This window comes from Rosa chinensis, chromosome 4 (genome assembly GCF_002994745.2).
Source record: "Rosa chinensis cultivar Old Blush chromosome 4, RchiOBHm-V2, whole genome shotgun sequence".
In the NCBI taxonomy this organism is placed as follows: Eukaryota; Viridiplantae; Streptophyta; class Magnoliopsida; order Rosales; family Rosaceae; genus Rosa; species Rosa chinensis.
Window position 1 is genome coordinate 53447369 of NC_037091.1, and position 69224 is coordinate 53516592.

Here is a 69224-nt window from a genome sequence, read left to right on the forward strand (position 1 = left end):
CCTCCTCCTGATCCAAGATATATAAGGAGAGAGGAGGTAGAAGCAATGATCAGGGCCGCGAACCAGAGGCCTAACCTGGAGGAGGCATACCAAGGTCCCTTCCCACCGCATATTACACAGACACCTTATCCTAGGGGATATAAGAACATTACGTTCTCTACTTTCTCGGGAGAGGAAGTCGAAAATGCCGCGGCCCATTTGGTTAGGTTTGGAGTACAGTGTGGCCAGTACCAGAACGACGACAATCTGAAGTGTAACATCTTCGCTACTTCTTTATCGGGGTCTGCCTTCACCTGGTTCACTAAGCTGCAACCGGGATCAGTTGCGAGTTGGCCCGCGATGGAGAAGCTGTTCAAGGAAACCTTCAGGACTATCGAGCCGGAAGTAGATCTGGCTTCACTCACTCAGATGGCTCAGCTGCCAACTGAATCCGCTGTCATGTACCTTCAGCGCTTTCATATCCAGAAAGGAAAGTTAAACGTGATTCTGCCGGAGAAAGAACTGGTAAAAATGGCAATCAAAGGCTTAGAGCCACGCCAACGCAAAAAACAGCATGGAAGCATGTTCAATTCCATGGGGGAACTGATCACAGAAGTAGGAAGTTTTGAGCACTTGCTCAGGGAGATGGACGCTATGAAAAACGCCTCGAAGGGGACATACATCCCAGGGAAAGGCCGAATAGTGGCTGCACTCAGCCATCAATCCAGTTCCTTTGATCCTTATTACAAGAGTGAGGAATCTAGTACAGCAGAGGCTGATGAGTTTGAAGAAGATGAGATAGCTGCCCTGGAGCTCACCGGGAAAAAGGCTTCAACGTTAAAGCAACTGAAGCTGTGAAAAGAGCCGGTGAAGCTCAAGTCGGTGGTTTTCACCAAACCAGAGTTCGCAAGTTATACTTACGACGCGAACAAAGCGCATGAAATCTTGGATGAAATGATCGCCGCGAAGATGGTGAAAACCGACTTCGGCCCATTTCCCAAACCAGAGCAGCTAAAGGGGAAGAAATATTGCAAACTCCATAATATGTGGAATCATAATACAGCCGATTGTGTTAAGCTGAAGGATCATATCCAAATCTGGTTAAATAACGGTAGTTTGCAAGTAGAGGCACCGACAACAGCAGCAGCGTTGGTGGACCTAGATCCCTTCCCAGATACCGGCATCAACATGGTGGACGTGGCATGGGGTGAAAAAGATCAACAGAATCAAAGTCCAGACTATGCGGCTAAGGATTTGAAAAGGGTTGGAGACAAAGTCATGAAGCGGGAATCCAAGACTCGTTTACCCATTGTCCTATGCTCGCGGTGCAAGGAAGAATGTGACACTCAAGCCCTAGATGAGGAAACATCCCAGACTGTCCGCTTTGGATCTCTGCCGCCAATACGGTTAGCATCATCCTCTAGAAACTTCCAACCATACAGCCCAAGAGTATACAGTGGTTCAGAAACTCTTTCTCCAAGGGACTCAAACTTATTCAAAAAGTTGAAGACCGCGAGGGAAGAAGAGCAAGTAGATAAGCAGCAAGGGGTTTTAACCAGACCTTACATTCCTCCAGTGTCGACGTCCTCCATCAAAGAAGGGAGATGGTATACACAGAAGAAGGGCAAGGCGGTGGAGATGAGCTCTTCAAGGAAGAGAAAACTCCAGCGGAGGTTTGGAGAAGCAAAGCGAACCTTGGAAGCACTAGATCAAGGACTGATCAAACCATGGCAATTACTGAAACCTCCAGAAGAGTATCAGAGACAATTGGAGGCACTGGCCTCCAAGAGATTCGTTTCCCGGCAAGTTCAGAAATAGCAGCCCAAGGTAGCACACAAAGAGCAAAAGCCACGTGCCTCCAAAAGCAGCGCTCAGGAGAAGTCCCTAGTTCCCGCAAGGCAAGAACCGCCGCCAGCTCGTAAAGTCAATGTTTGGCGGAGAGTATCTCGCGAAGAAAGAAATAGCGAGCCTTCCATCTTTGACAGGCTGGGGGGCAAAGACAATCGGTCCGCAATTGTGAAGAAAGTTCAAAGCTTGGTGGTCGCTCTCCCAAAGGAAGTGCCAGCGGCAAAACAAATTTTTGAATCACTGAACCAGGTTTCCATGGTACAGGAGCACGAACAAGCCAAGGTGGCGATCCCTGCAGAGGAATCATTGGTTGCTTTCATGGTTAAACGGTTCAACGCCGATATCCCAGCAGATGAACCCAAGCTCAATCTTGATGATGACATGGACGAAACAGAAATGGTGGATACCTCTTGCAATATGGTTTATGTGCTCCCTGCTAAGTATGCCTTACCAGTCGCTGCGCAGGAATGTGTAGAAGCTGACGCGATTGGAGAACAGCAGTTGCAGATCACTTCAGCCGCAACAACGCAGGTGAAAGAAGCAATGTTCCTTGAGACTGAAGATGCTAACAACAAGGGTTTCTTCATGAGCTTCACAAGACCCACACCCGCCATGGTGCAACACATGCGACCTTTGTGTATCACAGCAGAAATTAATGGGACTAAGGTCAGCAAGATAATGGTTGATACCGGCGCGGCTGTGAATGTCATTACTACCAGAACCATGCATCTACTAGGGATCAAGAAAGAGAAGATCCAATCCACTTCCCTTACGCTAAAGAACTTCGCGGGGACTGTGACCAAAACATTGGGTTTGATTTTCTTACGAGTCAAGGTGGGTCCAGCAGAAGGGGTTTACACTTTCTTTGTTACAGATTGCTATGCGGCATATAGCGCAATTATGGGCCGCGACTGGATCCACAGGAGTTATTGTGTCCCATCCACCCTTCATCAGGAGCTGATCATATGGGACAAAGTCGCGGACAAGGCAGAAATTATTAAAGCAGACCCCCGACCTTTTTCGGTGTCTGCCAAGTACTTGGACGCAAGGTATTACCTAGAACCAATCTCTCCTTTACAAGTCATTGGTATTGATGATAAGGGCCGCCCCACAGGGGTGACGACATCTGAATTGGCACAATGGGGGCTCGCGGTCGCAAAAAACGACCTCGAAAGGCCTGGATATGTGGTGCCATCTCCAAGTGCTAATTAATGGATCACGAACTCATGGAGGAAGAGGTAGAGGTCGTCCATTCCTTGTACGAGAGGCTATCCTCATACTTGGTGGAAAAAGAGGCCTATGATCGAGTCGCGACCTTAGAAATTATTAATGAAGAGTTCACGGACCAAGAAGAGGAGGAAGAAGAGATTCAGCTTGCTCCAGCAGCATTGGATGACACACCTCCGAAGGTTAGGGACCCTACTGAAAAGGTCAATCTGGGAACAACTGATGAACCTATAGAAGTGGCTATCAGCACTTACTTAGAGCCTAGCGAGAAACAGAGGCTCGTCGAATTATTGTTGGAATTCAAGGACTGCTTTGCGGAAAAATATGAGGACATGCCAGGCCTATCATCAGACTTGGTATGCCACCAACTACCAACGTTTCCTGATAAGAGGCCTGTGAAGCAAGAACCGCGAAGAATGAACTCGGAAACCCAAGTTCTGGTCAAAGAGGAAGTTGAAAAGATGCACAAGTCAGGCATTATCAAAGTAGCCAAGTACAATCAGTGGCTATCCAATATAGTGCCTGTTCGCAAGAAGAATGGCAAGATGAGGGTTGTGTAGATTACAGAGACCTTAATTTGGCTACACCTAAAGACGTCTACCCCATGCCGGTTGCGGATATGTTGGTAGACGCAGTTGCAGGGCACGAATTGTTGTCTTTCATGGATGGCACAGCGGGATATCACCAGATTCCGGTCGCGGAGGAAGATAGACACAAGACCGCATTCCGCTGCCCTGGGTTTGCAGGAGTTTTCGAATATGTGGTCATGCCTTTTGGACTGAAGAATGCCGGAGCAACATATCAGAGAGCCATGAACCTGATCTTCCACGACATACTTGGGAAGATCTTAGAGGTTCACATTGATGACGTCGTCGTGAAGTCTAAGAAGAGTGGAGATCACTTCACCGATCTCAGAAAAGTTTTCGAGCGCATGCAGCTACACAAGCTTAAGATGAATCCCGCCAAGTGTGTTTTTGGAGTTCAGGCAGGAGATTTCCTGGGATTCATTGTCCATCAAAGAGGCATTGAGGTCCCTGAGGATAAAGCAAACGCGGTCATCAATACATCTCCCCCGCGAACGAAGAAAGAATTACAACGACTATTGGGTAGGATCAACTTTTTGCGACGATTCATTTCTAATTCTTCAGGCAAAATCCATCCGTTTTCCCCACTGTTGAAGTTGCAAGGACAGAACGAGTTTGTGTGGGAACCTAAACACCAAGAGGCTTTCGACAAAATCAAGGCCTATCTGGCAAGCCCGCCAGTGCTTGTTCCTCCTAGAGCGGGATTTCCATTAAAGTTGTATGTTTCAGCAGCTGAGGCTTCCATTGGCAGCCTCCTCGCTCAGGATGATGAAAATGGTGTTGAACATGCCATCTTTTACCTCAGTAGGACACTCATAGATTGCGAAACAAGGTACACTCCAATGGAAAAGCTGTGTCTTACATTATACTTCTCAGCATGCAAGTTGCGGCATTACATGTTGTCCTTTACTACTTGCATCATTGCTCAAACCGATCTAGTCAAATATATGCTATCACGACCTATCTTGAGAGGCCGTATTGGCAAGTGGGTGCTCGCCCTATCAGAATTCTCACTACAGTATGTGCCACAGAAAGCAGTAAAGGGGCAAGCCATCGCAGACTTTCTGGCACATCACCCTATGCTGGATGTCCCCGCGGTTAGAGATTTAGAGGTCGCTGCCACAACTTTAGATCGCCCAAATTTAGCGTGCTTACCAGAGTACGCCACGCTTTATCAAGCCATAGTCTCACTCCAGCCTTGGGTGTTATATTTTGACGGGTCAAGAACAGATACGCTAGCAGGAGCAGGGGTTGTCTTGGAAAACCCGGCCGGCGATCAATTTTCCTACTCTTTCCAGTTGGAGTTCCGGTGTACCAATAACCAAGCAGAGTATGAGGCCCTCATTATAGGCCTAGAGGTACTACTGGAAATGGGAATCAGAGATGTACAAATACTTGGCGATTCTCTCTTGGTTATCAATCAGTTGTGCAACGAGTTTAGATGCAATAGCTTCACGTTGGTTCCTTATTGGAACAGGGCATTAGACTTGTTGGACCAGTTTGATAACATGCATCTTGAGCACATTCCTCGTGAGTGAAATTTTGCAGCTAACGAGTTGGCCCAGCTGGCAACAGGGGTAACATTGAGATATGGCGTGCGGGAGAGAATCCTTAAAGTCGAGCGTCGCACGCTTCCTTCATGGATGGCGAGAAGAGATCCTCCAGATGATACCTCAGTCGCGACCCTGGAACCCATTGACGTAGATTGGTGCATCCCTTTGATCGCTTATCTCAAGCAGCCAGATCCCACTGCTGACAGGAAGATTCGTTTTCTTGCACTAAATTACTTTCTTAGAGGTGACGAGCTGCGACGACGCGGCGAAGATGGCATAGACTTCAGATGTGTTTATGGCTGCGAAGCGAAACAACTCATGCGCGAAGTTCATTCCGGCATTTGCGGTGCTCACCATGCAGGTCCAAAGATGCGATGGTTGCTCAGACGACATGGATATTTTTGGCCCAGTATCTTGAAGGATTGCATCGCATTCGCTAAAGGTTGTTTGGACTGCCAAGCTCATGGGCCGGTCCAGCATGTCCCTAATGTTCCAATGCAACCCATTATTAAGCCTTGGCCCTAAGAGGATGGGCGTTAGATTTAATTGGGATGATTCACCCACATTCATCACTTCAGCACAAGTTCATTATCGTCGCGACCGATTTCTTTACAAAATGAGTCGAAGCAGAACCTTTGAAAGAAGCATCTGGTGGTACGTTGCTACAATTCCTATTTAGGAACATCATATGCAGATTTGGTATCCCAGAAGTTTTTGTTTCGGACCGGGGGGGGCTTTCATGGGTGGTGAAGTTGATAAACTGGCAAAGGAATGGGGAATACAGTTCGTCCATTCCAGTCCTTATTATGCTCAGTCTAACGGTCAAGCGGAGGCCAGCAACAAAATCATCATCACTTTGCTGAAGAAAATGTTGGAAGCTAATCCGCGACAATGGCATGAGACCCTTTATGAGACTCTTTGGGCCTACCGCACATCGAAGCGAAATCCCACCGCAACTACACCTTATGCTTTGATGTTTGGCCATGACGCAGTCCTGCCTTTGGAAGTCAACGTCCAATCATTACGAGTCCAAGAGCAACATCATCTCATTGGAGAAGACTACATTCAGGCTATGTGGCAGGAACATGAAGACCTTAGCGAAAAGCGCTTGGAGGCTTTAGATAGTTTGGTCATGGAAAAGCAACGAGTCTCTCGAGCCTATGACAAGCGAACAAGGGGAAGGAATTACAGCGAAGGAGAGTTGGTTTGGAAAGCAGTTCTCCCGCTTGGCGAAAAATTAGATGGTCGCGGCAAATGGACTCCAAGATGGGAAGGCCCATACATCATTTATAAAATCTTAGGGAAAGGAGCTTTTCATCTCAAGGACCTGGATGGAGATGTCCATCATAACCTTATCAATGGGAGATACTTGAAGAAATACTTTCTCAATGTCTGGGACTAGGAGGAGTCGTAGACAGTTTATTCGCATAAAACATGGGAGACAATTCTAGTGTTCCTACACTTGCAAAACCCATTCATGAAGGCCTGTTTTTGAGGCCCATAATCATTTCTTTGCTATGCCTAGCAACACTAGGGGGGCAACACTATACAATACTAAGCCCATTTAGCCTAACCACGAAAAAAAAAAAAAAAAAAAAATACAACTCTTAAGGGGCAATTCTAAGTGTCCCTACACTCGCAAAGCTACTAAGCCAAATTAGCGGCTCCGGAAACTTTTTCCAGCTTTGCCCTCGCAGGAAAGGCTGAGCTCAAGAGACTGTTGACCAGCTGCAACAAAATTGGAGCCAAACACAAGGAAATATAATCGTACAATTAATCGGATACCTACGAATATCTCCGAGGATATCTCTAATTCAAAACCCTATTACAACTAGGTCAAGTAACCTAGAGTTTGGGCCAGACACATATTCTGAATTTACTTAAACACTATTAACATTAACTTATTGTTTATAGCATGCATGTCCACAGGTGGACAATTAGCCCGATTACTGCCTAAGTTTAGCCTTAAAGATTGAAAAAAGTTGAAGAATCCAAATCTCCCCTTGTGGGAAGCATGGTCTCTATCCAAATTGGGGCATGGGCTGAGACGCTTATGACTATTGAGCGTGACCCAATTGCCACGCTGGCCTAACATATAACATGACTAACATCATTTGAGTCTCACACTTTTGTGCAAGAGAAGCCACTTCTTAAAATTCTTAAATGTGGGGAGACTCGAATCTTTATTGTGTAGGTTTACCGAAATCTTCATCATCACTATTTATTTACATTATATATTTCATATTAAATAAAAATAAATTTTATTTACGCAAGCCTATTTACACCACACTCTCTCAAGTCAGCTTAATCACTGAATGACTCCAAATCGTTGACCAACTTTTCGTATATTAGTGTCTACTCTAGTGCCTCAAAGACCTTTAATCAGATATAATCCCTTTAATCATTCACAAAAATCAAATGTTCATGCAATACCATACTCTTACTGTGTTACTTTTCCATAGTGACACAAATCATTGTAATCAAGTCGCATTGCCGCTGATACTCATATTACTCTCAAGTTAATTTATACAATTTGTTTGGCTCCAAAATCAGTCTGGCTAGCAAACAGTCTCTTTTGAATAAGCGAGCGTGCCAACACCATGCAGTGTAGTCGTCGGGGCGTCCCTAGACCTAACTTTTTCTCAAGTGCTGTGAATGAGGAGAGCACAAACCTCGTCACAAGGTTCTTTTCTCTGCCTTACGGATAAGGACTTGTGGTGTGATATCTTGCGTCACCGAGTCGATACTTAGTTTTGTAGACTAAGCAGAGCAATCATTGGGAAGTAGGAGAAAGCATGGGTTTTGCTAAAGTCACACTTTAGCTTCGCTGGGTTGTGAAGGCGTTACCCTTACTTCGCTGGTTTCAACTAGGTTGAAGGTAGGTTGCTCCGGAGAGACTTTGGATAATCTGTGCGATTAGTTTATTAAAGAGTTATTTTTATATTTCATTTTTAGCCTCCATATATAGGATACTTATTTTCAAGCATCTTCAATATGTGGATTCACTTTCCTAATAGGAGTGAAATACTATATTTTAGGCCACATTTATTGGTCTTGAATCAAATCAAAACACTTATTAGTCTTGATAACTATCGTAGGCAATAATTGTCACGCCCCTGATTTTTAACACAAATAAAAATCGATATACAATCCCATAATTATACATGCGTGATCGTTCAGTCATCAATACAAAATACTTGGAACATTTTCCCTTTAAATCAAGTACATATTGATGTCCTGAACCCACAATTCCAATATCTACTCACTCCACAGAGTCATATATTACATAAGCTTACGAATAAAATTGTCATCACAAAATAAAACGTAAGTGCTCCTCAGAGATTACTACATAGCGGAAGTCATACAATGGCAAAGCCAACAAAATTTGCATCCTAACCGTTCTGCTGCCAACAAGCTACCTCAGCTTTAGCCATGATTACCCTGACCTGCAGGATTAACCCCTACACCGTTTGAATGGTGCACCAGGTTGCCACACAACAAACCTGGTAAGCTTATGAAAGCCCGTATGAGTAACTCATGAACATCAATCATCAACTCACACAAATCAGCTTAAGGAAACGATACAACTATGATTCCCTCTAACATTCTATACCCTTTCCACCGAATGGACAACATAAGTCACCGCTGTGACAATGTTCTAATTGCTAACTTAACCATCAAGAAGCAATTCAAATCTCATCTAGACAATAAAAGAAGAAAACTCTCGGAACTCTCCTTTAAAACTACATACTTATGAGTCTCCAGCAACCTCGACCGTTACCCCCATAAGCTATAATGGCAGACAGACTAGTGCTCTAACTGATATCGTAACCACTCGTCCGGGCAAGGACGTGATTTCCGATTTCCTGTCTCGGTCACCATCTGTGCCATATGATTTCAGACCCCGTCTGGTCTTAACATCAAATCTCAAGGTCACCATCTGCAACATGTCACCATCTGTGACATAGAATCTTCATACCCCGTCTAGTCTTAAAATCAAACGTTAAGTAAGTCGCACCAGACCTAAAAATGTTACAAACACCTAGTTTCGGCTTTCCCCATCCCTGCTCACCATCTGTGACTCTTGGTACAAGGACCAATATACTTACAATAAGTCACACTTGACTCGAAATTGTAACGTCAAACTCAATACTTTTCAAACAATAGAAAACATCTTTTTCCACAATATTGTTTCCCGAAAAGTTGCCTTTAGCAATAACATGAACACAATCATGCATAATATTCCTTCGCACATCACTCACAAGAATATACATATATATATATATATATATATATTTCACGTAAATATATATATATACGTAGTCATTCGCTCAGGAATGTCTACTAATACAGTAATACCAACTATAGTTTGCAGTTAAATAAATAACACCAAAACAATAATGGTAACTCCGTTCATAATGAACGTTGTGAGATTACTCACCTTGAAACTCCCGCTGCGTCTTCAATATAGAACAAAGCAGCCAATCCACAAAGTAACCGTCCAAAAATACTTCGTCAAGTACCTAATCACATATGGTTTCAACTTAGTAACAATTCACAAACAATTTAAGTCCGAAACCCCTGTTTTGAACTAAAATCCCCAAAGTGGCGCCAATCGAGGCGAAACCACATCCGAGACCTCCCAAAGTCTCCGGAATACTTCCACGATCTATATGTCCAAACCACAAGTCGGTCGGAAGCTCGGATCCTCACGGATCGAATAAATCAACTAGTATGAAACAATAAAAATCATAACAATTTCATACGAACTCCAAAATTTGCGTATTATATATCGAAACGCTCATATCAACGAGTAGAAGATATATAATACCAGAAACAGTCCCTTACATGGCCGAAACGTCGCCAGAACTCTGCCACAGGCAGTGGCGCACCGTCGCCGGCCAAAATTCAATATTTCACAAAACTTCCGACATCAAAGATGTTCATCTCAGCATGCTTAACCATTTTCATAACTAGCATGAAGTCAAAATCGAAGCATAAACTGTCGAAAACTACCTCGCAAGTCGTGGATTACTTTCAATCCCAATTGAACCAAGTTCCACGTGAATCGATCCAAACAACCACCATAGATCGATCCAGGAGGCTGCTACGAGCTCTCCAAGCTTGATTTGAAGCCTCGCTGACGTCGGAGATCTGAGAACTGATCGGGTCCTAATACACGAAACTTCACCGCCTTCTGGCGCCGTCGTGGGTGAGAATCGCCGCTAGAGGATGCCAGAGGGACGACCAGAGCAATGAGGTGATCTGATCTGGAGAGATTCACAGCCGAAGTTCGCTGGAAAAGCCGGGTCCCGATCGGGTCAGTCGAAAAACTTTGATACCGAAGGTATCAGTCGAGAGAGAGGAGAGGACTTCTGGAAATGGAAAATGGAATATATGAAAATAATTTCGGAAATTCCCTATTTATACCAAAATGGAAACTTATTCCAATGACCATAACTTCTTCATATGAACTCTGATTGACGCGTTCCGCATGTCCACTAACTCGTATCGATGCGCTCTACAACTTTTGTGAAGGAAGTTTCCCGAGAATCCCAACATATAAAAAGTCAAACTTCACACGACTCCCTAAACTGTGAAATTCGCATAATTATACGTACGAAAACCATTCCACTTCACCTACAACTTACGAATAAAGCACAATAATAATTATTCGTACAACTGGTCCATTATTAATTACCAAAATTAAATAACGAAAATACAGGTCATCACAATAATAGATTGCCTCTTGGATGCGACACTAAGGGAAAGTGACACAGTAAGAGTATGGTATTGACCTTCACGTCTCGCGTGTATACACACACACACACATATGGCCCTTCCACAGTTTTTGATCTTTTCTAGGGATAAGGGATTAGACAAACTTTTCGATTACATTTTGCAACCTCAATCGTTCTGTTTTTAGGTCCTAATTTGTAGATCACCTCTGCAAATTTTTAGTCAAATCGGTGATTGTTAAGGTATCGAACTAGATTAAATCAATGGACGAATTGAATCTGTCTAACCTGAACCATTCCTACATATAATTGTACATCGTAGTTTTGAATGCTTTAACGATAATCAATTTAGCTGAAAATTTACAGAGGTGATCTACACATTAGGATCTAAAAACTGAATGGTTGAGATGAAGAAATATGATCGAAAAGTTAGTCTAATGCCCTATCCCTAAAAAAGACAAAAAAAGGGGATCCCTCACTAGAACGGCCATATATATATATATATATATATATATATATATATATATATATATATATATATATATATATTATCCATAGTGGAGCTCCGCTTTGAATTTAACGTGTGAAGTTCGAGTTTTGGGTCACTTTTCGGTCGCATATCCACATCTCGATCTTTCAGATTTTAGGTACTAGTGTATAGATCATCTCTGCAAATTTTCAGCCAAATTGATGATCATTAAGGTATCTAACTCGCTTAAACTAATGGACGGACTGAATCTGTCAACCTGAACTGTACTAGCTTTAAGGTAGCTATCAATGCCTTAACGATCATCATTTTTGCTGAAAATTTATAGAGATGATCTATACACTAGTACCTAAAAGCTGAACGGTCAAGATGTGGATATGCGACCGAAAAGTGACCCAAAACTCGAACTTCACAAGTTAATTTCAAAGCGAGCTCTAGATGGGATCTTCACATATATATATATATATATATATATATATATATATATATACACACATATATCTTATCCAGAGAGCGACATTGCTCTGAAATTAAAGTGCGAGGTTGGACTTTAGGGTCACTTTTCGGTCTCATATCCACAGCTCGACCGTTCAGTTTTTAGGTACTAATGTATAGATCATCTCTGCAAAATTTAAGCTAAATTGATGGTCGTTAAGGCATTGATAACTGTCTTAAAGCTAGTACGGTTTAGGTTTGACATATTCAGTTCGTCAATTGGTTTAAGCGAGTTAGATACCTTAAAGATCATCAATTTGGTTGAAATTTTTCAGAGATGATCTATACATTAGGCTTCGTCTTCGTAGTCAAGTAAACCACCATTAATTATTAAATATTTTGATTATTAATAATAATCTGATAATACCGAGATTTGCCTATAGATTGCTTGGTCTCAAATTAGGCTTCATTTGGCCTTTAAACAATACATTTCGAACTTGTCGAAAATGTAGAACTTAGGCCACGGATATTGGCCCGATTTTCTTCCAGACACTCCTTATCAAGAAAAATGTCAATTTTGAGTTCAAACACAATTGTCCGTCAATTCTCATTTTAAGTTGCTTATATTAATTGGAGTAACACACATTTTAACACAAACGTACATGTTATCATTTATAAAAATAATATATTTGAACCATTAAATTATTATCTTCAAAATATAAACTTGATTTATTAGGTACGTACAGTAAACACTTGTGAGCGCGTAAACGGCATGCCGTTTGTACACTAATTAGCTCACCTGCTCACAAGCCCTATCTCCGAAGTCCGAAAATAGAAACCTGTCCTCGATAATAACATAGCAAATCATTTGTCTTCTTCCCCCAACACCAGCCCTCCTCCTCCAATACACACAATGCAGACCTGGGTTTGATCCATTTACCAATGGAAGCCCTCCCATCAATACAAACCCAGCGCCTTCTCATCAAGGACAACCCACTCAACCCTTCCCAGCAGAGACATGCCCGCAATGTTCAGACCCCATCGAAGGTCGCTGTGGCACACCAAGCGTTCGACGGAATGCCCCAGTCAGACACCTACGCTTGGAATAAGCTTATCCAAACCCATATCGCCAGCAATGACTTCCACCACGCCGTCTCTACTTACCGCCAAATGCTCCACCGCGGTGTTCGCCCAGATAGGCACACTCTGCCTCGAGCATTATCCGCTTCTCGCCTCTCGGCTGATCTATCTCTCGGCAAACAACTCCACGGCCATGCTCTGAAGTTCAGTTGCACGAATGACCGGTTTGTTATTGCTGCTCTTATTGAGCTTTATGGGCGTCTTCAGAGCGTTGACACGGCGAAATGGGTGTTTGATAAGTCCAATGTGAAGGATTTGGTGTCATGGACTATGATTGCTAGGTTGTACATTGCGGAAGGTAAGCCGAGAATGGCGCTTGATATGTTCGATGGAATGGTTGAGTCTGGAGCTGAGATAGATGCCGTGGCACTGGCGACGGCTGCTGGAGCTTGTGGCTTGTTGAAATCGATGACGGATGGAATGAAAGTCCACCGGGTTGCAAAAGAGCGGGGGTTGGAGTTTGATGTGTTGGTGAGCAATAGCCTCTCGAAAATGTACATTGATTGTGGCTGTGTAGAGGATGCTCGGGCGATTTTCGATCAGAGGCCTGCAAAAGATGTCATTTCGTGGACAGAGATGATTCGTGTCTATGTGAAGAAGGGAGGTTTCAATGAGGGTCTTAAATTGTTTCGGCAGATGATTGCAGATGGACTGAAACCGGATCAACTCTCGGTATCTAGCGTCCTCCCAGCCTGTGCAAGAGTGTCTGCCAATAAACAAGGTAAAGAAATTCATGGATACTTGCTTCGAAATGGAATCCATATGAATCTCACTGTCCAGAATGCTCTTATGGACATGTATATCAAATCAGGATTTATTGAATGTGCTTCGAAAATTTTTGCCGGGTTGAAGAACAAAGATGTTGTTTCATGTACTGTGATGATATTAGGGTACAGCTTACATGGACAAGGACACCTTGGAGTTGATTTGTTCCGCCAAATAGAGAAGGACCCGAGCATAAAGATTGATGAATTAACATATGCTGCTGTACTTCATGCTTGTGTTGCTGCACGAATGGTTGAGGAAGGGAAGTTTTACTTCAACTGTATAAAGACACCTACAGTTGCACACTGTGCTTTGTTAGTAGCTCTTTTATCTCATTCTGGACTCTTTGATGAGGCAAGGAACTTCATATCAGAGAAAAGAATCGAAGGACATGCTGAGGTACTGAGAGCACTGCTAGATGGCTGTAGGATTCATAAGCAATTGATATTAGGTAAGCGGCTTGCTGAGCAGCTCTGTGATTTGGAACCTCTTAATCCCGATAATTATGTGTTACTCTCCAATCTGTATGCTGACAATGCAAAATGGGACATGGTCTTTGCACTGAGAGGAATGATTACTGACATGGGTCTGAAACCGAGGGAAGCTTGTTCTTGGATAGAATTCAGAAAGAAAATTCATGTGTTTGGCACGAGAGATGCAGCTCACCCAAGATCAGAGAGACTATACTGGGAGCTGCAGTGTCTGACAAAGAAAATGGAAGATGAAGATATCAGACTTGATTTGGATTATAGTCTCCATGATGTTTATGAAGAGCGGGAGTGCATTCAAATTGGACACAGTGAGATGTTGGCAATTTCTTTTGGTCTCATCAGTACAGTAGCTGGAACAACAATACGTGTAATTAAGAACCTCCGGGTGTGCCGCAATTGCCATGCTTCTGCAAAAGCTATATCCAAGATGGTAGGACGAGAAATCATACTCAAGGACCCAAATTGTTTCCACCATTTTAAGGATGGATATTGTTCATGTGGTGATTTTTGGTGATTTAATTAGCTGTCTGTACGGATTCTTGAACTGCTGAGACAGTGAGGCTAATGAGCTGGGGCAGTTTCAGATTCTGATGCTGTGTGAATTAGAAGTTAGAACAGAGCATCGCATCATGATTATTAGAAACATGGGCATTGCCATGAATTCATGTCACCAGGAAAAAAAATTGAAGAGCATAACCGGAGCACGATGAAGCTGTAAGATAAGCCTTTGGGGTTAGCAATAGTAGTGAGAAGGGTAGAGAGAGGCGGATTAGGATACGTTGACGTTGAGAGCTCAATCGCTTCAAAAAGTACCAGAAATAACATGCTTTCGCATCTCAGTTTTTATTGATCATATGAACCTCCCCAATAAAATTGTATATCACATTCTTTCTTTCAAGTTGTGTATGTCTTCAGGATTCACAATATTATGGGATTACATTATTCCTTTCTCTGGGATACCAAAATATTGCTTCTACAAATATACGAAGCAAGCAAGAGTACAAATATAACAGGCAAATGAACAGTGTTAAATGTATTTTATTTAACTAGCCTTCAGGGCCTGTGGATATTTATGTCATTGCTGGAAAACTACGCATTTATAATGACAGCCTATTTGCAAAGATGAGACTGGGATATGAACACGAAACATTCCAAGACAGAGATGAAGAACAGTGAGAAAAATGAAGGTCCAATTCTGTATGTATAGTGGAACATCTAACTCAAGCAGAACACATCAAAAAACACAAGTTGTTCTAATAAGAAGAAAAGAAAATCATGGAAACCTACTAGCAATAAATCCAGCCATATGGGCTCTCTCAAAATTTTGCAATATAACCAGAGAGTAGTTATACGGCAAGCTCAAGTTTCCCTTCTGGTAGATCTCCTGCGGGGAGTGGCATCTTCCTTCTCAGTCTCATCTGCCGTCACCCCACTGCTTCCGCTTCCTTCCTTGGTGGAAATCCCTGCAGCCGCTCCCCTGTAAGGTTCATGAGGAGCAACCTGCAAATAATGATTCAGTACAACGACATCAGACATCATAGCCAGTACAGAGAAATGCAACTATATGCAAGGTGTAATAGCATACCGCAGGTGCTTTGCCACCAAAAAGAATTTTGAAGAGAACTGTCAAAAGAATGACCACGATGGATACAATGACACCAACTGAAATATTGGGCTGTTTTTCTGCTTTCTCAATTAGATCCTGCATGAGAAGTGCATAATATATAGTAATACCAATGGTTAACACATTCTACTAGCCCAAATTAAGCAGTGCATTTGAAGGGGATAAAAGAAGATGACAGGATGTGAGCTTACAATGATCTTGGGTTTGTATGCATCCAAGAACGAAACACCTGCTATCTTGTAGAGAACGTCAAATATTTTTTTCTGCAAGTATTAGTCCATAAAATTGTTAGCTTTGAAGTACCAAAGATTACTACCAATGAAGTCAACTCAAATATAAAGAAGAAGAAGACGAAATATATTACCTGGATGCTTGAGAGTCCAAATGAAAGTCCTGCAGCGGCCTCCTCAGCCCTTTGCTTCTCTTTCTCAACATTAAACTTTGGCTTCCATGTTGTTCTCCTATAAGATTCTGCAACCTTCTCATTATCAGCTATTAGAATGTTGTCAAACAATATGCCGTCCTGCATTGTCCAGATCTCAATGCCAATGGCAGCTATGGCCTCAAAGTCAGGCTTATCAGTCTCAAAGTAATGAGGGTTTGGGATTTGTTGAGGTTTCCAGATACCCTTGTAACTGGGATTCTCAATCAGAGGACGGTGCCATTTTCCTTTATAAGCAGGATTTCTCTTCATCGGCCTCTTCCATTTTCCACAACCTGGTGCCAAGAAGCACTTGGGGTTTTCCAGCTTTGGTGGTTCCCATTCACCATCCTCTTCATCATCCCAATCCTCTGGCTTTGTTGCCTCAGGGTCATCAATCTCGTTAGGCTCATCATCCAACCACCCTTCAGGTTTCTCAGCTTCCTCATCCTCAATTTCCATTGGAGCATTTTCATCCCAATCATCAGGCTTCACAGCATCTGGATCTGGAATCTTCGGCCGCTCGTCCCAATCCGCCGGCTTCTTATCATTAGGGTCAGGAATAGTCTTGGCTGGAATCAATGCAGGTTCAAAATCTTGAGCAGAAAGGAACCTTGCCTTCTTCTTCTCCTCCCCATCTACCAAAATTCTAACTTCTTTATCGGCATTCACTATTGCCGTGTAGACATGGGAGAGTCTGTCATCAGGCACAGTTGGAGTGTTCTTGAGATGGTGCTCAACGTACTCACCACTATTGGGGTTCTTGTGCTTAAAAATGAAATGAACCCTATTCGTCGTGCCACATTTATCAGGTCCAAACATAATTGAATACGGGGAATCATTATCAAACCCTTCAGGTTTCCACCCAGCCTCCTGTGGCCGGAGGTACTTCAAGTAAGCACCACCACATTCAAGGCTATTCTGTAGCCGAACCTCGAACTGCAACACAATAGTTCTACCATTAAGGCTCACGGCCTCATCTAGCTCTTTCACTAGCGCATACTTCCTCGCTTTCTCACTCACCAAAAGCCCATAATCATCATGCCCCTCACTCTTTGATAGTTTCCACACACCTAAATTTTACGATCATTATTTCAAAAAAAAAAATTTACGATCACATGAACACACACAATTCACAGTAAAACTAAGATAACCTTGCTTGATTGATGAGCACAAAACAATTCAATCTACTGACATGGAAAACTCAAAACGGTGATAATAATGTACGTGCATGGTTAAATATATGAATAGTTCGCTAAGACGAACCCTAACCTTTGTACTCATCTTTGGTGGAAACGATCCAGCGACCTTCGAATGACTCATCGAACGGCTCGTAAAAGATCTACAGGTGATCATCGATTGTGTTTCAGAGTATTGCAAGAGAGAGCAAGAAGACGAAGAATGCATGATGCATGAGTATTGATGGAGAATATATAGTTAAAGGAGTGTTACCGCATTGACGTCGTGGTTTTGAGAAGAAGCGTGGATCTCAAAGGCGAAGCAAGCTGCGATCAGTAGCAGTAGAAGTGGCCGAAGCTCAGTGATCTTAGGCCTCCCTTCCATCAAGACCATAAACGCTCAGTCAATTAAAATAAAGAGAAAGATAGGAGGGAGAGACTTGTATATATATTTGGGTTCCCCGATGGGGATCTAGATTCTATTATTCTTTCGCCGTTAAACTGAAGGGGTTCAGTTTAGACACTTCACTCTCGGATCGGAAATACCAGATTGAATATATAAGAACATACAAAGTACATTAACTTCACCAAGCTATAGGATACACATACATCGCAAATTTATTCTTAAACGTAGAAGCTTAATGACAAGCATTAAGCTAGCTGCTACAGCATGCAAGTAAATCAAAGCCAAAGGAAGGTGAAAAATTGAAAGGACAACGATTGTACACGCACAAACAGTCAAACACACACCAAACCAACTTGGCAGGCAAGGAAGGCGATTGCATTTAGCTTATGCAACAAGCCTTTTAAACCCATCAGTTGGCTAGGTTATTCATCACGACTTACAGGACAGGACGAGTGGAGTGGAGTCTGGAGGATCGATGGATGATCCATTCAATCCAAGCTAGCCCGCAGCAGCAGGCACCGCGAGAACTAGTTCATCAGCAGCCAGTGGGTTTGATAGAGCAGGCAAGGATGATCTTTTAGTAGACAACACTGCAGAACTAACAGGAACAGTATCATATTCACGCACATCCGTTAAGTTCATTTGCACCCAGAAAAATCTGCCAAGTTCAGTGATGTCTAATGTGAGACAACAAACATCGGCTATGATTTTCAGTTTTTCCACTATTAAATCTGCTGCACAAATAGCTTGTGCTACTTTGGCATAACACTTTTAATGTCATACATTTTCACATGTATCAAACTCAGATGCATAGCCAAAGTGTATAATGAGAACTACATAAGTTTCACCATAGCTTGGATTCCAATTAATGTAAGCATAATTTTACCAAAGCAAATTATACAATATGCGGTGGACAGGAATGCAATACTACGAAGAAAAGGAACTCCAAAGACTAGAGATAATATGGTAGCATTCAACAAAGCACATGGAAATTCTCAGATCTTCTTGCTAGCTACTTGTCTAGTTCATTGCCCAACGAAAAAAAGGAGAGCTACTACTGTAGTTCTGAAAAACTCTTGCTCTTCATTTCCACATCATCCTGAAAGGCGATGCCTTATCAATCCCCGCTCTTCATCCAACACAAAATTGGCACGTGTAAAAAGAGCACTAGTAAAGAAGGGGTTTAGATCATAGATTTCATGCTCGTTTGCCTGCAAAAAAATGAAATAAAATGCAGTCAGCTAAATGGTAAGTGTTTATTTTGGTCCAACCCAAAAAGAAAAAGGTAAGTGCCTAATTTGTGTATGCTGGTAAAAAGTTTTCATATCCATTATTCCCGTTTGCATTACCTTGTTCAGCAAATCTCCCACTTTTACATCAACATGGGTAAGCCCTAAAGAAGAGCCAGAAACTATTTCTTCAAACTGCAATGCATTCTTCACAAGCTCTTTGAGAAGAAAGAGGAGCAGTTCATTCCTATCTTTCTTGAAAGTGATATGCCTTTTGAAACTCTGCAAATACACAGCAAATTCTGAAAACCAAATTTTGGAGAATCAACTATTAAAGAACTTCAAACTTTTTACCATGTAGTCTATAGTCTAATTCAGATGGTTATAGGAGAATTATCAATTCATGATGTTATAGAAGGGATATGATCAGGTGTTTAATGACACTTAACGTAGTTCTGATCTTCAAAAGTTAAGGGCATGTTCAGCCCACTTATGGAAGTTATTACAAGTCAATTGATTAATCTGTGAGCATTAACCAGTAACAAGTACAGAATAATATGAATAGCAAGTTGGCAGCAGTGTCCTACTTTAGAATCCTCACACATCCAATTGACCATGCAAATTACCATGTAAAATTTCCATTGCCATGAGAAGTGTAAGTTGATATCAGAACCCTTCAATGAGGCAACTAGACTTGCCATCAACTACTAGAAGCTCCGGAACAATTTCTAAAGACTAGTATGGGAAAAAAGAAATAGAAAAAGAAAAGGTGTGCCAGTCTTTTGATACCTTTTGTAGAGCTTTCTGCACTCCAAATTTTTGGGTTGAGATGAATGAATCGAGTGCTACGCGAATTGCCATGTCCACATCATCTCCGGTTACTTGATGTCTAAGGTGCATTCTTGCATGTGCTTCAGACATTCGTATCATTGATTCTATGTGCCTTACGGCTATTGGTACTCCTTGTCCATGCTAAACAGGGCAAATGAAATAGTAAGCCTCCTATAATAACCCAAAACAAAAACTCTTCAACAGAAAACAAGTATGAGAAAAACTAACCGAAGATTCTCGCCGCAGTTCAGCATAAACATTTGAGAGTTTATCCAAATCAGCATCGTGCAACCTTGGGAATACATATAACTTGGCAAAAGTCAAGTATTTCTTTAGCAAGTCTTGAGGAAGTATCTGAAAAGAAGGAAAAACAAAATGAGATTCAGAAAAAGACTCAAGTTCAGACAAACTTAGAACCAACAAAATGAGAGACTCAGTAGGATATGGTATTATACATCAGGATCTACTGGACTGGTGGAGGCTTGGATATCTTCTTGAGACTCGTCTAAGGTTATATCATCCATATTAGCCCCCTTGGGTTGCGACTTGAAATGACTATCAACTACAAACTTTGCAAGCATTTCATCAGTGACGGGGTCAACCACATCCTGCATGTTACCAATTTCCACCCCGTTAAAATGAACTGGAAAAGAAAAAAAAAAAAAAAAAAAAAACACACACACACACACAAAGGTGGGAAAGAAGGATAGAGTTTGCCAATTTCTGACCTTCACAACACAAAGGATGTCAAAACGAGAGACGATGGGATCTGTCAACTCAACATTTTGTGTAAATGTTTTTGAGGAATCATATCTGGAATATAGACATACAGGTTAGATTTGTTCCTAGAAATCCAAGTGGATGGTTGGATGAGGACAAGAAAAACATTGTGGTTTAAAAATGTAATTGCACATTTCTGATATGTATGTCAAAGTTGTATACTTCTCATAATTTATTCACAAACATACCTTCCTCCAACAGGGTTTGCAGCTGCAATGACAGAGCAGCGTGCTTGGAGAGAAGTGACAATCCCAGCTTTCGATATGCTAATACTTTGCTGCTCCATTGCTTCATGAATACTCACCCTAACCGCAGATTAAAAAAAAAAGATAAAAAATAAGAAAAAGAAGAAAGAAAATAATCCTCAAGCATCAAAAGAAGTCGGGAAGCGTATTTGATGGGAGGATTTGCATACCTGTCCTGATCATTCATTTTGTCAAATTCATCAATAAGGCATATTCCCTTGTCTGCTAGAACAAGGGCTCCTCCTTCAAGGGTCCACTCCTTTGTAACTGGATCCTTGTGCACAGCTGCTGTAAGCCCCACAGCAGATGCTCCTTTACCAGTGGTATACACAGCCCTCTGCCCAGTCTTTTCAACATACCTAATGAGAGAGAAAATTGATATTTTATTAAAATGTCCACCCCCATAGTCTTTTCAACAACCAATGATAGTAGCTTACTTAAGAAATTGTGATTTTGCTGTGCCTGGATCACCTAGGAGAAGTACGTTTATATCACCTCGCAGTCGGTGTTTTCCCTCAACATTTTTCTCTTGGCCTCCAAACATGGCAAGAGCTATTGCAGTCTTTATGTCCTCATGGCCATATATAGATGGAGCAATGGACTTGACAATCTGTTGGTTCATAACATCTTTAGTTTTATTCATAATGATATTTATAAGAGGCGTTGACAAAGAGGGTCTAGCTAACAAACCTTTTCTCCGATTCTTGGGTCTTTAGATAACGCTTCGATCTGTTGTTTGTCTTCCTCAGTAAGTTTGTAAGCAGAAAAGAGGTCTTGCTTCTTCGTGATATAATTTGCTTCAACCACAGTAGCAAATACAGGAAAACCATTCTTTGTATTCAAAGACAAGTCAAAATTGTTTGAATAAATACCAGTGACCTCCTGGAATATACCAAATGAGCAAAATAAAAACATATCAGTAAGCATTCACTAAAACAGGTAACAAGAAAAATCAGCAAGACCAAGATAAGGAACTTACGATCTCTTCCCCTGGACGAGCACAATCAATTAGATCATTCAATAGTATCACTTCCTTGTATCTTGGAAGCCGACCTGCAGGCACTATTCCTGGGCTTTCCTGGAGCGTAAGCTTTTGATAATTCCTGTATATTGTCTGAAATAAGATGAATGGATATATTATTAAGTTTGTGTTACAGAGATATTTATAAGAGAGATGTATGGAAATGAAAAGAAGATAACTTCCAGTCTCAAATCTTTTTTACAGTGAAAATGTGAGGTGCTAAAGCATTGTACAATTCAATGGTAACTCTGTTTCGTCTCTTCAGAAATTTTCAGGATACCAAGGCACATGTAAGTTTATATAAAATTTACCTGCTCAATATTGACAGTAAATGGCCCTTTGGATTGACACTCAGGGCAAGAACCAACTTTAACTTCCGAATAAGAATTCTGAAAGAATGGCCCCAAGACTGCTCCACATTTATTGCAATCATACTTTACTTGTTGCAACTGGGGAAACACCCCAGAGCGTCGGGTCACAACCCCTCCAATACGAATCATGGTATTCAAATGAATCTGCCTGCAGATCATTACAGTATGATGAGACTAACCTAGAAAGAAAAGTGAAAGATATATGTTGCCACAGAAATGAATCTCCACCATACCTAATGTTACGAATCTGATCATAAACGGGTAAGTTAGTTATGCGAACATAGATCTTTTGATGGATAAGTTTGTAATTGGGGTGTAAATTAAACACAACATTCTTCGCAACATCTTCCATGACTTCCAGGACAGACTGGGGCGCATCAGCCAACCAAATAGCAATATTGGGATGAACATAGATGAATTGCTTGTAGTCAATCTCCAGACTACACTTGTTCGCTGCAAATGCAACAGTGAATTGGTTAATATGTGAAATAATGTAATGCTTTATGTAGCTTACACAATTCCTTAAGATAAAAGGAATACATGAGCAGACCTAGAGAGTCAGTAGAAAGGAGCTATGCATTTACCTAACACCATCTCATTAATAAGGCGAACATATTCAATGTCACCATGATCGTTCCTTTGATTTGTATAGGTGAGTAGAAACTCTTTAAATTTCTTGGCAATAAATCTTCGTACTTCATCTCTAGTAACCCACTCTCGGAGTGTTCCCTGGACACGATACATGTCAAACCCATCTTCGTCTTCATCATCCTACATACAAAACCCATATTGATCATCAGTTTGATGGTGTAGCTTGAGAAATTCATAGAAACAGTTATTTAAGCAAAGTGGTAAACCTCATATTGATCATCAGTCTGATCAGTCATGGGAACATCCTCTCTGGAGTGTCCAGGCTGTGATCTTCCAGGCGAACTCGGCATTCCATCGGTATCATCTGCGCTCCTTGGAGGCCTGAAGTCAGCTCTCGCCCTCTTTGAAGGCCTGTAGTTGTCCTCATCAGTATCTGCAACATAACATCAACCTCATCACCACCTCCAACATCAACTAAAACATTTTCATTCAATTCCTATTTCCTAACTGTGTCTACAACACTACATTACCACCACAACCATCATATCATCATCATCTAATAAAGATGCATTCCATTCATATTTTTCCAATTATATTCCTTTTTTTTTCTTCCCTAATTGTACTGGAACCCCAAATTGAGTGCAACAAGAGTTGGATGAGAGTACCTTGGTCATGAAGAAGATGAGGAAGCTTGCGAGAGGCCGGTACGCCGTCGCGTTTATCAAGCTCAAGTTCAGCCGCCCGGCGATCCGCCATGATCTGATCCAAATCCCTCTCGTCCTCAGCCGAATCATCCAGCCCCACCGACTCGTACTGATCCATCTCATCCATTCTCCGGTAGTCCCTATATTCCATTTCACAAAATTTTCAGTCAAAATCGAACTACAAATCAATTTTAAATCCATGACTTTACAAACAAACACAAAAAAATCGAACTACTTACTCCATGTAATTTCCTTCCAGGAGATCCTCCCCCTCCGGCTCTTCTTCGACAAGGAGGTCGTCCTCCACGTCATCTTGGAGGATATTGGGGTCGACGTCGGCCTCGTCGCCGGAGGAGGAGAAGTTCTCGGAGGTGCGGCTCGTGTGCGGCAGCTGGTCGGTGTTGAACCCTACCGACGTTGGTGAGTCCGGCGTCGACGGCGGATTCCCGGAGTTGTCTGCCATTTCTTAGTTGCTTTCACTCTCTCACTCTATAGCTGAAGCCGGCGGAAATTGATTAGAGAGATTGGGGATTAGGGCTTTAAGGGTTTACATTTTGGCGGGAACCTTTCCCGCTATTTTGCCTCACGTGGGAGGCCACGTTGCTTTAATCGGGGGACCACGATCCGTATCCGCTTGACCCGAATGTTTTTGGGCCTAAACTTGCGATTTATAAAACAATTTCTTTGTTGGGCCGAGTCTGTGATAGTTGTTGTTAAAACAGAAGACTGTCAGATCTCTGGTGTTGTGTGTCGAACTGTATGATTACACCAATAATAGATGAAAAGTTGGATGAAATTTTAGGGAAATGTTGAATAGGCCTGGCAACAGTGCTGTTACGGGCGGGATTAACGAGTTGAACCCAACGGGTTCGCGGGTTACCTATTGGAACCCATTAAGACTGCTAAGGAAATTTTTTTTTTTTTTTTTCATTTTAAAATTCTTTTCTAATCAATTACCTTTTTAAAATTTTTTTTTAAAAAAAAAAACCTTTTCCAACCCAAAAAAGGTTGGTTCAAGCAGCAGCAACTGCGCTGCCTTGTTTGCTTCTCTCTTAGGCTCTTAGCATGTATTATTCGAACCTGGTTAACAGCTTTCACATCAAATATGAGGTCCTCATAAAGTCTTCCCATTGCAGGTGTATTCTGCATATCTACTTGACACAATAGTTGCTTCAATACCAATTAATCAGTCTCCAAAATCACAGGTTGAATTGAATGCTCCAACACAAAATTAACAGCTTCTCTGTAAGCAATAATCTCAACATGCCCGTTACCAATTGAAACTCTTTTTCATTATTGCTTTGAAAATCAACAAACTCAAAGAAAATCATTAGATCAAAAGTTAAATTTATATTAAACTCACAATTCTCATAATAAGTTAAATCCAATGTTACTTGAAACTAAAATATTACAAATTCAAAGCAAATCATTACATGAAACTAAAAAAGTCTTTAGTAGGTGTGGCTTTGTCCGTCCAATGTCAAATCCAAAACATCTTCAATAAGTTGCTCCACATTAGTTCGCTCTTGGTCTAAATTACGCAAAAAGAAAGAGAGGCAAATTAAAATAAATATTCACATGATGAAAAGATAAGAAGCTAATAATGGAAAGTAGATGACTAATAATGGTGTTTACCTCCAAAATGGTGTCTTCACCTTCAGTTTGAGAACAACTCTCACTCATGAAACCACTTGAATTATTGGGATTAGACCACTTCTCCACATATACATCAAATAGAGAAAACAACGTATCAGTGAATTGCTTCAACTGCTCAGAGTTCACACCATAGAGCTTGCTATAGGCCCACTCTACAAATTCCATTTTGTATCGAGGATCCATCACAATTGCAATTCCAAAGATCAAGCTGCAATCCGACCAATATTTTTCAAACTTCATTTTCATCTCTAATCCCATTCGTCTCATGAAGCCATCTTGGTGTCTCATGGCTTGTTGAATGTTGTTGATTATACGCATTTATATGCGTGTAATTATATCTAAAATACAAGAAATTAGCTAATCTCCAAGTCAATTATAATGTAATTAATCCATTTTTATCTATTGTGTAGTAAATAAGCGGAGTTGTAAATGTCGGATGAAGTTGTGCAAAAAATGGAGCTAATTGGAGTTTCCGAGAAAATGACGAATTATTGACACGGTCAACCATGGTCAATGCAAACTAGAGAGCGAAACCCGACTAGTCCCTTAACAACATACGTGGATATTCGAGATTGTGGAAAGTGGGAAAGAAAGAAAAATGGGAAAGAAAGAAAAATAGAAAAGAAAAAGAACAAGAAGAAAATTGAAGAAAAGGAATGAAGCTTAGTTAATTAAGTTAATTAATCAAAGTGATTAATTACTTAATTAATCAAAGCAAAGATTGCACCCTTCTCTTCCAAAACCCACATGCAGGATAATGAATGTAATTATACATTTGACCAATTGCACACTTTCATTAATTTCTTGGCCATTTACATGCTGCTACCTCATCAAATTTTTATCTTCTTTCCCATTCTCTCCCAGCCACCCGAGTAGACCAAGCCACAATTAAAACCCTTCATATATTCATCCCCTCTCACACATGATAACAGCTACCGCGCCGCACTTCCCAGTTTCCATCGGGGGAGGGCAGCAGCCCTCTCATTTCCACCCTTCCATTTCTCTTATTTTCTTTACTTTTCTTGTGTGTATTTGGAGGATTTCTCACTCAAGCTTCAAACAATTATCATCAAGAGCACCACACTTCTATTTTGGGTAGTTGGGTGAATAAATTACTTGGTTCATACTAGCTCATAGCTAAAAGTGACCAAGCTAACTCTCCCTTCTCTTCCTTATTATCTATTCCATAATTGTATTTGCTATTGATGATGTATTTGACTATGGATAGTGAGTAATTCAATTTTGGGAGTTAGGGTTGTGAAGCCCTAACTCATCTTGTATAAATTTGATGCTTTACTTTTAATAAATGCAATTTCTATTGTGTATGCTTTAAATCCGAATTTATTGGTCCTTAAAAAGCATGTTTCTAGGCTTTGTCACCCTTTGAAATTATATATGTTGTGGGCAATTGTGATGAATAGATTGATAAATTGACAACTTATTAACCTTGTGGCATATAAGATTTAAGTGTGGTAACCATTAGCTACCTTAATTGTAGCTAAGCTTGCTTGGGTCTCTATTATCTTGCTCTTTAGGCCTCTAATTTTGGATATTGCGGCCTTGACCTGCGTAATGCCCAAATTAGAGAGTTGATTGTGGCCCTAACCGGCATAATCCATACACCGAAAGGATAATTGGTTTAGTAACCTTGACCGGTACTAGATACGGGACTTAACACATATAGGAAATGCATGCATTTATGAAATTGGCATCGATGTTTACAAGATAATTAGTGTGAATCACCCGACACACCCATGTTCCCATTAATTTGAAAACCCAAATTTAATTTTCTAGTTCGTTAATTAGTTGTTTAGTTTATTTTTCGGTTGCGTTTAATTTAGTTAATTCACAATTCAAAACTTCCTACAATTTTCGACTCATTTGTGCATATCCACCACTAGGCTCTTAGTTTTGATTAGGCTTTGGTGAAAACTAAAGCCGAGCATTGCTATGGCTTGGTGCCTTAGAATAGCATTTTTATTTTTTTTACTTTTCTTTTTCCTTTATTTCTTAGTGACTCTAGTTTCGACTATCCAATGATTGTGGGTTAGCCACTAATCCCCGTGGTACGATAATTTTGGGCTTAATACTTCCCTATTTTGACACGATTCGTATGCTTGCGAGAGTATATGCATCAAGTCAGCTATGCTGGATAACAAATACCTTGGGAAAAAACAAATTTGAAGTAGGATACTTGGTTCCAAAAAATAAAAGAGTGACCTCATAGAAATATCCAAGAAATTTAGAAATCTTCTCTATTTTGTCCCAATTCATCAGGAGATGGACAACACTTAAAATCAATGTCACTTAATGAAAAGTTAATCAATGCACGACGATAGTAAATTGCACTATCGGGCATAAGATAGGTGGAGTTCCACCTAGTGGGCACATCTTGTCTCAAGCCTCTTCTACTACCTCCCATTCCCACTTGTACAATACACCCCAAAAATCCTTGCTTCCTTGCCATAGAACCTTTAATGTACTTGATGCAATCACGTACCTTTATAACTGAATGACCAATTGATTTCAATCCATCTTGAACTATTAAATTCAAGATGTGAGCACAACATCGAACATGGAAAAATTTTCCATTTAATAAAAGAAGCCCTCTAAAGTTCAATTGAGTTCTCAATTTTTCAACAAATGAATCATTAGCAGATGCATTATCCAATGTAATCGAAAACAATCTCTTATCAATCTCCCACTCACATATCAATAAATTGATCTTTTCAGTTAGGGCAATACCATTATGTGGTGGAGGCATATGACAAAAACTACCATTATGTGGTGGAGGCATATGACAAAAACTAAGTATCCTCTTATGCAATTTCCATTCCGAATCAACGAAATGTGTTGTGAGTGTTAAATAACCAACAGTTGCTTAAGAACTTCACAAATCAGAAGTTAAACAAATTCTCCCCTTAACTGAACTTAACAGATTCTGAAGTTTCAACTTTTCTCTATCAAATAGCTTCAAAACATGGTCTTTAACGGTATTTCTACAAGGCAACTTAAGTGAAGGAGAAATATATTGAAAGACAACTTTGATTCCCTTATACTCCACAGAACTAAATGGCAAGTCATGCTGAACAATGGCCTTGATTAACAATTCAGAAAATTTTTCATACTGAAATTTTGAAGAACGTGTAGGAGACTGAGGTGACACTACATTACTTGAACTATAACAAGTATCATGATGAAGTAAAAGGCTACCTGTTCCCGTAACAGAATCACACTTATACACAGCTCCACACTTTATGCATTCTGCATGCTCTATTTGATCCTCAGTCACAGGCAACTCTTTAAATGATATCCAACAGCGAGAAGTCTTCTTTCGCTTCCTAACCGGAAACACCTCTAGCGAGAAGTCTTCTACTCGTTCCATATCCACTTTCTGCCACAACTTCTCCTCTTTCTTACATTGTATTAATTGTCTCATCATTCATACTTTTCTGAACACAATCAAGAAAACAACCAATAACATAAATCAAAGCCCAATTGGGCAATATCACAATCCAGTTCACAAAATCACAAGAGAAATTGCATATATCAGAAACACCAATCCTAAACAACAAACAAGATTGAAACTTTGAACGCCCAAAAGAAAAAAGAAAAAAACCATGATTAGCAAAATATTCAGGAAATGCCTACAACTATGAGGAAAAAACAAAAAAAGCCAGAAAGCAATGAATGAGATGATTACCAAAACTTTGAACAACAATCGTAGGATGAAATTCGAACAATACACAAAAATATGCAAACCTCAGAAAAATCCATATATATATATATATATATAAATCCATATATATTGCACATTAGAAAAATTGAAAAACCCATATCCAAATAGTAAAGATTTATATCAACAGAGGAGAGATCGGACAAGTTATGAATCTTCTTCTGATTCGACCTCCAAACTCCAAAGCCAGCTTGCAATTTGCAAAAGATTAAAAGTTTATATATATATAAGGTCAAGTACACATAACCCAGTTCGCAAATCCCATAAAACAAACAATGCAGAGATCGATAGAAAGAAAGCTGAGAAAACATAAATGAAACAGAACAAGCATGACTCACCATGGAGCTCGTCGACGAGAACAGAACAAGCTGAAGATGAAGAGTTGCGAGAAGTGAAAGAAGCCGAGCTCGTCGGCGAACTCTTTGGCAACGCCGGCTAAGAGTGGCGGCGTAGAGATGGGTAGAGGGTTCGGGCGGCTAAAGTGGAGAAGAGGAGAGTGAGCTGCGATTGCGAGAGAAACGAAGGTTAGAATGTTAGACTGCTTTTTTTCTTTAAACTGGGCTCCATGGATTCCGTCGTGCAGCCCGTTTCCTCCCGTTAACTAACGGGTTGTTAACGGGTTGGTAGCCCATTAACTCGTTAAGTTATTTGGCGAAAATAAATGAGTTTTTAGCGGATGGTTAATGGGCGGTTAACGGGTCATGCGCTAAATTATCAGGCCTAATGTTGATAGACTAAGCAAACCTTTTAATAAACTCACCAAAATAATTTTCTTTTTGTTATTAGTATTCTAACCCATCACATTGTACCTTATTAAGATGTACCTTGATTTAGTTCAAGTAAGATTCCTATGGATGCTTTCCGGTACATCCATAATTTCAAAGCCCTCAATCTAATTGCTTATCATGTGTTGCATTTTTTTCCTTATTTCAAAAAATGTTGTTTGAAACACAAGCTTTTCTAAGAGTCACTTTATTACCATGCTCCATCACTGACTCACTGTTTCCTTCTTCCATCATGTTGTGAGTGTTGTCTTCGTTTCTAAGTAATCTTGGTCTATTCCCTTGCCCCTAGTTATCGGGTCCCATATTGGGGTCTCGATCAGGATTTGGGTCCCGAGTCCGAGGTATTGGTTCGAAGTTGGAATTCGAGTCCCATGTTTCGGTCCACATGTCAGTTTCATATCAAGGGTGGATATATATAATTGTACCGATGAATTTATGCTTTCCAAACAATAACAGACCTGTTGTAACCGAAAAAAAAAAAAAAAAACAGATATGTCATATTGGCTGATAGCTAATTAGCTATTGGAAAATACCATACCAATACCAACGTTTATTCATATCAAAACTATACATCAGTAGTGGTAGCAGCATTAAGCTTATGCAAATTACAAGGCAACAAATGTCAAAGAGAAAAAGAAAAAAGAAAAAATAGAAACAATCCCCAAACCCCGAAGCCTATGGTTTCAGTTATATGTATATAACTTCTGAAACCGGCCGGGCCAATTATCTGCGTGAGGAGTTGGCTGATCAAGTACAGAAGTACTAGCTAGTAGATATAATATAAGGAGGGCGGGTTGGATTGAATGCCCCCCACATGTATGTAAAAAATTTTGCACTGAGAAATTAAGTCCAGTCTAGGTGCTTCTCTCGAGCATGTCTTTGTACCTCTTGAACGACTCAAGCTTCTGCAAGCGGATTTGTTTATGAAACCTTGTAATGAACAAGTCCGCAACTTGATCTATCTCGTCTTCCAGCTTGAAATCCTCTCCTTCCACTCTCGAATTCTTGACAATATCAACCACAGACACACCGGCCTTAATGTCATCAAAGTTTTCGTCTTCGTCGAAAAGGCAGTGCCTCAGATCTGGGTACTTGTCATTGTCATCCTCCTCCTCGTCTTCAATAGTGTGCAGGCGGCTCGAGCCAGCTGCATGCGAGTACTCGTTGGCAATGGCATTGTAGAGCACAATGGCCCGGCTCTCGTCTCCATCGCCATCCCCTTGGTTGCTGTCTTTGTCGTGGTGGCCGAGGAGGTTATGAAACTTGTGGGAGACAGTGTCCATCAAGACCTTCTTGTTCTTCAGCAAAGAGAACATTACGAGGCGAGCCTTGGCCGCGCTGGTTTTGCTCTTGATCGCCATTGTCTTGGCTTTGGCTATCGAGCTCAGCAAGGTGATTATCTGCTTCAAGAAAACTGAAGCCTTCTTCATGATGAAAACGTATACTGAAAACTTTGGAAAAAGGAAATACCAAACAGGAGTGAACAAACTCGATTTGAACAAGGAAGGAAGGAAATAAAGAGAGATATAGGAGATGCAATGTTGATGAATAGGATTATAGTGTGTGATTAGTCGAAGCTTTGCATGAAGGAATACAAGAGGCTTTGGGGGGTTTATATAGAATAAGCAAAAGCAAAAGCGCGCAGCGGCTTCTGGGTTTTGGTTGTGAAGTGGTGGGGGGAAAGTGCTTCTGTGAAAGCAACAAATATGTATTCAGTTACGGAAGCTTCTTGCTTAGCACAGTGCACATGCCCTTCATCTTTATTCTGATCAATCCTCGCCGTACACGACTCCAGGACAAACCCTAAAAAGCATGGTGATCATAAGGGCTATTCTAGCTGGGTGCAGACAATCATTCATTTGCCCCCGAAACTAAAGCATATGTTTCTGGTTGAAAAGACGATTGTGCCCTGGAATAATGGCACTCAGGTGGTAAAGGGTTTCTTCTCTGGGTTGGGAGCACATTATTTTATTTTACCTTTGTCACTAAGGAAAGGTGTTAAAAAGGAAATTCGGACCGTTGGCCGGTGAAAGTTGAGGCCAGTAGTAGCAGTGACAAGTGAATTTGGACAAAAGAGGGAATAATTCGTTGCCTCTGTTCTAAGGTTTTGATTTCCTGCAGACTAATTAACTTCGTTCATCAGTTCGTGTTCATGCCTGATAACGAAGTAATAATCACGATTTGAACTATTCATTTTATATGTTTCGTTCGTATATCACTGAATGCCTAAAGATGCACTATTCAATACTCAGTTCATTAATTAGTTTGGTCGATTTACTAATATTTAATCATGATTTTAAGATAAATAAATTTTGAATCATTCAGCATGTTCATTAGATAGTAATACGATTTTGATCCACTAGACCACGACATCATTTAATTAACATACTCGTTAAGATCAAGTGTGTTCTGAGTGTAAAAATCAATACTGCAGGAGAGTCTGATTTGCATTCCATGACATCTATATTGTCTGCTTTCACAAACATCCCATCAATGTATGAAAACGTTTATTAAACAACACCATAAGATGAAGGGAATTCAGAGGCCAGTGACCACTTCCGTCCAAACAGATCATGTTTGATGATACTATTTATCACAATCTAATTCCATAGCGTCACCTCTTTATACATATAATAGATCATTTGAACTCCCTTTTCTTCTTTAATTGAGATCTGGTTTTAGATCTTGCGCATCTCACAGTCACATACAAAACAGGTAAATATTAAGAATAACATGCATGAAATTCTCACTGTTTTGACCCTAGTCCTTTGGGAAATAATGGAAGGTAGGGTATGCAAAGTTCCAAACTAGCTAGGCTAGCTTGCAGCTTTTCTTCTTTACTAAGAAAAAGACTGAAGACCAGGGAAGCTTTATTGGTTGTCATTCATAATAGGGTTAAAAGCAAATGCCTTGCTTTGATTATTCTTATTATAAAATACCACAACTTGAGATTATTATTGTTGGTAATAATGATTATAACTAATCAGCAAGATCTAGCTAGCTTAGTCATAACACGAAGTCACCCTCCCAAGTCTCCTCGTGGTATGACTTTGTATAATGCCATGCCAAAAATGGCACCATCCTCGTGTGAACTGTGAAATGGCAGTAAGAAAATTTTGGAAGCCCTAGGGTTCTAGAATTGGATTAGCAAAGAGATGGAAGTGATGTTCTCTAAGAAAATTCACGGGTATTGGCTAGATCGTATTACATCTGATGTGCAACACCAATGTCAATAGTACATGCACATAGGGATCCATAAAGATTAGTGAAGATAATGCTATCTCATATTGGGTAACCCACTTTTATATTTCTTGAGAAAAAAAAAAAAAAAAGAGACAATGCATTTGTTAAAAGAGTTCTTGACCAAAAGTACCAAAATGACTAAATGAGGCAAATTTATCTCACTTACCCCACCAACATATTTTTATTCAATGTTACCCAATTTAACGTAGAAAGACAATTTTGCCCTTATTTAAATTAATAAACTACACATATGCCTATAATCTCTCTCTCTCTCTCTCTCTCTCTCTCTCTCTCTCTCTCTCTCTCTCTCTCTACCTCCGGCAGGCGACGATTCGCTCCCCGATCTCCAACTCCGGCGCGGTTCGACCTCTCACCCAGATTTCGCAGCAACTCGTCGGTGAGCTCGACCGCGTCCAACCGCTGTTGCTCTGACAACGACGATCAGATGACGTCGTCGATGGCCTCCTAGACGCCTCGCCGGTGCGGGTCGACTTTTGGCCAGATTCTGCTGCAGCTCGCCCAAGCTTGGCCGGCGCTGACAACGACAACCATATGACGTCTTCAATGGCCTCCTGGATGCCTCGCAGTCTCCTTGGCGTCGCCGATGGCCTCTTGGACGCCGCCAGTGCTTGACCCAGGCTGTGGCAGAGGAGCTTGGTGGTTGGGTGCCCAAATCAATTTTTTGTTTTTTTTTGTTTTAAGTAACGGGACAGAAGGAAAGAAAAAAAAAATTTGAATGTCTATTGCCCCCTAATAGACGTCTATTACCCCAATAGGCGTTTTTAAATTGATATAATTTTATTTTTTTTTCTAATCAAAGTTTTTTTGTCTAAATTTAGGAAAATTAGTTTCCATTCCGGTTACTGAAAGTTCTATTGGAGGGCAATAGACGGCTATTGAGGGCAATAGACGTTTTGAATTGATGTAGTCTCCTTGTTTTTTTTCTGTAATGAAAGTTTTATTTGTCTAAATTTTGGGAGATTAGGGCAAATCCAACCATATGGGGTGCCAAACCAAAATTTTGCCAATTATAAGACTTTTCTTCTCAAACCTTGTGTTTTTGGTGGATCTGGTCCTATAAATATGGGACTTTGGCTCATTTGTAGTCTCATATTTGAGACAAATCCAAGTCCAAAACTCAGCACTGTTGCCCGGGACCACACTTTCTGATTACCTAGCCCAATATGTGGTCTGACTCGCTGGAAGGCTTGGGTGGGCAGCACGCGCAGAAAGGAGAACAGGAGAGGAGGAAGACGCGCCAACTTGCACTGGAGAGAGAAAAAGCATATGCAGGTCGTCTGCTGCAGTGGGCCCCGCAACTCGATTATGTCTGCTACCGACCGTTGACACACTCAACGGTCACTAAATGCACAGCTGAGATAGCTCCATTTTGAAAATGGACGGTCTGATGTTGGCTTTTTTTTTTATTCTTTTTTTTTTACACTGAACGGATCTATTTTGATCTGATGGCTCAGATTTGAGGGAAAAAAACTTATCAACGGCTCTTATTAAATGAAAGGTTATTATTTCATTTTTGTTCCAAAATTTTTTTAAAAAAATACTAGAAAATTATGGGGAAAAAATATATCCGTTGGAACAATAAAATATAGGAAATTCTATAAATACCAACCCATTCTTTTCTATTTTCTCACACCAAATATCCTCCATCTCCTTCACAATTTCCCATTCATTAACCCATCTTCTTGTTCTTAAATATATCTTCCTTTTTTTTTTTCTTGGAAAAAATGGCTCCAAGAGGGGATTCTTGGAGGCACAATGAAGAAGTTATTCTTTGCCAAGCTTGGATCACCGTTGGGGGTGATGGTTGCATCGGAAAAGATCAAAAGTCAGACTTATTGTGGAGTCGTGTGGCGGAGGAGTACAATGCTCACAAACCGGCCGGTTGCATGGATAGAACACATTCTAGTTGCCACGCTCGTTGGAAGAAAATAAGTTCGGCATGTATGAAGTGGCGCCAAGCTCTTAACAAGGTCGAACACTTTCAACGAAGAAGCGGCGAAAATATGGAGGACGAGGTAATTATATTGAAATATGTTTAATAATTATTATATTTTTATTTCTCATGTAGTTGTTAAAAGTAAAATTGTTAGTTGCTTAGTTTATTGATCGATTTATACTAAGCCAAGGTCATTTTTTAAATATTTTATTTACTTAATATTATATGTAGCTCATGAATGTTAAATCAACGTACTACGACTCAGAAGGTTGTGATTTTTTGTTTGACCATTGTTGGCAATACTTGAAAAATACGGAAAAGTTTGGGAAAACGCCATCAATGGATAACACCTACTTTAGTGTTCCTAATCATGTCAACTTGGATGACGATGGAACACCCACTACTGAGGATGAGCTTCCGTCATCAAGAAAGGCACGTCCTCAAGGACAGAAAGCACAAAAGCTAGCTAAGAAAAAAAGCAATAAGCAGAATGCGGATGGCCTACGAGTTCAAATGCAGAAATGTTATGAACAAACAGAACACGAGTACCAACAAAGGCAACGACAGTTTGAGGAAGGTCAACTAATTGAGCAACGCGCTGAAGATGCTCGCACGATGCAGGTGGATCCATCAATTTTCACCCAAGAAAGAGGAGTTATGGGAGAGGAAGCAACAACAAATAATTGATAAGGAGGCAGAAACTTCAAGCATCCCGGAACAATCTCAAGATCCTACACCCCCTGAAGGAGACAACACAAGCTTGACCACTTATGATCCACTTGGCGAGACATCTTGGATGTAATTAATATTGTTAGTTGCTTTGAATGGTTTGTGTTTTAATTTATGATAATAACAATTATTTTGTTGAGTAGATCATCTTCGAAAAAATACATTGAACTTTTATTTTCATAATAAAGCACAACACACAAATTAAAAGCATACAATACAAAGTAAAAGCACACAATACAAAGTAAAAGCACACAACACAAATTAAAAGCACACAACTAAAGTAGGCCATGACCACTTATTGAAAGCACAAAAAAAAAAAACTCCTCACTGCTGGTTCTGATCAGCTTGTAACTTCATGGTCCATAGGTGATCGACTAGATCATCTTGGAGGTTTTTATTCATCACTGTGATGCGCCTGAAAGCAAGCGCATAATTTAACCCTGAAATGTCATTAGTAGTATAAAGTAAATAGGGATCGTTCTATTCCGGGGATTGAGGGTACACCTGTCATTATCAAACAATTAAACAATTAAAATTAAAACAAAGTATAATATTTACAAAAATAAAACAAAATATATACATATTTACGAAAAAGGGGGGATTTTTGATTTTGGTTTTCTATTTTCGAAAATAAAAGCTAACTAAATAATTAAAAACGCAAAAACATAAAAATATAAATGGAATGTAAGAACAAAGATCAAAGTCGAAACTCATGATTAAAATTGATTCAAGTTCATCATTGTTCATCATAGTCATGCAAGAGGAGTTGATCATGTGAAACGTTCAAAAGCAAACAATTTCCCATATTTTACTTTCAATGCTAATTAACCTAAGCGAAAGCACCTAGACTAATCCTATCAAACATGCAATCAAACCCTAGAAAGCTAGTCAATCATGTCATGTTTAACGCATTAAGCACCTAGAAAGGCTGTCAACTCAAATGTGCAACTTAGTATGAAAAAGTCCACCTAATTGCAATCTTCTTTGATTAAATTCGGTTTTTGTACAAAACCTTTACTACTTATCGATCCAAGAACACAAAACCAAAAAGTTGATTCATGTTCTTAAATTCGTAGCACCAATTATATCAAAACCCTAAGTGTTTGCAACCACATAAGATTAAAATACAAAAGTTATCTATCATGCAAATTTAATCAAACACTCACACAAAAGCAACCATAAATCGCAATATATGAATCTGAAAATTAACAATTCATCATAAAATTTCAGAAAACAATACTTGTTCATACATATGTGTCAACTAAGGCAAAACCAACGAAAATACAAAGCAAAGGTACAAGGAGAATCGGATTACACCGTGATGAAGATGAGATGAATGAAGTGATGATGTGGTCTCTTGAATTTCGAAAGCAATCTTCAAGGTGGAGGGTGGATGGTGTGCACGGCTTGTCTTCTTCTTCCTTGGCCTTGCTTGCACTTCGTGGTTGCCCTAGAGGATGGAGAGGAGCACGGCTAGTCTAAAGAGTTTTCTGAATTATTTTCTCAAAGTGTAAACGTAAAGAATGGAACTTCGCCCTCAAAACGTTGAGAAGAGGGGAGGTTATATAGGGGACGTCCTCCTTGCTCTCCAAGCCGTCCTCTTTTCTGAATTTCTCACGGAATTAATGTAGTCATTCCACATACTTTCCTCCAATGCAAGCTTGCCACATAAGCCCTATGAGGTGGTGCAACCAATCACAAAATTCCAATATTAATTCCCTAAATAATCTTGCCGAAATTCCCTTGATATAATTCTGATTTTTGTAGTTCAATTCGGCCAAACTTCCTTTAGGGAATTAAGGAATGTATCTAGACTTCTTTTGAGCTTTTCTTGGTCTCCACCTTTTTCTCTTTCCTTTTATTTCTCCCTTGAATATCTCCTTGCCGAATTCTCTAGGGTTTCTTCTTTAATTCACGGCAATTCCTTCTTTTCCTCTTGGAATTCCACGGCAATAATATCTCTAGGGTTTATCTCCAAGTATTTTCTTTCCATAAAAATAGCCCTAGAAAATCTCCCTAGAAAATCTCTTCTTATTTTCTGATTTTTAACGCCAACTTCCTTGTTTCTCTCTTGCTTTGGACGGCAAATTCTCCCCTAGGGTTTATTCATGCGTCATAAACCCTACTTGCATGGGCTTAATGGGCCTTTGATCCATTTGCCGAAAATCCACTTCATTCTTGAGAGTTCTTGGGCCTTGTTACTTCAACTTCAAGCCTTGTCACCTTCCAACGTCATAACACTTCATTTTTCCATTTCTTTTTCATGATAACGTTGGAAACTTCATAGGTAAGCTTTCCTCCTTTTCGCAGGGTTTCCTGGTTGGACCAGGAAAACTTCTTTTCTTCATTTCTGCTCATTTCTGTGGCTCATTGTTCTTCATCTTCGCTCCCCTTGACTTTCGCAAGCTCCTCTTTCCATTCGTGCGTTCATTTCCACTTTTTAGCTCGGAGGTCCTGAAAATAGAAACTGATAAGAAAAATAGAAACTTTCCTAAAATGAAAAATGGCAACTTTCCTAAACTGAAAATGGGAAACTTTCTAAAAATGAAAAATAGAAACTACTGAAAATGGAAACTTACAAAAAAATGACAAATAGAAACTACAAAAATAGAAACTTTCTACAAATAGGAACTTTCCCAATCAAAGAATGGAAAGTTTCCTAAACAGGGTTTTATTAAGGAAATAACGCAGAAAATGCAGGGAAAAGCAAGTAAAACGTCGCATTAAAATGCTCCTATCAAATTCCCCCACACTTAGCTTTTGCTAGTCCCTTAGCAAAATCACACTAAGACTCAACAGAAATTAAAGACTCTAAACATACAAAGACTCTATAGCCCTTCAACTTTTTGTCTCAGCAATCTCTTACTTTCACAACACCAAGGTTAGCACTTCACCAAGAATAAATGTTTAGGCATTCGAGAGTTAATTAAAACACATAAGTTACATATACACAAGTAGGACTTGGTTGGAACAATGGTGATGGTTTCTGTTAAGCATGCTTCAAACAAGTATGATTCAAATCCTCACAAGTTATATCCACTCTTTCTTCTCTCAGATCATGGCAATGCTTAAAAGCTTATACACTCAAGTATATGTGAAAGATAGCAAGTATATCACATAATCCAAGAAACGAAAGCACATGTATAATTTTCTTTAAAGATCTCATGAAGGATACCAACTACTTGCACAGATGGACCCAAGCCATAGGTTCAACTCTTGTAACTCATCTCCACATCAAGTGCTGTCCCATCTTAAGGATCAAGAAGGTCATCTCAAGGTTGTAATGGGGCTAAGGCTCAAGGTTTAAAGAAACGAAAGGTAAGGATTTATCAAAGTGTCCTAAAAACCTAGTAGAGCACATGTAAATGTAGAGACCTCAAGAATTTCCACCAAAGCATTGCAAAAACGTCACTTTCCCTAGAGGTAACATAAAAGGGGCCTAATGTCTTCATGTTGGGCCCAATCTTCATTGTAAACTTCCCTTAAACTATAGTGAATGGACAAAGGCCAAATTTTTTTTCTGTAGTGGGCCTTCAGTTCAAAGTAAACTCCAAAATCACTAAATATGGGGGACTAAAATCCATAAACATTTTCTTTCTTTTTAGCCGTACATATTTTTTCTTTTCTTTCATTTTTTCACGGCTTTCACATATTTTTATTTTCTTTTGTTTATGGACAAGTCTACCCCCACACTTGAACTTTCACCTCTTCTCAATCTTCATCCTTAGCACCAAACCCATGTAGTATGTCTCAAAAGATAGCTCTACTAAGTTCTTAGAACAAAGGGTAAGGTTGTAACTATACTAAGCTTCATGGTTAAGGGTTTTAAGGGTGATGAATGAAAAGGCTTAATGTAGGCTCAAAGGGGCTTATCTAGGGGAGTCCCACGACGGGCACAATTAGGGACACAGGTTCATATGGCAATGGTGGTAATTCCTAGGGTGCCTCTATCCTTTCCAGAATCAGGGCCATGTATTGATATAACGTTTCAACAAGTACAAGAGTGAATTCTAGCATTCTCTAGTCCATCAAACTTAATCTATGGCAAGTAATCAATCAAATGAAAGAATAATGAGATCATCAAAACATCGCCAAGAAAATAAGAATATATATTTTCGATTCACTCCAAGAAAAAGGGACATGGGCTCAATTATCTCACATGGGTTTATATGAATCAAAACTCATCTTAACATGCTCATATTCTGTACCAAGGTCACAAATCCATATCCACTACACATGCATATACTTTTCATATATCTCAATTAACCAAAGAATACCATTTTAGAAATCATCTCAATTTTGTGATCCTCTTTTAATCATGATTTCAGAGATATAGAATCATCCTAGACAGTTGAAAGGGCATCCTAAGACTCAATAAATAAAAGCAACAAAAATTTTTAAATTTTTGACATTTTTCACTTTTTTTGTATTTTTCAATATATGACTCAAGATAAAAGTGTAAATCCCTTCCCCCACACTTAAATATTGCATTGTCCTCAATGTAATCAATCATAAGCATGCAATGAAACAATTAAGCATATAGGAATGGAATTTACGAAAAGACTACAAAAATAAAGGAGAAAATTATAAAGTAAAAGAAATAGCGAAAGAGAAAGCAAATCTGTGTTATTGAAGACTCCTTCACAGCTGCTTCTGAATTGGGTTGCCTCCCAAGCAGCGCTTGAATTTAACGTCTTTCAGCCAGACGGTACCTCCATTAAATAAAGTTAGTGACTATAATTAACAAAGAAATACAAAAAAAAAAAAATATATATATATATATATATGTATATAAACAAGTATAACAAGTTAGTGAATTACAAACTACATGTAATATTAACAAGTTAAGTACACAAGTGAGTAAAAAAAAAAAAAAAAAAAAAAAAAAAAAAACACGAAAAATATTTACACAAGTGTTTTTTTTTTTTTTTTTTCTTTTCTTTCTTTGTACGAAAATACTTACAAATATTTACATTCTTTCCTTTCCTTTACAATTATTTTCAACACTTAGGTACGGGAACAGGGAGTCTCGATGTGCAATGGGACTGAAACAGCTACCCTTTTCAAGACTATGTTTAATCCAATATACCTTAGTGAATCACAACATTTTCGTTTGTTACAAATACCATTGATTTCAAATTCAATTCCAAGCGGTAAATCAAGAGGACGTGCGGCCCAAGTATAGTCGTCTAGACACCAAGTCCCTCCTACATCCTTTGGGCAACCTTACTGAAATGGCCAGGTAGGGGAGGGCGAACACGAGAGACAAAATCCATTTTGGCATGAGCAAAGCCCATTTGTAAGCACTTCTGGATTCAAAAACCGTCATGATCGTTGTCCCCTTCCTAGACACCATCCCACATAGGCTGTACTTACTTGGATGAAAAAGGTCCTAAGTGTGAAGACAGTTCAATGAATGTTAATAAAGGCCGCCCTCAACCTTAAGGGACCTGGACTAGGTACCAATAAGGGGTTTAGGCCAATATTAATAAACACGACTTCACCTATTCCTCTTTAATTTACAACTCACAATTAAAATTCGTGTTCAATAATATAAATAACAACCTAAGTAATTAATTAACTAATTAACTAACAATTAAGAGAATTACAAACAATTAACAAGTAATATTTTTTTTTTTTTTTCGAACACACATATAAACAAAACAAATATTCACAATATGACAAATGATTTTTCAATCCCCGGCAACGGCGCCAAAAATTGATGCGCCTGAAAGCAAGCGCATAATTTAACCCTGAAATGTCATTAGTAGTATAAAGTAAATAGGGATCGTTCTATTCCGGGGATTGAGGGTACACCTGTCATTATCAAACAATTAAACAATTAAAATTAAAACAAAGTATAATATTTACAAAAATAAAACAAAATATATACATATTTACGAAAAAGGGGGGATTTTTGATTTTGGTTTTCTATTTTCGAAAATAAAAGCTAACTAAATAATTAAAAACGCAAAAACATAAAAATATAAATGGAATGTAAGAACAAAGATCAAAGTCGAAACTCATGATTAAAATTGATTCAAGTTCATCATTGTTCATCATAGTCATGCAAGAGGAGTTGATCATGTGAAACGTTCAAAAGCAAACAATTTCCCATATTTTACTTTCAATGCTAATTAACCTAAGCGAAAGCACCTAGACTAATCCTATCAAACATGCAATCAAACCCTAGAAAGCTAGTCAATCATGTCATGTTTAACGCATTAAGCACCTAGAAAGGCTGTCAACTCAAATGTGCAACTTAGTATGAAAAAGTCCACCTAATTGCAATCTTCTTTGATTAAATTCGGTTTTTGTACAAAACCTTTACTACTTATCGATCCAAGAACACAAAACCAAAAAGTTGATTCATGTTCTTAAATTCGTAGCACCAATTATATCAAAACCCTAAGTGTTTGCAACCACATAAGATTAAAATACAAAAGTTATCTATCATGCAAATTTAATCAAACACTCACACAAAAGCAACCATAAATCGCAATATATGAATCTGAAAATTAACAATTCATCATAAAATTTCAGAAAACAATACTTGTTCATACATATGTGTCAACTAAGGCAAAACCAACGAAAATACAAAGCAAAGGTACAAGGAGAATCGGATTACACCGTGATGAAGATGAGATGAATGAAGTGATGATGTGGTCTCTTGAATTTCGAAAGCAATCTTCAAGGTGGAGGGTGGATGGTGTGCACGGCTTGTCTTCTTCTTCCTTGGCCTTGCTTGCACTTCGTGGTTGCCCTAGAGGATGGAGAGGAGCACGGCTAGTCTAAAGAGTTTTCTGAATTATTTTCTCAAAGTGTAAACGTAAAGAATGGAACTTCGCCCTCAAAACGTTGAGAAGAGGGGAGGTTATATAGGGGACGTCCTCCTTGCTCTCCAAGCCGTCCTCTTTTCTGAATTTCTCACGGAATTAATGTAGTCATTCCACATACTTTCCTCCAATGCAAGCTTGCCACATAAGCCCTATGAGGTGGTGCAACCAATCACAAAATTCCAATATTAATTCCCTAAATAATCTTGCCGAAATTCCCTTGATATAATTCTGATTTTTGTAGTTCAATTCGGCCAAACTTCCTTTAGGGAATTAAGGAATGTATCTAGACTTCTTTTGAGCTTTTCTTGGTCTCCACCTTTTTCTCTTTCCTTTTATTTCTCCCTTGAATATCTCCTTGCCGAATTCTCTAGGGTTTCTTCTTTAATTCACGGCAATTCCTTCTTTTCCTCTTGGAATTCCACGGCAATAATATCTCTAGGGTTTATCTCCAAGTATTTTCTTTCCATAAAAATAGCCCTAGAAAATCTCCCTAGAAAATCTCTTCTTATTTTCTGATTTTTAACGCCAACTTCCTTGTTTCTCTCTTGCTTTGGACGGCAAATTCTCCCCTAGGGTTTATTCATGCGTCATAAACCCTACTTGCATGGGCTTAATGGGCCTTTGATCCATTTGCCGAAAATCCACTTCATTCTTGAGAGTTCTTGGGCCTTGTTACTTCAACTTCAAGCCTTGTCACCTTCCAACGTCATAACACTTCATTTTTCCATTTCTTTTTCATGATAACGTTGGAAACTTCATAGGTAAGCTTTCCTCCTTTTCGCAGGGTTTCCTGGTTGGACCAGGAAAACTTCTTTTCTTCATTTCTGCTCATTTCTGTGGCTCATTGTTCTTCATCTTCGCTCCCCTTGACTTTCGCAAGCTCCTCTTTCCATTCGTGCGTTCATTTCCACTTTTTAGCTCGGAGGTCCTGAAAATAGAAACTGATAAGAAAAATAGAAACTTTCCTAAAATGAAAAATGGCAACTTTCCTAAACTGAAAATGGGAAACTTTCTAAAAATGAAAAATAGAAACTACTGAAAATGGAAACTTACAAAAAAATGACAAATAGAAACTACAAAAATAGAAACTTTCTACAAATAGGAACTTTCCCAATCAAAGAATGGAAAGTTTCCTAAACAGGGTTTTATTAAGGAAATAACGCAGAAAATGCAGGGAAAAGCAAGTAAAACGTCGCATTAAAATGCTCCTATCACACTGGACATCTAACCTCCCTATAATGACGCAAGAATTGATTTAGTTGTTGCGGATTGTGATGAACATCGATGTCCATTTCTGGTTTCTTATATATCTCTGCTTTCCTTGGTCTGGTTGGGATATCATCCGGATCAAATGGCTGTGCTGCATCTTCATCACGCTCATCTTCAACAATCATATTGTGCAAGATAATGCACGTCATCATGATGTATTGAAGGTTCTCCTTACTCCACCCACAAGCTGGTCCTCTTATGATTGCTCAACGAGCTTGGAGAATACCAAATGCTCTCTCCACGTCTTTTATGTATGCTTCTTGCATGCATCTTGTGAAATGTTGTGTTTGCGGCGACCTCAGGTTTCGGATTGCTTGTACAAATGACCCTCACTTAGGGTATATGCCATCAACTAGGTAATAACATTGACGATAATGCCTATTACGTACCTGGTAGCTCACTTCAGGGGTTTCACCAATGCATTGAGCATTGAACAACGGTGAACATCCAAGGACGTTAATATCATTCAGGGAACCTGGAAGTCCGAAGAAGGCATGTCAAATCCAAGTATCGTAGGAGGCCACCGCCTCTAAGATGATTGTCAGTTTCCCTTTGTAGCTAGTATACTGCCCTGCCCATCCGGTGGGACAATTTTTCCACTGCCAGTGCATACAATCAAGGCTACCGACCACCCCCGGGAATCCTCGTTCTTTAGCTTTGTCAAGCCGCCTTCGCAAATCTGCCGGTGTTGGTCGGCGGAGGTAAGTCTCATGGTACACATTCCAGATTGCTTTTGTGAAGTGCTCAAAAATCTCAATGGCAGTGGTCTTCGCAATATCTAGGTAATCATCGCAGAAATCAGCTGTGATGCCATGCGCAAGCATTCTCATGGCGCATGTCAGCTTTTGTTCAGTGGATAAGCTTAGTCTCCCACAAGCATCTCTTGTTTGAACAAAATATGGGTCGTAGTTGGCCAAGTCGTGCATCATCCTGTCAAAGACCCAAGGTTGCATTCTATATCGCCTACGAAATATGTTTGGTTCATACCTGCACGGATCCGTGAAGTATTGAGCTTTGAGTCGAAAATCCATCAACTCTCGATCCCTGGCCTTATAGGTACGACCTTCTGAAGAACCACCCCATTGTGAATCCTCATCTTCCAGAGTTTGGATTTGCAAGGCAGTGGCAGACATCATCAAGGCTCGTCGACGACTTCTCGTGATGACCTCTTCTTGATCTTTCTGCAACCATTTCGTCAAACGATTCATTGCAGAAATGGTTTGACAAAATCAAAACGGAAAAGAAAGAAAGATTTATGTGATTTGGGTATGAGAAGTGTTTGTGAATTTGTGAGAGATGAGGATGACAATGACCCCATATTTATGGACGGTTTGAGTTCATATCATTAGATAAGATATGACACGTGGCGGACAAATAATCAACCGTAATTTGGACAACCAATTAGAGATTGACACGTGGCGCTGAAATCACATCGAAATTCGGCTGTTTGGCATATATGCCGACACAAAACATCAAAATATCTTCTAAATAATTAGATTCTTTGTCGTATGTGCCGACACTTTTGTTGTATATGCCGACAAAAAAAATAAATAAATAAATAAATTCATTAAATAATAAGAATAATTTTTAAATATTATGATCTAAATAGTTAGATTCTTACTCGTATGTGCCGACACTTTTGTCGTATATGCCGACAAAAAAAAAAATTTAATTCATTAAATAATAAGAATAATTTTTAAATATTATGATAAAATGTTAAATTATTTTTTTTACCTTATTTAATTAAATTAACATATTTTTAATATAATATTCATCAAAATTATACTTATATTATATTTTAGTCAAGAATAGTGAAAATAGCACCTCATGGTTGGAGATGAGAATTGAGTCCTATATGAATAGTGCAACAAGGGGGTGCTAAAATGAGAATAGCACCCCCAAATGGTGCCTATGGTTGGAGTTGCCCTTAGTTCCCATTCTGGCAACTGAAAGTCCTATTGGGAGTCAATAGATGTCTATTGGGCAGCAATACATGGTTGATAGTCGTCTATTAGGGGGCAATAGACTATTGGGGCATTAAACGTCTATTGGGGGACAATAGACCTCTATTGTCAATCTATTAAGGGGCAATAGATGTCTATTGGGGGCAAAAAAACTTTCCGGTAAGATTTTCAGCAAATTCCGGGGGGCGGTAGCTGATGACCAGAATTCGGCGAAAGTTGACAGGATTCCGGCGGCCGGTGACTAGGCTCTGGCGAAGTTTCCCATGGTTTCTCTCTCTTTCTCTCTCTAAGTAACGAAGGGGTGAGGATAAAATGATATTAAAAAAATTAAAAAAACAAAAAAAAAACTTAATGGGGTATTAGGGAAGACCTCTTTAGAGTGTTTTGGGTAAGAGGGAATTAAAAAAACTTGATGGGGTAAGTGGGAAAAAAATCTCTAAAAATGGGGTAAATTGACAAAAACCCTTAAAAGGGTTCTTGTTAAAACATTTACCGTATTTAGAAGAAGCAAAGCATATTGAGAAAATGATGAATGACCGAATAGCGTATACAAATAATCAAAATAAGATGTATGTTATTGAAAATACCAAACATAACAATATTGTACTATAATCAATAGAATTGCTTAACAATTAAATCACTATATCAAGGAGGACACAGAAATTGCTAACGCAGTGTAAACCTCTCCACTGAGGAAACTTCACTGTGTGGCTTTTAACGTAGCCAACATGAAAAATCAATCCAATATGAATCAAATGAGTTTACAGTATGCAAGTAGTGTTGTTCATAACAAACACATTCACTTAGCAACAAATGCTAACTTGATTTTTAACTGATCTAACTTTTACTTAATCATCACTCTATCAACAAGAGCCAATCAACCAATCTTCCTTGATCTTAATGTCTCACTGATCTTGAGAATAAATTATGAACGTGAGAGATTATGCAATAGAATACATGAAACAAGCAGAGAGAGTTTTCTGAAACTGATTTGAACAAAAACGACCAGTTCAAGAGAGGACAATTTTATGCATCAAAAACCCTATTTTTTAACTTCAGTTTCGAAACCTTTTATAAGGGAGGAAAACTCCCCCTCAATCAAATCTTTTCTTAATTATCAAATACGATAAATATGGAAAGATGTTAAAACTGAAATCAACACTTCCTATATATCTGCCATGCATGTCAAAAATCTTTAATGCAAATGTGTATACCAAATCAATTTAAATCATCTAGCATGATATGAAATGAATACCACTTATACTCAAGATCAGTGAGAGTGATTCACGTAGATTTACTCTTGATGATCCGATCTTGCAGGCTTCTTTGATTTTCTTTAAACCTCCGAACAAGTAGGAGAAATACTCTCCTAATGCTTTGCATTTTCTGATTTCCTTGTGGCTTTGGGAAAGTTATGTGTTGTATAGGGATAGTCCAATGTACTTACAGTTATGACTCTTAGTCTTGGGTTAATGTGTTGAGCTACCTAAATGAGATGCGTTTCCATCTTGATCTCTATACCGAATCGAGTCATCCCGTAAAATAGGTGTCTAAGGGTTTTTTTTTTTTTTTTTTAATAGATTGACTTAGCAATCTGTCTCCATTGTAACATATTAATATGAATCTTGCTTGACTTATTTCTTTTTAATTTCCTTTAATTTACTTTTTTTTTTTTTATGAAACATGATGATTTTTTTTTTATCAGATTAACAACTCAAATGCTACAACTAATATTTCATTGGTCCAATTCCTTTTAAGAATTATGATCTTAACAATGTTCTAGCAGTTACATGATATAGTCTCACATAAGACTGACTTGAACAAACAACAAATCAAAAGTCTAAGAATACATGCCATAATTATTTCCAATGCACTAGATAAGTGAAATTATCACATCAATGGGTGTTGTCGTACAAGGTCATGGTCATTAGTTAAGATTCTCCTGATTAATAACTTTGAATGCGAATGGGTCAAAGGAATGAGTTGAACGATGAATAAGTAATTGTATAATTTGTATTACTGACTTCGTCCATTATTTAGTGAAAATAACAGTCAAGCATCTCATGGCTCATCATCGTGTGCTTCATCAAGTCCTTCACCGTGTGGGTACTGTGAGTACGACACAATCTCTACCGTTGATGTAACACTGGATTTAATTAGTATTCATAGCTACTTCTATGCTCAACACTTGGCTAAGATTACTCAACTCAAAAGGACTAACTACGTCAATTATATTCTACTTTATGGTAATGGCACGGGGAGGTTTCATTCAGCCCCATTTTACATAGTACATGTTAACTGAGGATGTGACATCAATGAGACTAAAAAGCAGAAATATAAAGTTAAACGGAAAATGATTTGTGGCCTCAATGAGGCCTAAGATTTATGGCCTCAATATTAGGTGTCATGCTATGTCACCTACACACATCACCTATTTGTCAAATCATGCCATGTAATTCTTGAGAAAAATACCATTTTAGCCTTCTAAAATCTAATGACTCTAAGTTAGTTTGATTTTTTTTCTAAAAGAAAAAATTATTTTGTCTTTTTTTTTTCTTTTCATTACACTCATGCTTATATTTAAATAACAATATCAATAATAGAAAAAATTTCATGTAATTCAATCAATAGATTTGCACATACATTTGATCAATAGATTTGCATAACACATGTATATGAGTTCAACCTTTGTTGCGTTTCTGTAAATTTTGAAAATATAATGTGAAAAATACATAGTTATATCATTATATATGTTCTTATGTTCATTCTTTTCTCTTTATGTAGCTAGGGTTTAAACGTTATATTTTAGTTTATTATTTTCTGTTTGTTTATTTTCCTTATATTTAGATTGTAGATGATAATTAATGAATGCTACTAACATGAAATTTTTTTTCTTACCTCTTAATTTAGACATATGTATTTTCCAAATTCAATTTATTAATGCTATTTTTTTGGATGAAATTAATCAATAAAGTTATTGCCAATTTCTTGACACCTAATTCAATATATTTATGCTATTTGGAAAGAAAAATTATAGGAAAGAATTTAAATAAATGAAGAAAAATATTGGTTAAAGAATTTGTAGACATATCTCTTAAATTAATACATAATTAATAGCTGATTTTTTTTTGTCACCTAATTAAATTCATTAATATAATTGATTCACCCTAACATTTAAAAGGAAATATAAAAGGGTAAAATTGGTGTTGCAATAGTATTATGTGGCAAGATATATTATGTGAAATTGAAAATAAAATTAGTATTTGCTTACATGGCATGACACCTAGGATTTGAGGCCATAAATCTAATGAGGCCCTATATCATTGCCCAAAGGTAAACTGTGGTAACCATAGTCCTTAACTCCTTACATGGAGTTCACAACGTGTATATAGGTACAAACCCATGTTGTAGTTTTGTCGAGATTGAGTTTGTCGAAAACATCCTATTTATTATTCAACATTTAACGGATGATTGGAGTACTAGATGCAGAAGTCGTTATTATTTTAAGATGTGTTAAAAGTTATAGAGATAGGATTTCGGAAATAAGAAAAGATCCAAAACTTAATTCCAAGGGGAGTGACATTGTTGAAAGGCTTTGAAGATATGTGGTTGAGTGCTTGACTTGATCGAGTGTATGGTTGCAGGTCAACATTAATTTGGATTCAATTATTGAAGGGCTTCAAGGTTGTTCCAGAAACGCGAAGATGCAATTTAGGTAGCAGCCTTAGAAGCAAAAGAAGAAGGCACCTAATTAGTTTAAGACACTACAGTAACAAAACTTCATATCATCCAAAATCAAGGACTTCCAGTATTTACAAACCAGCTAAACCTCCACACCCCAAAATGAATTAAAGAAAGCAACATAGTTGGAGTGTGAACTTATAATCTTGCACATGAAACCAGGCATATTTTCTTATAGGAGTATGAAGATTTAGCACATGTTATATAGCTGTATAATCATGAAGTGCTAATACAGTAATACAATAATACAACCCAGCTAAACCTACACGAGCAAAGCTCAATAGCATCTGCCATTGGTAGTAGTTTCCGGATCTGGAGCTTGAAGAAGATCACTTCTATTCCCTGGAAAATTAGTCCTCCATGGACCCTTATGATCCACCATCCCAACTTGTCCTAACCCAGCAGGGTTGCTACAGAAATTGCAACCATGATTTGTGAACTCTGATGGATGCCAGTACATCCTCGGAGGTTGAACAAATGGCGAGAATGCTTGACATGGAGGAGGAGGAGGAGGAGGAGGAGGAGGATGATGATGATGATGATGATGATGAGGAGGAAGCGAAAATTGAGTGCTAAGCTTTGGAGAAGGGACTGGAATTTTTGGTACGGGACTGGAAACCTCAGCTAATGAAGGATAGAACAGATCCCGGGACAGGGATTCTACTTCTAAAGTGGGGTAAAGAGATTGAACCTGAACTTTACCAGCAGGATCAGGAACATTGGTTTTTTCGGATACTACGGAATCAGGAATTCCATTGTTGTTGGTGCTCTTCTTCCCAATTACATGGTAAGAAAAATCTAAGACCCCATTAGACTTCCCATCACCAGTCTTGACTTGATAGCTCATAAACCTGACTGCTCCATTGAACTCCTCGATCAACTCTTTCAAAGGTACCTGCACTTTGCCAAGGCTCTTCCCCAAAACCGCACCATCATTGCGCATGTTGAACTTGATATACCAGTGATCCCATTGATCATCGAGTGATGACATGGCTTTCGTATCGAAGCTCATCGTATGATTCCACTCCGGGTTCCCATCTCCATCTCTGTCGACTGGTGTTTTCTGGCGCTGCAGCAGATGTTCTTGCTGTTGCTGCTCTTTCTTGATTTCATCATTGGAGATGGAGACGTCTGCATAGACTGAAAGCTTCTGGAAGAAATTGAAGGCTTTGAGATCCTTACAGGAGATAACCTTCAGTTCAATAGCACTGCAATCCATCAAAATTCTAGTTTGTTTCAGCTGGTGCTCAAACAGAGAACATAAGAAAGAAGCAGAGAGGAAGCAGAGATTTCTTTTGGCTTTTAAGCGTAGAGTTCACGCGTTACTACGTACGGAGCAAGTATTGAAAAATAGTAGCTTATATTAACCAAGAAATCAAAACACTAAGAGGGACCTAGTGAAACAAATGAGGTCCTAGTCTGCATCATTGACTAGTTGTTGTGACTTGTTAGTATCTGATAAAGACCGCAAGACTTGCAAATCCTTCAAAAGAATCTGAGTTTTAATGGGCCAAAATAATGACGCCCATGAAAGCTGTAGTTACAGATTCACACAAAAAGATGAGCTGTATCAGCTAGAAAAAACATATCAAATAGTAGAGACAATCAAATCCATAATCAATCTCCGTGAAAGAAACCATTCATTGTCTGTAAAGCTTTCCAAAACCATTCATTGCTTGGTGACTGTTTCATAATCCAATGAATCTACAAACCAATCAGACTATTATTCAAAAGAAACATTATAACTGGCACAATACAGAACCACAAAAAATGTAAACCGTAAAAATCTGAAGTCAACCTCAGCGAGTTTTGTTCTTCTTCTGGCCTTGAGCCTGTACTGCTGCACAAATCCTCTTCCAACTCCGGATTGAAATGAGTGTGGGTATAACGATCCATGAAGCATTGGCAGCAATGTAGTATTCATAGTAGTAGAGTGGACTTGCAGCAAAGTGGTCACCTTCCAAGAAGGCTGTAATGAAATATACAGCAGTTCCGTAGAGCTGCCCCAAAGAAATGGCAAGCTGGAGCACATAGCTATATGACTTGCCTTTAGCTATTGCATACCTGACAAGAATAAAAAAAAACCAACAGCGTAGCATACATTTTAGCATTCCACAATGAGAAGGATGATTGATTGCACACAGTTTTGCTTTGTAGACTGATATTCGCAAAGCATATTTTCTTGTACAACATAAAACTTCACATAGTCCTACTCAAAATCTTACACTGCAAGAAGGCAAGCCGGTCCCTCTATAACTGCAGTCAATCCTTCAACAGCAACAACTCCTGCATCCCTAAATGCGTATCTTGAATCACCTTTGCTGTATTCTTTCCCTGCCAATTTAATCTATAAGTACAAGAATCTAAACAAGTAAAGTCATAACAGTTCTAACTTCTAAAGTCACCAAAAGTACAACATTATGCTACTTGTCCTAGATGGAGGGAGCAATGTAAAGCAGAACTTACAGACTTCAGCCAGGTAACAAGCAGTCTTATCCTTGTAAAACTCGGGCGAGAATGCAAAATAACCTTCAAGTATCATATGCGTGAGGCCCGTGAAAGCCCACCAACACATGAGCCACCTATCAAGTTTTGATTTCTTCGGGGCTCTCCCTATTACATAGCAACAAGTACAACATATACCTATGAGAATATTTCTGTCTGATACCATGACTGAATACTAGAATAGAAATTTCTCTGCTATTCAAGATTAAAGTTCAGCGGGTACACCGGATCAATTGTCAAGATATACAAAATGAAGTCGACTACTTTTATGATCCAATGCTATCGGCACAATTGTCAGATATAAACATTTACATTTACACATTCAGGTTCATCATTCACAGAGAGTTTTGGAAAAGAGAATCAGCATTCAAGAAGATGAATTTGCAAGTTTAATTGTCCAAAGATTTAAACTTTCCGGTCCCATGAATCTATGACAGCATCCATTAGACTAGTAAATTAAAGGGTTTTAACGAATGGAATGGATTTGAACAAAGTTGGATCCGGTAAGAGAGAAAAAAAGAAAATAAAGCCGAGTGTACCTGAGATGAGCCAAGTAAGGGAAACGACGAGTAGGGAAGCGAGGCCATAAACGCCAAGAATGGTGGCCTGTGAATAAACCACAGGTACAAATCCCGGTAGCTTTACATTCTGAGGCGAGTACGGATGATTCAGAGCAGAGTCAGATCCCTCCATTTTCGCCTTCCTTTGGGATTTGGAAACAAAGGGAACAAACCAACACACTGAAATAAAGTCAAAACGGAGGAAACATTCAGAGTTGAACCTAGTTGGATCTCAATAATGCTGGTTGGCCTGGCCCAGTTGAGATTTGGCCCACCCGTATCTATCATAGACCAACCATACATAACCACGTGGGCACACACAGCATTTTTTTAATTTTTTTTTAAAGAATTTTATTCCATTATTGTGAACTTGAACCTGGTTCAATTCCTTTGGGAATTATTCAGAGCTGGGCCTGGTAGAGCTTGACTTAAATGCCAACAAATCTTGGTGACTACACATGACTAAAACACTTGAGAAGCTCCAACAACTAATAAAGTTATATTATTTAGCTACATAAGAATTAAGATCATGATTGAGGAAACAAAACCATAAATATCTAGAATGATTAATTACATAATAATATGTAGAATGAGAAATCGTTAAGGATAATGAACAAGAACCGAACAACCAATTAAAACAAACAAAATTGAACGAATTAAATATCAGATAATAGTTATTGTAAGATTTGATGTTCCGAACGACGAAGAGGGCAAAAGGCTATAAATCGAGGGAAAGAAGGTGGAACTGATAAGAAGGGCTGCAAAGTGTTGGCGTGAGTCACTCTCCATAATTGTAGGGATTGTAGTATAATTAGGATTGTATAGTTAAGGAGAATATTATATAGTTAAGGCATAGTACGGTGTAATTAGTTTCCTATTAGGATTGTGTATACTTTGTATGTACTCCGTCTTTGGAGAAGATCAAGACATCAAAAATTCCCAAACTTCCTCTTTGCTTTTGTTCTGTTTGACTTGGTATCAGAGCAGAGATTCGTCTGGACTCTGTCCGTTTGTTTCCGCTGCAAATTTGTCTTTGTACTCTTTAAGAGTTTGTCATTTGTCTTCGTCCTCTGTTCCTTTTGCTCTAAAACCCTAAAGTTTGCAACACCTTGCCATTAGCCCTTCCTTTCTTAGCCGTGTCAAAGTTTGTGATTTTTGTTATTGTTTGAAGAAGAAGAATGGCAGATTTTCCTCTTAGTTCGTTGTTCAATGGAGGAAATAAGGGCTCTCCTTCCACCCCTCATGATGTTGTGATTGTTCAAAACATCAACAATCAAAGGTATCAACCAAGTAAGAATTATAATAGGGGACCAGTTTCATTCAACCGTCAGGTGAATTGCAACTATTGTAAAACTATTGGCCACTACAAGAGTCAATGCCCCGAGTTGCTAAGACTCAACTCTAATAACTCTGGTTGGAAAGGAAATGACATTGGTCAGAAAAGCAAGGCGGCAATCCAACTGGTGCAGGTGCAAGAACCTGATTTCTATGGCGTGGAGTGCCAAGATCAAACTATGGTTAATGTTTCTCTAGCTCAGGAAAATCGAGGTAAAATTGGTGTTGCTTTAAATGTTTATGGCTTTACTGGTAGTTTTACATGGATAATTAATTCAGGTGCGTCTGATCATATGACCTATGATAAGTCTTTCTTTGTTAAGATGTCATCCCCATCCATAACACATGTCTCTAATGCCAATGGTGAGTCTTTCCCGGTCTTAGGAATTGGGTCTGTCCAGGTTACACATTCCATTACCCTTCATAATGTTCTCTTTGTACCATCTTTGTCTTATCATCTCTTATCTATGTCTCAGTTGAATACACAAAACAAATGTTCTGTAACCTTTTATCCTATGTATGTCATCTTTCAGGATCTATGCACTCGGGTGATAATTGGCAAGGGAGACTTGAGGGAGAGACTACTTCACTTGGATTGCATGTACGCAGGACAGACACAAGCACAACCAAGTCTGCAAAACCCTGTTTCCCTGACATTGAGTTCTAATTGGTTAAATAAGTTGTGGTTGTGGCATTGCCGTTTAGGCCATCCATCCTTGGGAGTTATGAAGAAGTCCATGCCCTCTATGTTTTTGGGAATAAAGGAGTCTAGCTTGCATTGTGAGACTTGTGATGTAGCTAAGAGTCATAGGTCTAGCTATCCTTCTAGTTTTCATTCTAGTACAATGCCATTTGAATTGATTCATTCGGATTTATGGGGACCTTCCAAACATTCAACCCTTTCTGGAATGCGTTATTTTATTTTATTCATTGATGATTTCACAAGATTGACTTGGGTTGTTTTACTTAAGTCAAAAGATACAGTCATCTCTGCCTTCACAGCTTTTCATAATCTTGTCCTACCCAATATGATGCTTGTATTAAGATATTTCGGTCTGATAATGGGGGGGGGGGGGGGGGAGTTTGTTAATCATTCATTTCGTGATTACTTCCAATCTCATGGAATTGTTCACTAAACCACTTGCTCACAAACACCAGAATAGAATGGGTCTCTGAGTGGAAGAATCGCCATTTGTTAGACATGGGTCGTGCCCTTCTCCTTAGTGCCAATATGCCTAAATACCTTTGGGAAGAGGCAGTGTAGTGTGCCTCCCATCTTATTAATCGTCTCCCATCTTCCTCTCTTCAAGGTTGTATTCCATTTGAGGTATTGTCTAGTTATGTCTCTATCCCATCTCTTAATACCCTTCCTGCTCGTGACTTTGGTTGTGTAGCCTATGTCCATCTTTATAAGAACCAACGTTCCAAGTTAGATGCAATGACTCTCAAGTGTGTCTTTGTTGGGTATGGGACTCAGCAGAAAGGATACGAGTGTTATCATCCTCCCTCTCAATGATTTTATGTCACTATGGATGTGACATTCAGTGAGGGTACATGTTATTTTCCACCTTCTACGACTTATAGTCAGGGGGAGCAGGGTGTTTTTTTTATGAAGGACAGTACCAAACAGGGCCAACGATCGATCACTTTATCTCAAACGATCGATCGTTTAGTGAAGAGGAAATGTCCAGTGGCCCAGAAACCAACGACACTCCTGCAAAAACAGAAAAGGCAATTGTCAAACAGAGCCTTGTGAGTTTCGAAACAGAAAAGGCAATTGCTGAATCGTCTACTCTTCGCCATGCAGCTGCCGAATAGAGCAGTGCGAGTTCGGAAACAGAAAAGGCAATTGCTGAATCGTCCACCCTTCACCATGCAACTGCCGAACAGAGTATTGTGAATTCGGAAACAGAAAAGACAATTGCCGAATCGTCTACCCTTCAAGAAGAAGCTCCTAATCATTCAGTCTCTCCTTCTCCATCAGTGGTCTCCCCTGTTAAATCTTCATCTGAGGTATGTAGTAGTTTGCCTTTGTCCCAAATCCTACCTTTGTCTAATAGTGTTACTCCTTTAACTGATTCTACACATGTTCAAACACGAGTCTTACCAGAACGGTCCAATCGTGGCCAGCCTGCCAAGAAATATGAACCAAGTTTGTGTGCTAAGACCAAATATCCTGTAGCTAATTATGTGTCTACTCATAGGTTGTCTTAGCCATATATAGCCTTTATGAATCAATTATCTTCTGTGTCACTTCCTAGTAAAGTGCAGGATCCAATGAAGTACGAGAAGTGATCAAAAGCAATGGTTGTGGAGATGGATGCACTTGAGAAAAATCAAACGTGGGAGTTAGCTAGTATCACTACCTCCTAGAAAGAAAACAGTTGGGTGTCGATGGGTGTATACAGTGAAGCACAATTCAGATGGTTCGGTGGACAGATATAAGGCAAGGCTAGTAGCGAAGGGTTATACCCAGAAGTATGGTGTGGACTATGATGAAACTTTTGCACCAGTAGCAAAGATCAATACAATCTGGGTACTTCTGTCTCTAACAGCTAATCTTGATTGGCCTCTGCAACAATTTGATGTTAAAAATGCCTTCTTGTGGTGATTTGAATGAAGAAGTATACATGGACTTGCCTCCGGGATATGGTACTTCCACTGGAGTCAAGGTGGTGTGTCGTTTAAGGAAGTCCCTATATGGCCTCAAACAATCTCCAAGAGCTTGGTTTGGTCCATTCACGACATTCATGAGGAGGATTGGATACAGGCAGAGCAATTCAGATCATACCTTATTCCTTAAGCATTAGAAGGGTAAAGTTACAACTTTAATTATTTATGTGGATGACATGGTGGTGACAGGTAATGATCTTGAGGAGATTAAGAAGTTGTAGAGTGCATTGTTAGCAGAATTTGAAATGAAAGACTTGGGGAGTTTGAAATTTGTCTTGGGAATTGAAGTTGCTAGATGAAAAGATTGTATTATGTTGAGCCAGAGAAAGTATGTCCTTGACTTATTAGCAGAGACATGTATGCTCGATTGCCAACTAGCTGACACACCCATTGAGCAAAACCATCAGTTAGTTGAGCATCCAGATCAAGTACCCACGAATAAGGCAAGATATCATAGGTTAGATGGAAGATTAATTTATTTGTCACACACTAGACCAAACTTAGCTTATGCAGTTAGTGTTGTGAGTCAGTTCATGCATAATTCTAGTAAGGCTCATATGGAAGCTGTAGTTCGGATTTTGAGGTACTTGAAGTCTGCTCCTGGAAAGGGGTTGGTGTTTTCTAAGCATAGGCATTTGGATGTTTTGGGGTATACAGATGCAGATTGGGCAGATTGTATAATTGATCGACGGTCCACTTCCGGATACTTTACGTTTTTAGGTGGGAATTTAGTTACTTGGAAGAGTAAGAAGCAGAAGGTTGTGGCTCGTTCTAGTGCTGAAGCAGAATATAGAGGAATGGCTCGTGGAGTTTGTGAGATGTTGTGTTAATTAATGCACTTGTTGAGGGATTTAGGGTTCAAGTAGAAGAAAGCCATGCCCTTGTTTTTTGATAACAAAGCTGCAGTTGAAATTGCTCATAATCCTATCCAACATGATCGCACAAAACATGTGAAGGTTGATAGATACTTCATCAAAGAGAAGCTAGATCAACAAATCATCTCTTTTCCCTTCAGACCTACTGAGGAGCAACTGACAAACATTCTTACAAAAGTAGTCTCTAGCAAGGCGTTTTATGACTCACTTGACAAGTTGGGCATCCGTGATCTGTATGCTCCAACTTGAGGGGGAATGTTGGCGTGAGTCACTCTCCATAATTGTAGGGATTGTAGTATAATTAGGATTATATAATTAAGGAGAAGAATATTATGTAGTTAAGAGGGAGAATATCACGGTGTAATTAGTTTCCTATTAGGATTGTGTATACTTTGTATATGTACTCCGTCTTTGGAGAAGATCAAGACATCAGAAATTCCCAAACTTGCTCTTTGCCTTTGTTCTGTTTGACTCGAAGTATGAACTCAATTGTATACTAATGATCTTTTCGGTTTTTTTTTTTGTTCTCAAAACTCATAAAACTATAAAAGTCTGAAATAGAGTACTGCATTGCATAGGGTTTGGTAATAACTTTGTTTTTGTAAATGTGATTCTCTTACAAATTTGCGGTAGCTTATTACATTTTGATAACATCAAGAATAAGCTCAAATTTATTGGATCTTCTTAGTTCCGAAGTCTGAGGCAGATCTCGAGGCTTTGTCAAGTATATTTGACATGAAGTTGTTGTTCATGATGGCACTTCCCATTCGACCTGCTGCTTGCTCAACTGCATAAATGGCTGATCTTGCTTGTTCAATTACCACTCTTCTTCCTTTCTCGGACGAAAGCTTCAAGCTCTCCTCCAACCCATCCCTGCTTTTCTTCAACATTAGTTCAAGGCCTTTTGAAGAAGCCATACTCTCCATCGTTCTACATACTGACATGTTTTGCCCTTGGCTTTTGCTCTGAAACAATAAGCAAAAAGATACTCATCAAATTCTTACTACCTCATTGTTCTAGGCTTCATGTACTCTGGCAAATTAGATCGACTTGTAGAAGCGCCGAAAGAATGGAGGTGTGGTTGCTAATACTAAGAGAACTTCGTGTTTTTGAATGACGGACAGGCATACCAATCATACAGTACATTACCTGAATTAAAGTCCTAAATTCAGGTTACAAGAATGATAAAAGAGAACCTGAGACTCATCAGTGTCGTCATCTGATTCAATAGGAATCTTTATAACACATGCAGGTAATACGCAAATGGGTTTCCCTCCAAACACAGCATCCTGCATTCAATTTATTGCTTTCACTCACGCTCATAAAATATCAAACACAAAATAGCGTTAACTTATAACACATATCGTGGCTTACATCAAGGAGAAGAGCAGTTTGGAAAGCATAAGGCTGCCCAAAAGTCACTAAAGCATAGGGCGATTGCTCTTTATCTCTGCCATTGATGAAACCAGATCATAATTATATGTAAATAAAAATGAAGAGATTAAGCTGTAAAGAGGTTTTTTACCTCAAGAGCTGGACATTGTGAACAGTTCCACAATAAGAGAAGAAGGTAATCAAGTCTTTGAGGGTCACCCTTGGAGAAAGGTTGAGAACTTGAATAGTTAAATCCCCTGTGTCCATTATGATTATGTTCACAGTTACTCAACACCCTTCAACTAGTATAATATATCCATAGTCTGTACAAAAACAATTGATTCTATTGAGATTATGAGACCAAACATGATAAGGAATTTTCAAAAGTTTTCACAACTTGGAATAAAGATGATGGAGGAATAAGTTCCCTTTCAGAAGAAAAGGAAAAGATGTTATCTATAAGCTAAAAAGAATTTCCACTGCTGCTAGACAGTGCTGAATCAGGGACTATGTTTGTTAAACTTTTCCCAAAATATCAAAAGTGGGAATCTTTTTCATCAATGGATTGATATAAATGTTTGATTTGACTCTGATATATAGTAACAGATGACAACAACAGATACCCGAAAAAGTAAGAAGACAATCAAGAAGCAAAGCAAACATTTTGGTGGATGCAGATTGTTAAAGACAGATGGATTGTGCACCACTGCACCAGACGTGCTTTTGCTGTCTTTGACCATCCTTTTCTCATTTCGGAATTAATCGTTTAATAACAATAAAAATCATATTATACCACAAACCGACCTTAGCTCAGTTGGTAGAGCGGAGGACTGTAGTGGGTAGAACCGTCAGAAATCCTTAGGTCACTGGTTCGAATCCGGTAGGTCGGATTTTTTTTATTTATAATTTTTTTCATTCGTATTCTTTTGCAAGTAAAAAAAGCTAACAACTTCTTTGACTTTTTTCATGTGTTTTTATCATTAATAGTGTCTAAATTCTTGCGTGACTTCCTAATTAAAAACCACAAGTTTGTGGACTCGTGAACTTAAGTTGAAACCTAGGTCAAGACTATTCGTTATACTGCTTGGACAGTTAGACTCGAACCTAAGATGAGGCTCAAGTGCTAGCTGCCTCAAGTTTAGAAATAGGGGATAGTTTGGTGTCTTTGGTAAACCCTTTATTTAGTTTTCTTAGAATGCCCATTCAAACACACTTTAATAACTTTACTGACTTAATATTTTTTAAGGACAAATTATCAAACAATACCATCTAATAAAAGAAATAAACATATGAAAACTATTATGCCTTAAAAACTACCCACTAATTAAACCATGAAATGCACGTTCCCTATAATTTCATCATCTCAATATATGTATATAGTATTTTTTCTTCCACGCATGGTGCAGACATGAGACTAGTAAACATAAATGAAAGCCAATCATGATCATTTAATACACACACACACACACTTTTGTTTATCCTTTTTTACTTTGCAATAATGATGTCTACAAAAAATAACCAAATTCATAATCATTTGATTATTGATTGTGTAAACAAATGTGATCTGTAAGACAAAATTAAAAAGAACACTGTGCTAATCAAATGGTTAAACGTTTTCTGATTTGGCTAATATTTTTTTTGTAGTATTTATATGTGTGTAGGTAACTAATAATAAGTGGTTGTGAATATTAAAATACATCCTAAAAATAAAAACATCCTAATTTTTCAAGTTTAAAGAGGTCCTCTCTTGATCCTCCCTATATATTTATATTAATCGCTTACGACATTACTGTATTGAAAACTTTCATACATCGTGACATATTTCCACAAAAATTGGAAAGACTGCTTGGATTTCCTCGGGGAAGTAGTTCCTTGCATCACCGGTAAGTAATTTGATATGTCCTACAGTCGCATATGTATATGTAATTACAGTTATTGTCTTGTTGAAAATAAGTCCCTCCTTCTTTGAGCGAGGGTTTGGGTGTTTTAGTGTAATGTCGATGTCATTGTTATGGTGTCATGGTCGTAATGGTGTTTTGGTGTCGGTGCTTTCTGGTTGTCAACGTAATGGTGAATCACTCATACACGTGGTCTGGCTGTTTTGGGACACGGTGTCTGAACGGATGAAACAGTTCGTCTTTATGTTGGTGGCTAGGGATTGGTTACTACTCAATGTAGCCCGCGGGTATGGGCGTAAAAGTTGGTTAGGGGTTGAGCTTTTTTGGCTCATGGATGTCAATCATATTGACGGACCCGTAACTATGGATCTAGTCGTTCTAATATTGTGTAATCTGTTTGGTTACTAATGAAATTTTATTCTTCTCACAAAAAAAAATGTATATGTAATTACGGTTATGAATTTGATTGGTTAATGACACGGGTCACTTTAGTGTTCGAACAATCCAAGTATGTAGTAGATTTCAGTGCCATGCATATACTTTTCATCTTCAAATTTCAAACGCTCAAACTTTCGATTTGTTCTTTGCTTGAGCGCATGTCAGATTCACTTGCTTCACATTTTCCACTCGCGTATCTTGGACATTCGGCATACCTCACCAACCACCCATGCAAAGTAGCCAACACTTTCTATGCATCAATACCAAGTGTGTTTTGAACATTTAACTAAGGGCACATTTACCTACTTGAAATGGGAGGGAATGATTACGGGGTAAAAATATTCCTGCGTTTACTAACACATAAAGGAATCGAAATGATTCCGAGTAAAAAAAAATTCCTGCGTTTACTAACACATGAAGGAATCAGAACGGATGTAGGTCTCACATCTTTATCAGGAATCGATTCCTGATTACTCAGGAATTTAATTACGAAGGGGGGAGATGAGTTTAGGACTCAATCCTCCGGAATCAATACCGATTCCTTTCTTCTCTCATTCCACTTGTCTCCGATTCATAATTATTTTCCATTCCAATTAAGTAAACGTGCCATAATTGGTAGCGAATTTTAGGGCAAAGTTTTCTCATCAGATATCTAATATGTTTTGTTGTATTTGTGTCATACTTAGGCTCAAACTAGAGGTATAAGGCCCAAAAGGCGGCTGCCTCAGGCACAAAAATTTAGAAATTTAGGGAGGCCAAATTTTTTTTTCCCCACCATGTGAAAATTATGATAAAAATTGAGCTTTTATTTAATATACATGTATGTGTGTGTTAAATATCCGAAGAGAAAACTTTACCCTAAAATTTGCTACCAATTAGTTAAATGTTAGAGGAGAATCATGAGAACACACTTGGTATTGACGCATAAACAAATATTTTGACCGACAAACTCTATTTTCTTAAATTTAGTATTAACAAAATGAAAGCCCAATCCCCTTTAGGGGTAAAATATTTATTATATAAAAAATATATAAATACACACACACACACCCCACCCTGAGACCCCACAAACTCTTGTATGTCTAGTAAATAGCAGCGGAGGGGTATGTAATGGTTATTCTGGCTTGAGTATAAATGAGAAATCGTTTTAGATTTGATTCAAAAAACAATGCAATTACCCCAATGTCAAAGAAAAGCAATTCTCTCATTTTTGTTGAACCTTCCAGTTTTATTAATTTAAATTTTGGTCTACAACATCTTTAACCTCTCTTTATAGTTTTAAATTGGAAAGTGTTTAGCTCAATTTCTTAAATTTTGGTTTGGAACATTTTCGGCCTTATTATTTAATTACAATATAATCATTTGGATATTATATTACATTTTGTTTGTTATTTTATTGTTTAGATTTTGAGTTTATAGTTTAATTTTCGTAAAATTCTTATGAAAAAAATTAAATGCATACTATGATTAGAAGGCTTAACTTTTAAAATTCGCCGCAGTTATGAAATTCTTAGGTCACACCCTAAATACGCAGCAACAGGATCATTTGACAGTATTTGACCAGGAGAGAAAACCTCGCTACTGTGCATTGTATTGTATATAAATATGTTACAACTTACATATGAAATGTATCTCATTAAAAATCATGTATTAGGTAAATTCCACATATCAGCTTTGCCTTAATGAAACTTCCTAGTTCCTAATCTCTAAGACACCTAAAACTAAAGAAAGAGAAAAGAGAGAGACATAAAAGCAAAAGCAAAAGCAAAAGCAAGGGCGCCTAAAATTTCATGCATGGGGAGGCAAGCAAGGCCCTCCAAAGCCAAGGGGTCATGATTCACGAAAACACTTTGATTAAAGTGCTTTTAATTACCAAAAATTAACAATAAAATCCCAGAGAGAAACAATATTGGTGCGTAAACTAAGCTCATATTCCAGCACTTCAGGCTATAACAGAGTAGGAGAAAGCTCGGGCGAAGTCCTCGGCTCACAAACCTCATCATCATACTTGTCCTCCTCCCACAACTAGTGAGAATTTCCTTCCCCATTTAAATTATAAAAAAAAAAAAACATATAGTTACAAAAACGGAGCCAAAAATATTCGAAAAAACCGGCGATCCGAGTCGTCGGGAAAGGTCATCGCCACGGTGGCAAAACGCATTGTTCCTCTCTCTCTCTCTCTGACTTGTAATCACTATCCCATCTTCAAAGTCTTGTTTGGGTTTCGGAGACACCAGATTTCCGATCCTCCTCCGCTGATCCGTACCAGTTTCCGAGCTTCAGCGTCTGCAAATTTCATCGGAATCCTAAACCCAAAAAAGCCCGCATTCTTTTGAGTCACGGAAGCTTCGGATACGGTGCTCTCCTCCCCCCATTGCAGTACCCAGAAACCGGAATTCAATAAAAACACAAGGTACGCTCAAAGATTTGATTTTTAATCGAAATGTTGGGTGCCCATTTCTGGAAAGATTGTTAATTTCAAACCCTTTTTTGGATTATAGATTGTGAAATGTTGAGCTGAGACTATCATGATTCTGAGAGCGTTGTGTGTGGGTCGGGATTGTGTGTGTTGCAGATCGTTTAGGGAAGACGACCTGTTGTTCTTGAGATTCAGAATCAAATGCATTGAGCTCAGGAATTTGAAGGGTGCGGGCCAATGAGAAAAGACGACGACTTGGTCAGAACGCGGGAAGGAATGCACGGTAGTTCTATGCATGATCAGCATTCCAACTCCGACCGCCGGATTATGGACCCCCCTGGCCCCTCCCTCAGAGTATTTCAAGTTTGGAAAGGAAACAATGTAGGTCTATATTCCTCTTCAGTTTCTCTATTTAGATTTAAGGTTCTTGATAGGCGCTATAGTAAGCTGGGATTGGTGTTTGGATTTGCGGAAAGGTACAATGTGTCTCATCTTTTGCATTTTTTTTCTTTTCTGTGCAGAAATTTTGCTTCAATGGCAGACTGATATTTGGTCCGGATGCCAAGTCATTGATTCTTACTGTGTCGCTGATTGTGGTTCCGGTCATCTTGTTTTGTGCTTTTGTTTCTAGAGGACTAGTTCGTATTTTCCCCTACCATATTGGCAATTTTATCGTGGCTTTAGCTGTCGTATCTACAGTCTGTGTGAGTTCTTTACATGACTGCTTTACCGATTCCCATCTAATATATGATAGATACCTGGTATGAGGAAAGTAAATAGAAAGAGTAGACATTTTCACTCATATAGTTGCAGCATTGTTATTAAGGATATGTAATTTCTCACTTAATCTGTTAAGTGAGTGCATAGGATTTATCTAGTTAACTTTCTATTGCCAGTTTTTGGAAAACCAGAATATAGAAATTGAAATGTTTGAACTTCAAATGGAGCATAAGGACCTACATAATTTTGTTCCTGCTTAGGCAGAGACACATAATGATTTGTTAGTGTTTAGCTCCAATGAGGTTTTTGAGATGGAAGCCCTATTATAGCATTTTCTGAAATAATATTGTCTTTGACACATGGTTCTGCTGTGTGGTACCATTAGTGATAATAAGTTTGGTTACTTGACTTTTCTTTAAAGAGCTTGCATATTGTTTGTATGGTGTATACAATTTTAGTAATGAACGGTTTTGGAATACCGACTTCTGCAGGTTGTTAGTCTTCTCTTGATTACAGCTTCAAGAGATCCTGGCATTATTCCTCGAAGCCTGCATCCTCCTGAACCAGAAGATGATGGTTATATGTCTAGTATGTCATCTGAGTGGCCAGGAAGTCAGAATGGACCACCAACTGTACCACCCACAAAAGATATAATGGTTAATGGCTCAATTGTCAAGGTCAAATACTGCCATACATGCATGCTATATCGTCCGCCCCGATGCTCGCACTGCTCTATATGCAACAATTGTGTGGAGCGTTTTGATCACCATTGCCCATGGGTGGGGCAATGTATTGGGAGAGTATGTTTCATTTTGTCATTTTTATTTCTCTCTCAATCTAAACAGCTATTCTGTTTTTAAAATCTATGAATTATCTTTGTAATATGAAATCAAATCTTATAGCATAAGATCTTCTAGAATTTTCAAAATATTAGTAAATACCCTGCATATGCATTATGAGTTCAATGCCCTGCATTCATTCCTTCCTGAGGTCAGTACCTAGGGTTATGAATTTCCTACACTCATTCCTTCTGAAGTCCATACCCTGAATATATGCATGTAGCTGCATCATTACTATCCTCCTTGTTTGAGTTCAAGGGGTTAATTTTTATCTTTGTTGGATATATTATTATCTCTCATGGGCCTAACGAGGTTCAATTTATTTGTCTTCTTGCAGAGGAATTACCGATTTTTTTTCCTGTTTGTGTCCTCCACAGCCATGCTGTGCCTCTATGTCTTTGCCTTCTCCTGGGTAAACATCATGAAAATAATGGATGCTTACCATTATGATCTCTGGAGAGCTTTATTGAAGTCACCTGTTTCAGGAATTCTAATTCTATATACATTTGGAGCTGCTTGGTTTGTTGGAGGTCTCAGTAGCTTCCATCTATATTTAATCTGCACCAATCAGGTTCCTTATTCTTGACCCTTATCACTGTTTGGCCTTCCCACTCTGTCTCTCTCTGACTAGGATTTTTTTTTTCCCTAAATTTTTTAATTTTTACTCCTTGCAGACAACTTATGAGAACTTCCGGTATCGCTACACTATCAAGATGAACCCGCATAATCGTGGGTGTTTTGAAAATATCGCGGAAGTTTTCTGCTCTAGAATTCCTCCATCTAAACATAACTTCAGGGAAAAGGTTAAGGGCGAGTCGTCTTCTGTCTATACCAATTCAACAATTTCATTAGGTCATCCTATGAGCCCAGAGATGCCCAAACCAAGATATGACATAGAGATGGGAAAACGCCAAGCTGTGGCTGCTGAAGATCTTGAGGATCTACAGAGTCAGATTGATAGTGTTGTTGGTATGGATAGGTTGGAGAGGTGTGGGACTCAGCCGAGGCATTCAAACTGGGATCAGAAAGCCAACTGGCCATCCACACCTGATATACAAATCTTGGCTGCTGAGTTCGGAATGGAAGATGGTTCAACAACAGGCAGACAGAAGATTGAAGGGCCTAGTGACCTAAAGTAGAGCAATTTATGTTTGATATTAGAGCCAAGTTTGATAATAGTTGCTAATCTGGATGATTGGAATTGGATACTGACATAGTGCTGAACTCCCGCCATTGGAAGGATGTTATCACACTTGAGTTCTCAGTGGTAGGACTGATTCAGAATGAAAGCTGCGGGTCAGTTAAAACAGTGAAGAGACATTTGACATAAATCAAACTGCATTTATGGCTACCTGGATTGAAGTATATTCTTCAGGAAACCATGGTCATCATCACATATTCATTATTCTTGATTGAATCCCAGAAGAGCTCGTAGAATGTGGTGCAGTTCCGGAGATGGCTATCAGTCATGCCAGCAATTGTCATCCATGGGATATATATGTGAGTTGTTTTAGATTTAAGTTGAGGAAAAAAAAAAAAAAAAGACTCGAGGAAACTAATTGTTTGCCTAGAAATCAGATGTATGTAAACGATTTCTCTAATTATAACTTGTGTATTACATTCACCAATTTATCTCTTAAAACATAGAGACAGTGAGACTGTAGGTGGAGGATAGAGAGGCGTAAGAAGAACAAACTTGTAAATACATTCTCCTTGTGTAGTCTGCTGAAATGCCGAAGCCTTTGCTGCTACAGAGGGAGCTACGTCAAAGCCATAAATTGTAGTTTACAAGCCATTTTTATAGGTCAGCAATTTTCTGAGGCAAATAGTTTACTCCATAGATTGGCTATTTATCCTTTGTTTTTAGTATCTTTCCATTTTTCTTGCCAGATTATGTGTTTGGGTTGAGTAGCCTCCTGATTTCATAGAGGATGATTTGTTAGAAGATTTTATGTACCATGTAGATTCAAGCTCTTAATAAAAGTCATTTCCTTTGAGGAAAAAAAAAAATGCTATAAAGGGTATCTAGTAAATCCTCTTTAGGGGCATTTGGACCATTGAATTGTCAGTGTTCTTATCACCCACTTCATGTTTCTTAGTATTAATTTTTTAATTGAGAGAAGTCTATTGACCATCTTAGATATTGACATAAACTTAGAATTGTTTGAAAATAACATTACCCTGTCGCATTGTACTAATTAAACTAAACTATCAGGTCTTCTAGGATGGTAAGAGGTGGACGTCCTAATTTTAAGCCTGGATTCTTAAAGTAAATTTATGGGATCTGTTATTGAAATAATTTGTTGCTGTCCTAATTTGCTTATTTAGTAACCACTGCAAGTGGCTTAGTGGTTCTTGCTTAGTTGAGTGTGCTCCCCAACCTAGGTTTGAACCCCGAAGTTGTTAAAGTGGTCAGGCACTGTGCTGCAATGCACAGTTGGAGCATTTCACATGCGCCGAAGGGGTTTATCTTGAGTCTACGAAGCCTTTGGATTCCTCTTGACAAAGTCAAAAAAAAAAAAAATTGCTTATTAAGCTTGCACATTCTTAATTGCCCCTTCGAAAAATGAAATTCATTGCTAGCCAGGGGGGCTATATTGGCACTTAGAATGCACATATATTCAATACTCTACTAGATCCATTTCACTTTAAACTTTTCAAGTTTGAACTTTACTGCCAAATCCTTGATCCAATCTATTAGTATTCCAGTGGAGGACACATTTCAAAAGGCATTTGCTGTATGAGTCTTGTCATGAAGTATTAGTTAAGAATTAAGAATAACTAATAAGACCAAAGGGTTGGAGACAACCCATATAGGTGTCTAGAAATAATCCATGAAAAAAAAAACTAACTTTGCTGTATATATTTCAGTACATTTTCAGGCATATTTTTTGTGAAACAAACTTTATAACTGAATTCTAGTTATTCTTCGCAGCATACTCAGCCATCGTATTATGACCTTCCTCGGAATGCGCTTTAGGCTTGCAACCTTATTTTCTTGGCCACGATTGGGTTTATTTGCCTTAGATTAGTTCATTTCCTTACCAATGAAACATGTGTGTTATTCAATATCACCTCCCCTACTTTATGGTAATCAAACGGCTGAGTAGTTTGTCGATGATACTCGAAAAATTAACTTGTATAGCCCTCATACATTAAAATGTACTTTAAACTAAATTAATCCACAAATGTATTATAATAAAGTCAAGCAGAACAGAAATAAAAGTGCCTGTAGAAACAACCACTCCATCCATACTTCACTTGATCACCCATACTCGCACACTTTCACACTCCTTTGGGGATTCCTAGTTAGCATATAGACAAGCACATTTTGGAACCTATTACTCAATTGCTTACACAAATTTGGCTCCAACTGTCAATGGTTGGATACAATTATTCCTTCTATTTTAGACATTGTCACCTCAAATCTCAAATCTCATAGGTCATTCCAACTCTGAGAAGCCTAGACCTTGGAATTGCCATTATATTCTGCCCTTGCCTAAAGTTTTTCCTCAAGAAATCATAGACATAGTTGACAATGAGCTTCTTGAAGAAAGATGCGTTTTCTGCTGCAACCACTTCTGTCTCTCCCAGCAGATATACCATCCCTTTTTCCATTTCTGCTTGCACAAACTGCATTTCCTCTTCGGCCCCTCGGATTGGAACAGGGACAATCCGGCTAGACACAATCCGGTTAGACGAATTTGTTGACCTACCAGCATTGAATGACTGAATCGACGGTGAGGAAGCAGACGAAGGGTTAGGCTGTTGCTCTACTTCCACTTGCTCCTCTGTTTTTTCTCCATTCCCGGGTGCTTCTCCTTCAAGTACAAAGTGTTCATGGCGAATAAACTCCTTCAAATTCTGGATTAATTGTTGCTCAAACTCTTTTGGCCCCTCCATTCTGTCATTGTAACCATATCTTGCTACGCAACGGAACATTCGGTACTCTCTTGGCTCCAACTGTCGGAACAGAAACCTCTCCTCCACTGCAACTTTGCTGAGGGGAATGGACTTGATA

At 38.9% G+C, this 69224-nt stretch overlaps 11 protein-coding genes and 1 non-coding gene across 13 annotated transcripts in view; 4 read left to right on the forward strand and 8 right to left on the reverse strand.

Annotated features, from left to right (window-relative positions):
* The first annotated feature begins 5930 nt into the window (after positions 1–5930).
* Positions 5931–6593, forward strand: LOC112199548. Its single transcript, XM_024340551.1, has one exon. The coding sequence runs from the start codon at positions 5931–5933 to the stop codon at positions 6591–6593; it is 663 nt and encodes a 220-aa protein (XP_024196319.1).
* Positions 6594–12634: 6041 nt separating this feature from the next.
* On the forward strand, positions 12635–15145 carry LOC112195932 (pentatricopeptide repeat-containing protein At3g12770). The gene is made up of 2 exons (XM_024336167.2): positions 12635–13712; positions 13881–15145. The coding sequence occupies exons 1-2, from the start codon at positions 12794–12796 to the stop codon at positions 14759–14761; spliced, it is 1800 nt and encodes a 599-aa protein (XP_024191935.1). The 5' UTR covers positions 12635–12793; the 3' UTR covers positions 14762–15145.
* A 175-nt stretch (positions 15146–15320) lies between these two features.
* LOC112195933 (calnexin homolog) lies at positions 15321–18575 on the reverse strand. Its single transcript, XM_024336169.2, has 6 exons — positions 17745–18575; positions 17565–17634; positions 16236–17365; positions 16063–16134; positions 15833–15949; positions 15321–15747 (listed from the first exon to the last, which is right to left on the reverse strand). Exons 1-6 carry the CDS (start codon positions 17862–17864, stop codon positions 15607–15609), a joined length of 1650 nt encoding a protein of 549 aa, XP_024191937.1. The 5' UTR covers positions 17865–18575; the 3' UTR covers positions 15321–15606.
* Positions 18576–18700: 125 nt separating this feature from the next.
* LOC112198333 (DNA replication licensing factor MCM2) lies at positions 18701–24174 on the reverse strand. The gene is made up of 17 exons (XM_024339433.2): positions 23888–24174; positions 23610–23788; positions 23211–23377; positions 22938–23124; positions 22587–22806; positions 22294–22501; positions 21941–22075; positions 21652–21843; positions 21399–21571; positions 21132–21320; positions 20905–21021; positions 20665–20749; positions 20392–20544; positions 20165–20290; positions 19895–20077; positions 19226–19387; positions 18701–19087 (listed from the first exon to the last, which is right to left on the reverse strand). The coding sequence occupies exons 1-17, from the start codon at positions 24109–24111 to the stop codon at positions 18971–18973; spliced, it is 2817 nt and encodes a 938-aa protein (XP_024195201.1). The 5' UTR covers positions 24112–24174; the 3' UTR covers positions 18701–18970.
* A 6181-nt stretch (positions 24175–30355) lies between these two features.
* On the reverse strand, positions 30356–31447 carry LOC112198170. The gene has a single exon (XM_024339242.2). It carries the CDS (start codon positions 31253–31255, stop codon positions 30680–30682), a length of 576 nt encoding a protein of 191 aa, XP_024195010.1. The 5' UTR covers positions 31256–31447; the 3' UTR covers positions 30356–30679.
* A 12912-nt stretch (positions 31448–44359) lies between these two features.
* Positions 44360–44995, reverse strand: LOC112199549. Its single transcript, XM_024340552.1, has one exon. The coding sequence runs from the start codon at positions 44993–44995 to the stop codon at positions 44360–44362; it is 636 nt and encodes a 211-aa protein (XP_024196320.1).
* A 4601-nt stretch (positions 44996–49596) lies between these two features.
* Positions 49597–51038, reverse strand: LOC112198038 (protein SRC2 homolog). Its single transcript, XM_024339053.2, has one exon. The coding sequence runs from the start codon at positions 50784–50786 to the stop codon at positions 49845–49847; it is 942 nt and encodes a 313-aa protein (XP_024194821.1). The 5' UTR covers positions 50787–51038; the 3' UTR covers positions 49597–49844.
* Positions 51039–51193: 155 nt separating this feature from the next.
* LOC112198039 (probable 3-beta-hydroxysteroid-Delta(8),Delta(7)-isomerase) lies at positions 51194–52854 on the reverse strand. Its single transcript, XM_024339054.2, has 4 exons — positions 52612–52854; positions 52034–52180; positions 51793–51901; positions 51194–51631 (listed from the first exon to the last, which is right to left on the reverse strand). The coding sequence occupies exons 1-4, from the start codon at positions 52763–52765 to the stop codon at positions 51367–51369; spliced, it is 675 nt and encodes a 224-aa protein (XP_024194822.1). The 5' UTR covers positions 52766–52854; the 3' UTR covers positions 51194–51366.
* Positions 52855–58066: 5212 nt separating this feature from the next.
* LOC112200030 (protein vip1) lies at positions 58067–59269 on the reverse strand. Its single transcript, XM_024341024.2, has 4 exons — positions 59041–59269; positions 58890–58965; positions 58712–58804; positions 58067–58480 (listed from the first exon to the last, which is right to left on the reverse strand). Exons 1-4 carry the CDS (start codon positions 59154–59156, stop codon positions 58187–58189), a joined length of 579 nt encoding a protein of 192 aa, XP_024196792.1. The 5' UTR covers positions 59157–59269; the 3' UTR covers positions 58067–58186.
* Positions 59270–59688: 419 nt separating this feature from the next.
* Positions 59689–59779, forward strand: TRNAY-GUA. The gene is given in 2 exon segments: positions 59689–59725; positions 59744–59779. It is a non-coding gene; the product is annotated as a tRNA-Tyr (tRNA).
* A 3329-nt stretch (positions 59780–63108) lies between these two features.
* LOC112195814 (probable protein S-acyltransferase 6) lies at positions 63109–66746 on the forward strand. 2 transcript variants are annotated; one of them, XM_024336021.2, is made up of 6 exons: positions 63109–63638; positions 63727–64025; positions 64166–64348; positions 64856–65164; positions 65541–65774; positions 65878–66746. In XM_024336021.2, exons 2-6 carry the CDS (start codon positions 63882–63884, stop codon positions 66340–66342), a joined length of 1335 nt encoding a protein of 444 aa, XP_024191789.1. In that variant the 5' UTR covers positions 63109–63638; positions 63727–63881; the 3' UTR covers positions 66343–66746. The 2 variants fall into 2 exon arrangements, with proteins under 2 accessions (XP_024191789.1, XP_024191790.1); XM_024336022.2 differs by having other exon boundaries at positions 63801–64025.
* Positions 66747–68369: 1623 nt separating this feature from the next.
* Positions 68370–69224, reverse strand: part of LOC112200710 (potassium transporter 5) — a 4342-nt gene continuing 3487 nt past the window's right edge. The window contains exon 8 of the mRNA XM_024341718.2: positions 68370–69224. This exon is cut by the window's right edge and continues 679 nt beyond it. Coding sequence (XP_024197486.1) covers positions 68633–69224 — 592 coding nt within the window. The 3' untranslated portion in view covers positions 68370–68632.

Excerpts from the sequence above, each read along its gene's own strand:
- LOC112199548 (XM_024340551.1), top strand. The coding sequence starts at position 5,931 with ATGGGTGGTGAAGTTGATAAACTGGCAAAGGAATGGGGAATACAGTTC.
- LOC112195932 (XM_024336167.2), top strand. The coding sequence starts at position 12,794 with ATGGAAGCCCTCCCATCAATACAAACCCAGCGCCTTCTCATCAAGGAC. Across the intron at positions 13,713-13,880 it reads AGTGTCTGCCAATAAACAAG|GGTACAGCTTACATGGACAA; the intron begins GTAAAGAAATTC and ends TGATGATATTAG.
- LOC112195933 (XM_024336169.2), bottom strand. The coding sequence starts at position 17,864 with ATGGTCTTGATGGAAGGGAGGCCTAAGATCACTGAGCTTCGGCCACTT. Across the intron at positions 17,366-17,564 it reads CACCAAAGATGAGTACAAAG|GTGTGTGGAAACTATCAAAG; the intron begins GTTAGGGTTCGT and ends CGTAAAATTTAG. Across the intron at positions 15,950-16,062 it reads CATACAAACCCAAGATCATT|GATCTAATTGAGAAAGCAGA; the intron begins GTAAGCTCACAT and ends CTTCTCATGCAG.
- LOC112198333 (XM_024339433.2), bottom strand. The coding sequence starts at position 24,111 with ATGGCAGACAACTCCGGGAATCCGCCGTCGACGCCGGACTCACCAACG. Across the intron at positions 23,125-23,210 it reads AGACTGATGATCAATATGAG|GATGATGAAGACGAAGATGG; the intron begins GTTTACCACTTT and ends TTTTGTATGTAG. Across the intron at positions 21,022-21,131 it reads AAAATGAATGATCAGGACAG|GGTGAGTATTCATGAAGCAA; the intron begins GTATGCAAATCC and ends ATCTGCGGTTAG.
- LOC112198170 (XM_024339242.2), bottom strand. The coding sequence starts at position 31,255 with ATGAAGAAGGCTTCAGTTTTCTTGAAGCAGATAATCACCTTGCTGAGC.
- LOC112199549 (XM_024340552.1), bottom strand. The coding sequence starts at position 44,995 with ATGTCTGCCACTGCCTTGCAAATCCAAACTCTGGAAGATGAGGATTCA.
- LOC112198038 (XM_024339053.2), bottom strand. The coding sequence starts at position 50,786 with ATGGATTGCAGTGCTATTGAACTGAAGGTTATCTCCTGTAAGGATCTC.
- LOC112198039 (XM_024339054.2), bottom strand. The coding sequence starts at position 52,765 with ATGGAGGGATCTGACTCTGCTCTGAATCATCCGTACTCGCCTCAGAAT. Across the intron at positions 52,181-52,611 it reads CCTTACTTGGCTCATCTCAG|GGAGAGCCCCGAAGAAATCA; the intron begins GTACACTCGGCT and ends GCTATGTAATAG. Across the intron at positions 51,632-51,792 it reads CCGGCTTGCCTTCTTGCAGT|GTATGCAATAGCTAAAGGCA; the intron begins GTAAGATTTTGA and ends TATTCTTGTCAG.
- LOC112200030 (XM_024341024.2), bottom strand. The coding sequence starts at position 59,156 with ATGGACACAGGGGATTTAACTATTCAAGTTCTCAACCTTTCTCCAAGG. Across the intron at positions 58,966-59,040 it reads CACAATGTCCAGCTCTTGAG|AGATAAAGAGCAATCGCCCT; the intron begins GTAAAAAACCTC and ends CATCAATGGCAG. Across the intron at positions 58,805-58,889 it reads AAACTGCTCTTCTCCTTGAT|GATGCTGTGTTTGGAGGGAA; the intron begins GTAAGCCACGAT and ends AATTGAATGCAG.
- LOC112195814 (XM_024336021.2), top strand. The coding sequence starts at position 63,882 with ATGAGAAAAGACGACGACTTGGTCAGAACGCGGGAAGGAATGCACGGT. Across the intron at positions 64,349-64,855 it reads CTGTCGTATCTACAGTCTGT|GTTGTTAGTCTTCTCTTGAT; the intron begins GTGAGTTCTTTA and ends CGACTTCTGCAG. Across the intron at positions 65,165-65,540 it reads TGGGGCAATGTATTGGGAGA|AGGAATTACCGATTTTTTTT; the intron begins GTATGTTTCATT and ends GTCTTCTTGCAG.